The sequence below is a fragment of the Mercenaria mercenaria genome, unplaced genomic scaffold, assembly GCF_021730395.1.
Source record: "Mercenaria mercenaria strain notata unplaced genomic scaffold, MADL_Memer_1 contig_747, whole genome shotgun sequence".
In the NCBI taxonomy this organism is placed as follows: domain Eukaryota; kingdom Metazoa; phylum Mollusca; class Bivalvia; order Venerida; family Veneridae; genus Mercenaria; species Mercenaria mercenaria.
Window position 1 is genome coordinate 1 of NW_026463645.1, and position 67,345 is coordinate 67,345.

Genomic DNA, 67,345 nt, shown 5'->3' on the forward strand with positions numbered 1-67,345 from the left:
CTTCTGGCTGGTTGCGAGGCTGTCGACTGTTTCCCTGGCTCGGTTGCTGGTAGCGTGCCGGATTCGTCATGATGGTAGATAGCTGGGATACAGCGGCTGTCAATATGTTCATAGCATTTCCCAGGTCAGCGACATTAGGGACTGCCGAAGCGACTGGTCCTCTATGCCTAACATTGGTCAAACGTCTAGCCAAGTTTCTCACATCTGATAAACTTTTCGGCACATGTGTAGATATTGTCGAACTTACACTTGGGTGCAATCCATTCAATGCGATTTGCACTTGCAAGTCATCATTGATATTTGTCTTAAATGTTTCTGCTTCCAGACGAGTTAAGACACTGCTCGGCATTTTCACTAATTTCTTGTTTCATATTAAAAATGTCAAGATTTACCAGTTTTTCCAATTTAAATTTGTTTGTCAGCCAGGTTTTTAGCTGGTCCAGTGTTGTTGGTGCAGGTGATTGACTTTCATAATAAAGTCTGGCAAAGCCACCCAAGTGCCACGCTAGCTGTGCTACAGGTTGATCGTCTTTACTGTTCATACAAGTACAATATTGATCGAACCTTTCGAGGAAATTCTCAATATCCTTCTCACTTTCTCCATTAAAATATTCCATATGAAGGCTGGCGGCCATGTTGCGTACCGGTTTTATAGCAGCCGTTGAAACTGTTGTATTAGTTGATGTTGTAGCTGTGTTTGTGCCGGAACGAGCTGCTGATGAACTGTCGCTGTGCGATGTTGTGGCTGTGCTTGTGGTGGAACTGGCTGCCGATGAACTGGCACTATACGATCTAGTTTGAATAACGTTGACAACTGATGGTCTTGTCGTCAATACTATTCCGCTCGCTCGCTAATTGAGAGGGCAGGATGAACCCCTGTACCCACCAAGTTCTGTGCACTCCGCACCGACTTCCACAATGACCCTCTTCCAAGGTATCTAAAAAAACAAGAAGATATATGTGTCTTTCCTTTTTAATTTTATTCACGAAAGTATCAATTAAAACAACAGGCTAAACACGTAAAGTCAAAGAAGAGTGAATACATAATATATAATTTAAACAATTTCAAACCATCATAATCAACAAAATATGATTGCACCAAATTTCATGCAACCTGCTAAATCAGGTAGCTTCAGTTAACATCATTTCAGTCAAAGCAAATTGTTCAATATTGCAACACTTATAAATTATCTGTACAACAAAACGCTACATACAGTCTTCATTAATTCATTCAAGTTTTGCATAACTAAAGTATAAACCACCCAAATGTACCCATGTTTGTTTACAAAATTAACTAAAATCTTCTAAAAAAGTTATTAATTTCTGGGTTTGATAAATTTTCTAAGATATTCCGAATTGTTACATTCAATTAAGCCAAAGCGATAAGAAACCAAAAATAGATAATCGCTAAGTCGCATCCCATTCAAACCAACGTGCAGTTCTTTTACAAAATAAAGCTATTAGAACTTAGAAATTGCTGTATGTATTACATACATCATTATAACTTAATAAGAATGTCTCTCTGAACAAAGGCTACAAAATTAAGAAGCCCGCCCGCTTAGCTCAGTAGGTAAGAGCGTTGGTCTACGGATCGCGGGGTCGTGAGTTAGATCCTCGGGCGGGGCGTATGTTCTCGGTGACTATTTGATAAACGACATTGTTTGTACTGGTACAGAATCCAGGAAAACTGGTTAGGTTAACTGCCCGCCGTTACATGACTGAACTACTGTTGAAAAATGGCGTTAAACCCAAAAAGAAACAAACAAACAAACAAAATTAAGAACATTGCAACGTAATACCTTATTAAGAGGTGGTTACTTATACAAAATCAAAATGTGTAACATAATTTATATATTGACTTCTTCAGTAAAACTCTATTCCAGTGCTTTAGTGATTTTATTTCCAGTGATTTTCTGGTCCTTCGGGATTATTGATTTCAACTCATTTAGATTTGAAGATTGAATACTGCTTAAGCCGGTGCTAGGGGCGTGGGCAGTGTTGCATTTTCCATTACTGCTCATGAACAGACTCAATCAAACCGAGTCTGCAATTTTCACTGTTTGCCTTGTTCTCGGTGCTTCCGAGGGATCTACTTTTCAGATTTTATTTAAAAATTAAGCATTGTTTCATACAAATAACAAAATATTCTTATCTAAAAAAAAACAAGAAGATATATGTGTCCTTTCCTTTTTTTTTATTTTATTCACGAAAGTATGAATGAAAACAATAGATTAAACACGTAAAGTCAAAGTAAGAGTGACCTTACGCAGGAAAGACACATCTTTTTACAAAAATGCTGAAAGTGTTTCAACCAATGAAAATTTATGTTACAAGATGGCTCGAACCTGCGCAACCCAGCGCAGCCAATGAAAATTTCAAATGATAATGTTTAATAAATGCCGCTATCTGAATCCTTATCAAGCCTAGAATCTATATAATGACAAGTAAAACTGATCACTGAGCCTGCAGCTTGCCTTCTTAAATAATAACAGTCTGTACATTGCAACTAATAAAACATTTTGATTTCCTTTAAAAGGACAGTTTTATTGACTTAAAGAGCAATATGTATACTATAATGATTTAACTTTTTGCCGAAGGTTGTAGAATGAATTTAATGCAAGAAAATTTACAGCCTAGGCCAAAATACCAGTTTTGTTACAATTTGCTGCTAAAAATTTGCTGCTATAATTTGCTGCATAAAACAAACGACGAAAGATATGTTCAATGAAAACAGTACAGTTACATGAACCTTTGAGTTAAGTTGCATTTGGCCGTACAGTAGGAAACCTAGAAATATTTAGACTTAATACAATTATGTTTGTAAATGATTTAGGTTGTTTGAAATAACAATAATGCCCGACTATTCTAAAACTGTTTGAAACAATACTTCGGCTGCATAAAGGATATTAAAGTTGCACACTCTAAATGTAAGGAGATATTTATGTAAATAATGTAATTAATGACAGAACATACGTTAAACAGAAATATAAATAAAAATAAAACTTTGAAACTTGCGATTGAAATGTTATTTATTTTCACCGTTTGACTGTACTACTTAAAATGAAACACCTTAATGTATGCGATATTTATTGTGAAATTTTATAAACTGAATTTACAAAATGCAAGTAAAACGTACTTTTTATTACGTAAAATTCACAATAAATTTTATGTCAGTTTTTAAGATGTGTTTTAGCTGGATGAATTTAAATATTCTATTTGTTGATGAATTAAAGCTAGGTTAAAATACACTTAAATTTTTTTTATTTGTTTATGACTTAAAGATAAGTCATGTTAAAGTTATGTTTTACTTAAGAAATAATATACATGTTTCACAAACATTGATTTGTCGTTGAATAAAGTCATTCCTTGTTCACGTCTAACTGTACTAAAGGAATATATTATATAGTATAACAATGATTTTGGGCGGCTTAGGGCAATGAGGCAGTGATGTCGTCACAGACGGCCCCGCCTACTACCATGAGTCATGGGAAAATCAACGGCAGTCCGTGTGACATCACGCTTTGACAATGCTTAAGTAGCATACTATCCCAATGATATCATGTAATTTATCAATAAGTCATGGCACTCCTTAGGTTTTATATCATTTTTACACATTGACACAATATTGATACATCCCCGAAATGTATGTTTCAGTTTTTTGATGAGTCATAATCAAATAACCAAGCCCTAAAACAGTTTAAAATTACCACTCTTTCTTCGTATTATGTACATCCACTAAAGATAAATTCATTTCATCCGGGATATACTTTAGGCCATATAGGGACAGATGGTATACTTGATCACGATGGCACGGTTTTGTGAATATAATGATAAATCGCCACTGACGCAAACTACATTGTAAATCCAAATTATTAATTGCTTCTGCATAAGTGTTGCTGCTCCTGTTACATAAATGATGCTTAAGCTGCTTAAAGTTATAATCCTGTTTAAAATCACCGTTAAAAGAAAGCAAATAACTTTGTAGATTTGTAGAAAAGTCTAATGAACAAATTCGCCCGTTACTTAGACTTGGATGGCCAAATATTGTTGAGATACAAATGGATATAAAATAATAAAATTGTTAATGACCCACGGATCCCTAATTAACTCGCAAGGCTTTGCCGATTTCCGTAAACCAACAAAGACAGTGTCACGTGACTAAAATTTAAATACGTCGAAAACAACAATGGCTAATTGGCCGTGATAGGATTCTGTGTAAAGACGACGGATAAATGTAGAAATTTACAAATAGTTCCCTTTTCTCTGCCATTTATAAAAAAAATTGTTATCAAATTAAGCCTGTTGTTCAATAAAAGGGAAGACAGTTTATCAAAATGCTAGGTGTGCTAGACATGTTGTTGTTTATGTTTCTTAAAATAAATTTAGCGTGGCTCTTTGTACGGTCCCGTATGAACAATCATTTAGCATGGCTCTTTGTACGACCCCATACGAACAATCAATTCATCTGCACGATAGTCCCCACAGTCAATAACTGAATAGTTAAACGGTTTCCGGATGATAACTTGAGAACGCTTGGGCCTAGGATCATAAATTTTGGTACACAGGTGTAACATCATGAAATGCAGTCAAGTTCAACTTTGAGGTCTGCTGGTCAAAGGTCAAGGTCACAGTGACTCGGAACAGTTTCCGGATGATAACTTGAGAATGCTTGGGCCTAGGATCATGAAAATTAATAGGGAGGTTGGTTATGACTAGCAGATGACCCCTAATGATTTTGAGGTCAGTAGGTCACAGGTCAAGGTCACAGTGATCCGGAACATTTAAACAGTTTTCGGACAATAACTTGAGAATGCTTGGGACTAGGATCAGCAAACTTAATCTGGAAGTTGGTCATGTCAAGCAGATGACCCTTATTGATTTTGAGTTCCAAAGGTCAAAGGTCATTTAAACCTTTTACGGACAATAACTTGAGAACGCTTGGGTGGAGGAAACTTTATAGGGAGGTTGATCATGACTAGCAGATGACCTCTATTGATTTTGTGGTCAGTAGGTCAAAGGTCAAGAAAGTTCGGCTTTGACATTGGCTTAGTTCTGTGACAAGGCCATATTGTGGGGGTATAATTCGTCACTCCTGTGACAACTCTAGTTTTTTTTATTGAAAACGTGTAAATATTGGTTAAAACTGGTACGGAATCCCCGTGCTAAGTTTATGGTTGTTTATATGGAGTTCAAAATGCAATTATATAAAGTATGTACGTCTTTATACAAAGTGGATATTTATCTTTATAAAAAGTGGTAATATCATGATATGATAGTCGTTGTTAGATTATATAAAGAGGATTACGTAATAATATTATATAATAACATTACATAGCTGCCCTTCTTTATTCTATACAAGAGGGTCATAATGGCCCTATATTGCTCACCTGTTATCATTGCACTTTACGACAAGAAGATCAAACAACAAAGGGAAGAAATTTAACCAAAAAGAAAAAAAAATCTTACATGGTACAGATAGGTCCAAATACACCTAACAATTGGAGGTACAATCATGTTGTACCACAACGAAGTGGTTTCGGCTTTTCCCTACGGCCAATAATAAAAAAGTTACTAAATAAGCTATTTATAGTAACATAAAAAGGAAGTAATTAAAAAATTTTATTGTATGTGAACAAAAGAAGGATCTGCCAAATAAACCCAAGAGCACTGCAATGCAACGCAAATGCAGAGCAAAATACACACAAAACAAAGTCTTATGACCTTTGACCCCCTACGTGTGACCTTGACCTTGAAGTGAGCAATCCGTTGTGCAGACAAGGTCAAAATAGCTAAGTCTGGCCCTGTCAGGGGCCATAACTCTGGAACCCATAACGGAATCTGGCCAGTTCAAAAAAGAACCAAGATCTTGTGGTGATACAAATTGTGTGCAAGTTTGGTTAAAATCAAATCATACACGAAGCTGCTATTGTGCAGACACGTTCAAAATAGGCAATTTGGGTCCTTTCATGGGCCATAACTCTAGAACCCATTAGGGGATCTAGCCAGTTCAAGAAAGGAACCGAGATCTTATGGTGACACAAGTTTTATGCAGGTTTGATTAAATTCAAATCATAAATGAAGCTGCTATTATGCAGACAAGGTCAAAAAAGCCAATACTGGCCCTTTCAGAGGCCATCACTCTGGAACCCATGATGGAATCTGGCCAGTTCAAGAAAGGAATCAAGATCTTATAGTGATACAAGTTGTGTGCAAGTTTGGTTAAAATCAAATCATAAATGAAGCTGCTATTATGCAGACAAGGTCCAAATAGCTAATTTTGGCCCTTTCAGGGGTCATAACACTAGAACCCATTAGGGGATCTGTCTGGTTCAAGAAAAGAAACGAGATCTTATAGTAACACAAGTTCTGTGCAAGTTTGATTAAATTCAAATCATAAATGAAGCTGCTATTGTGCAGACAAGGTCAAATAGCTAATACCTTTCAGGGACCATTTCTCTGGAACCCATAATGGAATCTGGCCAGTTCAAGAAAGGAATCAAGGTCTTATGGTGATACAAGTTGTGTGCAAGTTTGGTTAAAATAAAATTATAAATGAAACCACTATCGTGCAGACAAGAAATTGTGGACGGATGGACGCACGCACACACGCACGCAAGACGACGGACGACGGACGAAGGGTGATCACAAAAGCTTACCTTGTCACTATGTGACAGGTGAGCTAACAAAACTGACAAATTTCCAATGACTGCAGCACACATCAGGACCCATTGTAAATGTCTGTACCATATTTTCTTAAATAATATTGTCAGTGCTGAATAAAAAACAAAAGAGAGGGGGTCATATTTGATGCAAACATATTTTCGGTCAGACACGCAAATCAGCAAAATCAGCTAAAAATGTAACCCCAAATAGTATGATGGTGTATGACCAAAGTTTCCATGAAAAAAATCATGTCATGTAAACATTTCATTATGAAAATGCTTCCTACCACTATCATTTTTTTCCGCGCAATTTTCCTTTTTTGTGCCTGTATACTTGTAAGGAAAAACGTTTTTCTCTAAGATAGTGCCAGTTTCATTTGAAATATACCAGCATCCTAAATGCATCACAAATGTAAAAATGAAAGGTTTTAGCTTGATACCAACACTTTTAAAAGTTTATGGCATTTTCTGTAACATAATTATGTTGACAACAAACCTAAAACTTTCCAGGATACATCCTCTATTTTCACAGATTGGATTATGATACCCACTGCAAAAGTAAGAAGGGCTTTTGTAACATTCTGTCTTAAAGTTTGTTCAATGAAGGGGATTTTGATTTCACTCTATATAATTTATTCGCAATCGTATCATTAACTTTCATTTTCTTCATGGAATACTAAAGCACATACCCTGTAATCTCTATCTGGATTGGCTTTGAATTGTTTTAAGTTAGTTGCTTTGGATCATCACTTACAGCGTCTTTTTGATATGATAATTTAAAGTATATCATGCCAAACAAAACTTGAAAGTAAAGTCCCACTGTCCATATTATCTTGCTTATAAGGATCCTAGTAATCAATAACATCTTTAACATTTCTCAAAAGACATCTGTACTCCGTTTCTAAATGTGCTAATCGTTTGGGTTTATTGTAAATATATTTAGCAATAGGGTATTTTTTTGTTTGCGAATTATCTTTTCAGCAGATTGTAAATAAACGATTACATCATTAGGATTTATAACGCTGAAGGTAATTATAAATGTGTTAATCCTTAGGTTAGAAGATTTTTTCAACATTTCTCTCAAGTAAATCACTTTTTGTGGTTTCATATAACTTTAACAGCGGAACCCACAAAATAATTTTTGTTACACTAACACACCCATTGTCAGCTGAACCAGCTCCAAAAAGTTAAATATAGCGTTATTTGGATTTGACTGAGAGAAAGTATACTGGTTTCTTCAAAACTGAGCAATAATTTAAGGATATTCTTGTTTTAACAATGCTATTGCCTTGAATAATAACTGAAAGCATAGCAAATCCTTCAATATAAGTGAATTAATTTTTTCAGCCTCATCTTCTTATTTATATCTTCACGTTATCTACACATGCAGCTCACTGTGATCACAGGCGCTGATCCCTTATAATTTAATGAATTGCTTATGGTGCTGGAGTCAGCATGGTTTCCTCTATTATGGATTTAGCTCTAGGGGTTTCTGTATACTCTCTGTTTAACAGTTCACTCTCTGGCATAAATACTTTTTCCAGCTTATCCGGTCTCTCTAGTAGTTTCTACAAAACTTATTCCTGGCCATAATTACTCGACTTGCAATTTGAACGTGATTTACAAACTTCGTAAAGTTCTCGGAAATAGTTATTTCTGACCATCATCTATTAAAACCATCACACGTTTTATTGAGAGAGTGTGTTACTCTATTGGCAAGGTGTTACGACTCAACTGTTTTGGGACTCACCACATTCTTTTACAGTCTTTGGTTGTGGCTGGTGGAACAGGCGAGTGACTCTTTAACAGTTTTTGTTGTTGTTTTGGGTTTAACGTCGCACCGACACATTTTAGGTCATATGGCGACTAACAGTTTTTGTAACCCATCAGGACTGAGCTTTCCTAATATATGTCTTCTGACCTTATTCATCGGGCCCTTACATCATTCTTTTTTCCCCTTCTTCTGCAAATGTAGTGAGTACATGCATGGTTTGGTTCTTAAGGTTTGCTTTTTTAGTTAAATTACAAGAGCATTTTGTGCTTTACATGCGATTCCATTTGTTGCCCTTGCGTGTGTAAGCTAGGGATCCGCCTGCGGATAACTTTTATTTAAACATTCTTGTGACTTGGAACATGGTGGGAGTGAGAGTGGGGTAAGGTGCGCACCATGAACCGTTTTAAGCTATACAGTGATGGTTTTGTCACTGACCGTACTAAGACGATGCCCCACTGTGTTTTTTGTATGTTCGTTTTGTACAAGAGTATTTGCTATGTATGTGCACGTGCTTATGTTTGTTAATGTGTGCTAGTCGTTTGCACGCCCACATGCTTTGGGTTGCACCTTTTGGAGGCTGCGTTTTTGGAACGTGGCTTTTCCTCTTGGATAGTCATCATTGGTTTTCTTGTTTAAGACATACAATGGTCATTACGCTTCCCTCTCTGACTGTGAGATGACGATTGGGTTCCATAGCAATTAGGTCTTAAATCCACTCCAAGGACGAACTGGTTTGATAACTGTTCCTGTCCCGCTTCATCGTGTCCTTAATAGGTGCTCTAGCTAATGCAAAGTCATTGATTACATAGGTTTACGATTAAGCGTGTTTCTATTTATACATCTTTACACATTTTGAGCATATGTATATTTTAGAAGGTGCGATAAACCAGTTTAAACTACCTAGTGGTATTTTAGTATTGAGACTTCAGGGCGGTACCCGGCTGTGCTCCTCTTCGTGTATGTTTTTGTCTCCTACTTCTATGATATGAAATTACTGCTTTTGTATGTGTTTATGTGTACATGTGTCCAGCCGCTGTGTATGTGTATACATGTGGATTGCAGTGCGGGCGACTGCGTGATTTGGATTTGGTTTTTCTTGTTGGACTTTTATTCTTGTATTTTTTTCTGCTCTGCTTTCGGGTGAGGCGTATGTTTTCCGTGACGATTTGATAGAAGACATTGTATTTGAAATCGTTCGTCCTCCGCATCTGTTTTATGTAGGGAAGTTATTTTGAGAAAGATCTGTTCATGGTAGCGTTTCTTTTTCTGTTATGGTTTGAGTCCGAATCTCTGAATCTTCCTACAAACGGCCTTTTCTATAGAATATTTTGATGCATCGAATTGAAATTGTACAAATGGCTGACAATTAACTTCCCTTTACCAAACAGAGCAGATTATGGTACTTTGTATATTGTATCGTCTGAAGAAAAAAGTAGACAATAGGAGAAATTTAAAACGTTTGAATGTCCCAAATTGGGTCATGTAGTAATCGAACAGTCTGTATGTATATATATGTTTGTCAACTCATCCACTGTCTGTTCATAGCATAACTGGGCTAGAATGCATGCCTATTGTGATAGCAGGAGTGCAGTGTGCAATAACCGCAACTCTAGCTTCGATATTTTCGAAGTTATCTCCTTTCTGTTCGCTAAAAAGGGGCGTATTATGTTATGACCCCAGTGTCCTTCTGTCCGTCCGTCCGTCCGAGCCCACATTCGCATTCTTAGATGGCTATTGGAACATTAGGTAAATGTACTTTTTCTTTGATGTCATTCATTCAGTAAGACTTTTATGTGGCTATCTTTCTTTTACGTCGCTAAAAGGACAATAGAGAGAACAAAAGAGTAGCTACATAATTACCAGTATGTGGGAACTTCTGACTGTCCGTCCGTCCGTTAGCAATTTCGTTTCTACTCTGTAACTCTAGAACCCCTTGAAGGATTTTGAATTAATACAAATGTTAACCACATCGAGACGACATGCAGAGCGCATGTTTTGGATGGCTCGCATCAATGTCAAGGTCACACTTAGGGGTCAAAGGTCATATGACTTTGTTTCGTACCCGCTGTGTAACTCTTGAACTGCTTAAAGTATTTTATAGTAACTTGGCACACATATTTACACATCAAGGCGACGTGCATAGCGCATGTTTCAGATGGCTCGCTTCAAGGTCAAGGTCACACTCAGGGGTCAAATGTCATACCTTCGGACGTACATTGCTCCGCATTGCGGTGCTTTTGTTTCAGTTTTTCTTGTAATTTGTTTGTCCAGCGCATAATATAATGATAAATTAACCTAAGGTGATATTAAAAATATGAAAAATACATCAAAGGATCTAGGTAAACATTAAAATTAACATGTTTGCGTGTGTAAAACAGTACTTCACAACATAAATGTGTACTACCACTGAAAATAAATGTTAAAGTTTAATTAATCTCCTTAGAATTTGCTACATTTAAAGTTAATGCCTTAAACTAAACTATTTTAGTGAAAGGTACCCACAGGAATCTTTAAGAATTGAGCAATTATTTCAAACTTTAAATATAGGTAGAAAGCAAAGCTGGGAAGATGTATCCCAACAATTATATGATGACGACAAGATGTAATGTTTAAGAAGTAAAACCACGATGTCAAAAAAAAAAGTCCAGTGCATTACATGCTAAGAAGAAACAATCAAAACAGAGAATGATTACGTCCATGAATTATCGCAGGAAATAATTATGTTTCCCACTTTATTTTCAGGCCACAGTGAATAGAATGAAAGCTACATCAACGATCACTAATCGTAAGTACATCTCTATACGTATGTAAGTAAATAAGTTAGTAAGAAAATGGTTTATTATTGTGACAAGTGCATAATATCAAAATACAAATTGTTAAGTGTATAGATCGCATTACATACAGCTCCGTCTCAAACGAATGTCTCATATTTTTTCGCCTACTCATATGACTGATAAATCAGGATCACAGTGATACACATATTGTTTTTACAAAAGAAATGTAAATTTGCTTCAGTGATTGTATTAGATGGGTTTAAGTGGTAATTTATATCACATTGTCGATTAATTTACATGCTTATTGATCCTTAATTTCTTTATCAGACAAAATTAATAATAAAATAAATACTGTAGTAAGAAGCATAATGTAAACCTTTTAGCATGTAACAGATGCAGACTAAGCTAAATACATCGACCTGTCAAGTAGATAGGACACGCTTTTATTGTCAAGAAATATATAATTAAGTGTTTGTGTTACCTAAAGATATAATTGTTATGAATAACGTCTCAGCAAAAAAAATCAAAATGAAAAATTTAAATCCAGAATTTAGCATAAAACATAGTGGTATGCGAAAACTTAAGAGGCGAAGCGTTATGTAGTTAAATTAATATAATAATTGCTTAAAAGTAAGGTCGAATACTGCATGATCATATAGTAGATCTATTTCTTAATTTTATTCTGTAAAAAGGTATTTGTATATTAAATGGGATACATAGCCGATATTATACACTAATATGATTTAACAGTATATGTTGCCAATGTTCGAAGATAGGTATTGAAATGTTATATTAAAGTTATATTTTTTTTCTTACGTCGTATCAGTATATTAAATGTCACCCATTAATAGATATGGATCTGATTATACAATTCACATTCAAGCTCTTCTTATTAGACATTTACGGATTAAGTCTACGTGGACTGTGGACACCTAAGGCGATAGATTTCTCAAGGGGACCGTCTCAACATTGTTTAATTATATTATGCGCGATATGAAAAAGAATTTATAACGGCAATAGGGTTTGAGTTATTATATCATCACTATGCGGTAGGTGATATAAAATTTGGATGTGCTTGTTTTTAGCTCGACTTTTCGAAGAAAAAGTAGAGCTATTGCATTCGCTCCTGCGTCGGCGTCGGCGTCTCCGTTGGTTAAAATTTTTGATAAAGTCAAATATCTCTGTTACTGTCAAAGCTATTGACTTGAAACTTAAAATACTTATTTACTATCAAAGTCTACACAAGGAAGAACAATCCCCATAACTCTGATTGAATTTTAATAGAATTATGCCCCTTTTAACTTAGAATTTATGGTTAAAGTTTTTGATAAAGTCAAATATCTCTGTAAATATCAAAGCTATTGACTTGAAAGTTAAAATAATTATTTACTATCGAAGTCCACACCAGGAAAAACAATCTGCGTTACTCTGGTTTGAATTTTGATAGAATTATGCCCCTTTTTAACTTAGAATTTTTTGTTAAATTTTTTGATAAAGTCAAATATCTCTGTTACTATCAAAGCTATTGACTTGAAACTTAAAATACTTATTTACTATAAACGTCTACACCAGGAGAAATAATCCCTATAACTCTGATTGACTTTTGACAGAATTATGCCCCTTTTTAACTTAGAATTTATGGTTAAAGTTCTTGATAAAGTCAAATATATCTGTTACTACCAAAGTTATTGACCTGAAACTTAAAATACTTATTTACTATCAAAGTCTACACCGGGAGAAACAATCCCTATAACTCTGATTTGAATTTTAACAGAATAATGTCCCCTTTTAAATTAGAAGTTTTTGTTAAAGTTTTTGATAAAGTCAAATGTCTCTGTTACTATCAAAGCTATTGACTTTAAACTTAAAATAGTTATGTACTATCAAAGTCTACACCAGGAAAAACAATCCTCATAACTGTGATTTGAATTTTGACAGAGTTATGTCCCTTTTTAACTTAGAATTTTTGGTAAAAGTTTTTGATAATTTTTTTTTTGATTTAACGTCGCACCGACACATGATAGGTCATATGGCGACTTTCCAGCTTTAATGGTGGAGGAAGACCCCAGGTGCCCCTCCGTGCATTATTTCATCACGAGCGGGCACCTGGGTAGAATCAATGACCTTTCGTAAGCCAGCTGGATGGCTTCCTCACATGAAGAATTCAACGCCCCGAGTGAGGCTCGAACCCACATCGATGAGGGGCAAGTGATTTGAAGTCAGCAACCTTAACCACTCGGCCACGGAGGCCCCCAAAGGTTTTGAAAAAGTCAAATATCAGAGGATGGGAGCAAAATTTAAAGAACTTTACTGTTGAAGTCCTAAGGAAAATGACAACAAAGGGAAGAAATTCCCCGAAAAACTCTTAGTCCACTAAAATTATTAACAGGTACAGATGTGTCAAAATACACCTTAACTTTGCAGGTACCATCCATGTTGTACCAAAGAAAAGTGGTCTCGGTCTTTACCTACGGCTAATAATAAAAAAGTTACAAAAGAACCTATTTCTAGTAGCATAAAAGGGAAGTAATTCAATAAAAAATATTGTAAGTGAACAAAAAAAAAAAAAAAATCAGAATCTGCCAAATAAAAACAAGAGCACCGCAATGCAAAGCAGCATAAACACAAAACAAAGTCATGTGACCTTTAACCTCTAAGTTTGACCTTTACCTTGAAGCGAGCTATGTGCTCTGCACGTCGTCTCAATGTGGTGAACATTTGTGCCAAGTTCTTTTAAAATCCTTCAAGCAGTTTAAGAGTTACACATCGCATTCGAAACAAAGTTATATGACCTTTGACCCCTAAGACGGACACACAGACAGACAGACCGTCAGACGAACACCAAAATACGTTCCTTCGGGCGTATAATAACAACAAAGGAATGGAAAGTTATATGACCTTTGACCCCTAAGTGTGACATTGATCTTGTAGCCAGCCATCCAAAACATGCGCTCTGATGGGCATTTGTGCAATGTTTCTGTAAAATCCTTCAAACAGATCAAGAGTTACAGAGCGGACACAAAACAAAGTCATATGACCTCGACCCCTAAGTGTAACCTTTACCTTGAAGCGAGCAACTTGATGTGGAGAACATATGTATCAAGTTTGTTTAAAATCCTTAAAGGGGTTTACGAGTTACAGAGCGGAGTCGACACAAATTGCGTGCGGACAGACGGACACACAGCCAGACAGAGGGTCAGATGAACACCTGGGGTATCCCAAAGTACATTCCTTCGGGCGTATAATAACAACAAAGGAATGGAGAAACAAGATATTACGTTTTCTACAGTTTTCACAATGTTTTACCTGCTGACCTACATTTTGATCCCAGCTAACCCAGTTAAGATTTATTTTCATTTCGGACGACGACGACGATGGAATACGGATACATTGCGAACAGATAAGCTCATCTTTTCAACTTTGTCGCAGATGCGCAACTTATAATATTGAAGAACCTTTCGGGAAAGTCTTATGACGCTAGATCAAATACTTTTTGCGATATGCATAACAAAACACCTCTCTGGCGTACAGACAGACGGACAGACAAATCCAAATCTTATCCTGTGCGGTAACATAATAAGCCAGACCTTACCATCATTATTGGAATGTTTTCCTACCACACATAAATTAAAATTATCATGTTGAGACGGTCCCCTTGAAAAATCGATCGTCTTAGGTGTTCACAGACCACGTAGACTTAATTCGTAAATGTCTATTAGCCAGGGACTATGTGTACTATTATCAATCATTTACTAAAATGTACGAGTACGTGCAATATAGCTCTAGGTGTACCGTGTCTGTTTGACTGTCGGTCTGGATGGAAACATGCATGGCGGGATTTCAAAACGACTTGGCATGTATGACCACCATAACAAGTGTTCTTTGTGCAAAAGATAATAAAATTTTAGTCGTCGTAATGGTATTGTTAAATAATAAATTGATATACAAACACAGATGCTATGTTTGGATTTGTTCATACGAATACTTTTGGAAAAGTGTTCAATATGTTTTATCTTGTATATACGTCACTCCTGCGCTTATTTCCCCGATAGTAATTTAGATTTTAATTTCTTTTTCTTTGATAATCAGTAAATTTTCCGAGGATACCCTCTCTGCGTTAATCTTTTATCAGTCATAAGGGCCTCCGTGTCCATTTGTTGGTTCGGAACATCGCTTAGAGCGTAAAATTTTGCATGTGAGAAATCCATCCGACTAGTTTACAGATGGTTGGTGATTCTAACCAGGTGCCCGCTCATTACAACAAGGTGTTTTCCTGTGAAATACAAACAAGATGTTATGAGACCTTTTCAAAAAAACCGCAAGTCTGGAACTAGACCTTTCCAATGTTCGCTCTGTGAGTAAATTATCATTTCTGTCAAAACTTATTAAGAAAGCTGTTCGTTGCAGATTAGAAAAACATGTGAATCAAAACATACTTTTGCCTAAGAACCAGTCTGCATATAGGAACTATCACTCTTGTGAATCTGCGCTGATTTGGTTGGTTAATGATCTAAGTGGTATGGAGAAACAATGATAAATCACAGAAGTTTACATACTGTCATGAAATATTAAAGCTAAGATTTATGAAAGGTTGATTATTTTAAAAACAGAAATTATCAATAAATTACTACGTTACTTATTAACTTAAAATATTGTCATGAAATCGAACATATTAATGTCTCTCATTTGATAACACTGATACTTAAGTTATTTAATATTTAAGCTCACGAACAGAAATCTTAAGGTCTTAAAGTCTCTTTACAACAAATTTTCACATACATGCACACTAAATCAATTTGTCTTTTACTGATACACACGGAGTCACTTTGTTTCCAACGGATACAGTTTTATAATTGGTCGCACGGATATTCCACTATTCGATTTTACTTTGGCTGCACGAATCAGTCCATCTTTCCCATATATAAGTTCGTGTACCACACCTAATATCCACCGCGCACGAGGTGTGTCATCATGGATCTGTATCACGTCACCTACTGATATCGTCTGCTTGGTGTTACCCGTCACTTGGTGATTCTCGCGCAACGCCGTCAAATACTCGTGGCGTCACCGTTCCCGGAAGTGCTCGATTAGTTCCATCTGGACCCTCGCTCGTCTAGTAATACTGGAACGGTTGCCAACTGCTGGAACTGATACCGATTCTATTGGTACATTCTTTGTCGATAAACTCTTCACCTGCCGGCCGTATAATAAGTGTGCCGGCGTTAACGGTTGTGGATCTGAATCATCTGACGTCACGTATGTAATCGGTCGATCATTGAGTACAGCTTCTACTTCCGTGGTTATCGTCTGAAGTTCTTCTAAATTAATGCATCGACGTCCGAGAACTTTCTTTAGCGTGATCTTGGTGACCTATCAGGCGCTCCCACCATCCACCGTACCATGGGGCTCTAGCTGGGATGAAATACCATTATGTTCCTTCTTGGTTGAGGGCTTATTTCATGGACTGGGAATCGAATAGTTGACGCAGATGACTTGATGCTGCCTGGTATGTAGCTGCATTGTCAGAAACCATGATGTGTGGTAATGATTTCCTGCTGCAAAATCTTCTGAACGCTTGCATGAAGGAACTTTCAGTCAAATTCTTGACCACTTCTAAATGTAATGCTCTAGTAGAAGCGCAAGTGAAAAGGCATATGTACGCTTTACTCATATTTCCACGTTGATCTTTTACATGTAGTGCACCGGTTAAATCCACTCCTGTTATCGTAAATGGGGCGCTGTCATCTAGTCGAAATGTCGGTTGGGGGATCTGGGGCTGGGTATGGTTTACCATTAATTTTTTTGCATGTCACACATTTTCGTATCTCTGTCTGGACACAGGAATCCAGTACTTCTGACGTAAGTAAGTTATGGTAGCGTTCTCTCCCGTATGTAGATGGTGGGTATAGACGTCTCGAAAATCAGGCGTGTCAGTGTGTGTTTGGGGGGAAGTAAGTATGGGAACTTGGTAGCATATTCTAATGCGGCGTTTTGTATTCTCCCGCCACAACGTAAATCTCCTCTGTCGTCAAGAAATAGTTTCAACTGGCGCACTATGGGTAGTCTCTTCTCAGAGGTCTTCAGGCTGGATATTTCTCTGGCATATTCAGTGTGCGGGCAATTCTGTAGCCACCTGTGCTCTGCGTCCTGTAGTTCTGTTACGTTTAAAGGGGCTCTTCGTCGTATGGTGACGGCCCTGCAGTTGTTTATAAATCTAAGGACGTATGCAGTGACTCGAAATAGTTTTTATAGCTGTTGTACCTTGACAAGTTTATTAAAACGTGTAGACCGTCTTGAAATAGACTGCCTGGAAACGGATGTTCATCTGTTTCTTGCGTCTCGTCTGTCAAGGTTGCCATGGTGATGGTGTCTGCCTGCATCTATACAGGCCACTGAGTTTGGTTAGTTAACCAGTCTGGACCATGCATCCATAGGTGATTGTTTCTGAACTGGGATGCTGTGATACCTCTTGTGAGAATGTCGGCTGGATTGTGTTTTGTGGGACAGTATTTCCACTTCCGGTTCTGGGTTAGGTCTCTTATATCTGTAACTCTATTTTGGACGAATCTGTTTACCAGTCTCGAGGTGCTCAGCCAGTGTAACACGATTTGACTGTCTGACCAAAATATCACATCTTGTATGGCTATCGCTTGTAGAATGTGTCTCGCTAAACGTGTTCCGATCACGACTGCCCTCAGTTCTAACTTTGGCAATGTGATTTTCTTCAAGGGTGCCACACGGGATTTTGCCATCACTAGAGTCGATTGTTGTCGTCAGCAAAGGTAAGCTGTCGCGCCGTAAGCTTGGATACTAGCATCAACAAAAACATGTAGGATAGTATCATCTGCTGTTGGGTGTTTATCGTCTGTATGAATTGAAGAGGCGGCGGGGGATTCTCATTTCCATTACGTCATTTACGTCACGTATAATATGGAGCCATTTCTTATAGATGTCGTCTGGTAAAACTTTATCCAACGTGTGCTTGCCTTTCCATAGATCTTGGAGTAGAATTTTCGCACGTATTAATACTGGGCTAAGTAAGCCAAGTGGGTCATATACTCGGGAGGTAAACTGCAAAATAGTGCGTTTAGTCACATTTTGGGTTATTGCAATGTCTCTGTTCGGGTATGATATCTCGTCTGTGTCGGTAGTCCAAAGCGTGCCTAGAATTTTTGTTACTTTGTCGCTGTCAAGGACACCTTCTTCTGTAGCGGCTACTTGCAAGCATCGACTGTTTAATGCCCACGATCTCAGGTTGAATCCTCCTTGTAGCATCAGATCCCTTGTACCTCGGAAGTACCTCAAAACTTCATCTTCTGTTTGGAAACTCGATAATATGTTGTCTACGTATAAGTTTCTCTTCAGGAATCTGCTGACCCAGCTGTTAGTAGTGTAGCACTGAGTATAAATGGGGAGCAAGTTGCATCGAATAAAACGGCTTTGAATCGGTATGCTGATAACAAGCTATCTGGATTACTCGGATCACTCAACCATAAAAATCTTGTCACATCTCTGTCTTCTTTTTCTAGGCGTACATTCAGGAATGCTTTCTCTATATCTGTTGATACTGCGTACTTTCCAAGTCGGAATCTTACTAGAATTTGTGATAGATCATTTAGGAGTCAAGACAGTCATTCAAGCTGGGGGAATAAATCGATTCCCTACAACTACAATCATACACTTTACGAATGGGCGTGGTGGCGGAATCTTTTCTGACTGCATGGTGGGGAATATAGTGTACTTGCGGGGGTAGTTTCTTATTATCGTCAACTCTTCTCTCTTGTTCTTGTAGTATCTCTGCATACTTCTCTAGGATTTTAGGTTCTCTGCGTAGTCGTCTTATCAAGGATTTGGTTCTTCTCTTGGTTACTGCATAGTTTGTAGGGAGATGGGCGTGGTCTTCTTTCCAGGGTAGTTTAGCTTCATACTTTCCGTCGGTAAACTTGATAGCATTCTCTTGATATGTCTGTAATTTATCTTTACCTTGGTCGTCTTCGGGAATTATTCCAATGGACTCTAGTTTCCAAAATCGGTCTATATCTGTATTTACATTTAGGGCAAAACAAGACTGTGTCATAACACTGGTTATTTCATCTGGACCTGACAATAAATTACCAATGCTCGAACTTACGGCTGTAGGCCCGTTACCTCGAATCGTCTGGTTACTTACGATTACGATGCTCCAGTAATGGTCAGCTCCTATCAATAATGAAATATCAAACTGGTCTTCATCTATCACGGGGTGTGCTAACTTAAGGTTTCTCAGATGTGGCGAAGACAGGACAGAATTTGGAATATTCCGTAAAGGGACGGCAATTGTCGGAACGATCATCACTTGAAGTGGAATCTTGGCTCCAACATCTGTAAGTAAATATATGGTTGTAGTATCGAGGTGTCTCTGATTCTGTGAAGTGTCTCCGAATGTTGCTAGACTGATGACTGTGCTACCATTGGGTTTGACTTTTAGTGTTTGAGCGAGCTTCTCCGATATGAATGAACGCTGAGCCCCTTCATCGAACAAAATATTTGCTTGGGCATAATTATCTCCAGCACAAACTTCGGCAACGGCGGTCTTCAATAAAACTTCTGGTCGGGGTTCAAACGTAGAATGCAATATGGCTGCCACAGGCTGGCTGGCTGGCTGACTTGCTGCAATAAGTTGTACTGCGTTGCTAATGCCAATATTTTCTTTGGTATCCGTACCATTTTCACAAATGCTAGTGTGGTGTTTTCTTTTACATTTCAGATATCGAAAGTTCGAACGGCAGTTTACCACTTGTTTTTTTTTTTGTAAACAGTTAAAGCACAAACGTTTCTTCTTAATAATGTCTTTACGGGATTTCACATCCGGGACCTTTGAACAGTCGTTGGCATGGTGATTTTCTTTGCAGTAAATACCCTGTTTCTGATCACTGCGCGCAATGTATGCTGGTTTCTGTCTACTTCCGGTTTTGGATTTGGACTGTGCGTTCGTGAAAAAAGATGCTGTGGGTCCATAGTAATCTGCTGCTTCTTAGGCTTGCCCTGCTTCCATGATATTCAACCAACGCTTTCCGCAAAGCTTCCAAATGCCAATTATCTCTACCATGTTCTGGCGCTAAATTCTTGCGTACATCCGACGGAAGTTTATTAATTATCACTGGCACTAATAGGGTTCCGTACGTACTCTGGCACTGACCTAGCGACTCTAACCCTCGAATATAAGCCTCTAATTTGTCTATGTAATTTCTTATGCTCTGAAGTGTATTAGTTGGGGCTGGCAGATTAAGCAAAGCTTGTATGTATGCATGAATTATTTTATGAGACTGTCCAAATCTCTCTTTCAACAAATCAATCGCTTGAATGTAGTTTGCATGTGTAAGGAAAAATCATTGAATAACTTGGGCTGCACTGCCTTCAAGCTGCGTCTTCAAATAGCTAAATTTCTGCGCTTCAGTTAAGTTTGGATTCAAATGAACTGTAGATTCGTAAGAGTCCCAATTACTTTGCCACTCAAGAATATCACCACTGAAAATCGGAAGTGATAATTTTGGAAGTCTCTGATAAAGTGAAGCATTTGAAAAAGATCTACTCACATTTTGGCTTGCAGCTTGAGTTACCTCTGATTCTGTTGGCCAGTTCGCGTTGTTTCCGTTGTCGTCTGCTCGTCTTCTTCGCTGGTCGATTTTTTGCTCAAGTCCTCGAAATTTCGTAGTTTGACTTCAATATTCAAACAAAACTCCTCTGCGTTCACAATTTCATCTTCGATCTCCGCCACTTCTGTAGCTTCTAGAAGTGATTTAATTACTTCTAGCTTCTGCGATGTCGCATCGACAATCGTGTTGAATTCTATCCAATTCGCATTCTCCTTCGCTGCTTCGATTTTTGCTAACTGATTCGAAATAACTCTATAATGTCCCTCTCGGATCGAACGCAACTTCTCTATTATCATGTTTGTTTCGTCACGGCACCAATGTCGGTTGGATATGGGACAATAACACTTAAATGAATATACAACACGTTGTGTCTGTTTTCTACTTCTATTCAACTCTTGTAACTATCGTACATATATACAAACATAGGATATGACGTAGTAACGCAACACAGACGTTGGCGTCAGTGTTTCACGTCAACGTTATATACAAGTAAGCGTGCTATTTCCAACAGTCATCGCCCTTATTGCAAATGACTTAAGTGCGGCATTTGACACTGTCGATCACGACATTCTTCTAGGTGTCCTAAAAGCACAGCTTGGTGTCTGTGAAACAGCTCTTCAATGTGTAGACTGGTACTTGTAAGGTTAATATCAACAATGTACATTCTTTCTTTCTTTATTTATTTTGTTGGGTTTAACATCGCACCGACACATTTATAGATCATATGGCGACTTTCAAGCTCTGATGGTGAAGGAAGACCCCAAGTGCCCCTTGGTGCATTACTTATCACGAGCGGGCACCTGGGTAGAACCAATGACCTTCCTCACATGAATAATTCAACGCCCCGAGTGAGACTCGAACCCACATCGGTGAGGGGCAAGTGATTTGAAGTCAGCGATCTTAATCACTCGGGCGTGGAGGCTCCACAGTGCATATTTATCAGACCGCCAGCTTGAATGCAGTTACCTTGGTCCGCGACTGTATCTCACCTATGCTGGAAACTCTTTTTGATGTCATTCCGAAATCAATATCAGTCTACAGATTTGCTGATGATCATATAGCAAATAAAAGCTTACGCCGCACATCTGCTTCCGTAGAATCACAAGCGGTCGGAGACCTCGAACGGTGCGCAGTTACAATCAATGACTGGATAAATAGAAACAAACTGAAAATGAACACTTCAAAAACTGAATTTATTATGTTTGGTCGCTGACCTCAATTAAACAAATGTTTTACAAATTCGATTAACATTGCTGGTGATGATATCAAACGTGAAAGCACAGTTAGATATCTTGGTGCATTTCTTGATGAAACCTTGAACTTTAAAGATCATATAAATTGCAGATGTCATACATATGTTGAATTACCTACACATTAAGAACATCCGTGAATATTTAACCAAAGCAGCCACTGAAATTTTAGTTTTGTCTCTAGTTATTTCAAATCTGGATTACTGCAATGTCATACTGTATGTTGTAGCTAACGGTGAGTAAGATGCAACATATGCAAAACTTGTCCTTAACAGGCGGAAATTTGACATTCAAAACAAGCATTGTATTATTTACATTGGTTGCCGGAGAAAGCAGGGATTGAGTTTAAGGTAGAGCTATCGCATTGGCAGAGCATCTTTGTATTTAACATAACTGCTTATAGAGTATGTTCCTAGTAGACAAGGTTTGAGATTGTCAGAAAATTCTGAATGGCGTTATGTTGTTCCATACAACAAGTGCAAAACATTCAATGATAGAAGTTTCCAAAACTGTGAAATGAGCTGCCGTTAGCATTACGCAAAAGTGAATCACTTGATACATTCAAACAAAATATTAAGGCACTGTATTTTATTGACTTTATGGCATTGTTTTAAACTTTTGATAATTGTTGTACCCCCCCCCCGACAACAAAGTTGTAAGGAGGGGGGTGGGGGGGTATACCGGCTTCAGGTTGTCTGTTTGTCTGTCTGTCCGTCCGTCCGTGGCCGCGAAATGATGGTTAAGTGACTGCATAACGGTACTTTCTCTTTGATGTCATTCATTCCGTTCAGTTTATGTGACCTTTTTCTTTTTATGTGTCTATTAGAACAATAGAGAGAACAATGGGGTGTCACATAAAGACCGTTTCGTTAGAACGTCCGTCCGTCCGTCCGTCCGTCTGTCTGTCCGTCTGTCCGTAGACACAATCTTGTGCGCACCATCTCTCCTCATCCCCTTGACACAATTTAATGAAACTTCACACAAGTGATCAGTAACAACAGTAGTTGTGCAAGGGACATGTTAGGTTCTTTCAGAAAAAAAATTGCAGAGTTACGGGACTTTGTTTTTTGTTACTATACTATATACATAGACACAATCTTGTGCGCACCATCTCTCCTCATCCCCTGGACACAGTTTCATGAAACTTCACACAAGTGATCAGTAACAACAGTAGTTGTGCATGGGGCATATTAGGTTCTTTCAACAACAAAAATTGCAGAGTTATGGAACTTTGTTTCTTGTTAACATACTATGTACACACAGTCTGCATATGCAATCTTGTGCGCGCCTTATCTTCCGAACCCTTGCACACAATTTAATGAAACTTCACACAAGTGATCAGCACCAACCCTAGTTGTGCATGGTTCATGTTACTTTCTTTTAGATAAAAATTCTGCATAGTTATGGGACTTTGTTTTTTGTTACTATACTGTATACATACAGTCTATATACATACATCCCACATAATTATGCAATCTTGTGTGCGTCAAATTGCAATGTACTGTGTCAGTGCATGTGGGGGGTACATTCATCACCTTTAGTGATAGCTCTAGTTTTAAATGCGATAACAGCAGGTGTTAGTTTTTGTATTTTTGTGATTTTTTATATTTCATCATTTATATTTTTAAGGCTTGTTAAATTAAATGTACAACGCCACTGAATATGTCTTTGTACAGAAATAAGCGTTTAATTAAATTGATCATTTGAGTTTCAATTTCAGTTTCATACCTGCAACCATGACCGGAGGGTTATCTGGGGGTCTCCCTGAAAAGTCGCAATTTGACCTAAATTGTGTCGGCGTAACTCTAACTCAAGCAAAAACAAAGAAAATCGATCAGTCCGACCTAGTTTTTTTCACTTTTTATACATTAATATATATTCTTTTATTTTCGTTCTTTTTTCAAATTTAAGATTACTGTGTCATACAAGATGAAATACCACCAGAGCCTTTGGCGATGCCATCGAGTAAACCAGAGCAGATGTCTCAAAGCGGCTCAAAAAGTTACGATAAGGTAAAAGGTTTATAATTCAGCTTATTCCGTAGTTCGACATCAACATGGAAGTACAATAAGATCTGTAATGAAATAAATCCCCAAACGGCTGATGATCGTCAAATAGAAGTGATAAAGACTAGAAAAGATAGTACCGATAGAATGTTTATTTCTATTATAATTATACATCACGCAAATACTCAAGGCAAAGTCCCATTTGGTTTAACTTGAATATTCCACCAGTTATATAATATTTCATTCGCAGAGCGCTACTTTGATTTTTGTTTCATATCTCCAACATCTTGCTGGTATGATTTACAAAGTGTAGCTGACTCTAGGGACTAATCGAGATTTGCTTGTATTTTATACTTGTCTTACGACAGAGGAGACTAAAGAAAAAACATTGAAAGAAAAAGAATGCCTTACATCAAAATTATCCCTTTTGATTATGAATGAGACAAGCAAGGTGGTATGGTATGAATACATACAGTGCGTTAAGACGCAAAAGCGCATTTAAACGTACATACAACAATACGTCACAATCAAATTAAGAAAAACATGCCATATATTGATATCAAAATATTTATAAGGTACATTGACAACCTGTCATGCAAATCAATATCTACCCATCTTATACATCTTTTGTATATTGGATATATATCCTAAATAACATTTGACTGATAGATATCGTTTTTTCCATTGGTTACAAGCCGGATCTATATCAACTACCCGCCTGTCAGATATCAAACAGTATCAATTAATCTTCTATCCGTCGTTGGGCCAACCTTTTCCATACACCAGTCCGATATCGCATCGATATTGAACACGACATTTCTAAAGTTACATATATTAAGATAATTTTCCTTTGATAGGTTTTGCCAATTAAAGGCTTAATGAATTATTACAAATTATTACATGTTTATCATTTAAAATAATTTTAATAACAGTATCGTAATCTAGCTGCAATTCAGTTTCTTTTTTATCGAAATAGTTTCTAAAACTTATGTCAATGATATTTTTACATTTTTATAATAATATATATATCATGAAGATAAAAAGAAATGAAAACAGGTACGTTTTGACTTGGGTACGAGCTGACCTGCACCAACAGATGCGAAAACAATTAACAGGTAATGAGACAACAATTGTATATGCATTCAGAATGACAGACTAAAAAGAACACAATCACTTGAAAAGAAACAGATTGTCTTTGAAGAAATGACAAGCAGTTCCGAAATACTTCTTAAACATTCAGTTATATTTTCACCTAAATTAAGTTTCTAAAATATTTCAATATTTAAACTTCTTTTATACAAAAATGATGCTGGTTTATATACTAGCCATATATACTTTTTTCACTGTATTTCTGAAGCCATATCTGGCCAATAATTGCTCAAAGTATGTAAAATGGAACAAAGTGCAGGGATTGTATTCATCATAATGTTTACCATTAATCTATTACTGGGTGCTCTGTTTCATTTATGCTCAAACAACTCAGTTTTAAAATAAAGAAAGGATGCACAGTTATTTTACAGTAACATAATGTTTTAGTAATAGCTAGCTAAGACATATATTCAACATCCGATATAAATACGTCCATATGTCGTCAACTAGATGGACAAGATCGCGGGTTCGCGCTGTGCCAGTTGGTCAGTTAGCCAGCCCTATTCGCAACCGGCCGATCAGTTAACCTTTACAAAACGAACATTAGAGACGTTTCGATTACAAACGTGTAAATCATCACGTTAAAAACTTGTACACATACAATTGAGCGTGTAAAGCTATATCTTATAAATAACTAAAATGTTTGAATTGTGATACCTCACACGCTTACTGAATTCACCGTATCCAATCGTTACTTTGAAAAAACGGATCAGTAACGCACGATCTCGGATCAAATGGAGCGGTTTTGGTAAGAAAATTGTATTTTATTAAGAAATTATTATTAGAAATAGCATACAGCGCAAGATGTGTTCTGTACATTATGGAATACTCGTTGCTATTTGTTTTCCAGCAAACCTAAGCACTTTTCTCAATTACTTCGGAAAACCATGCCAAAATAGTAGATAGAAAAGGCGACAATGCCATGACTCAGAAAAAGCGTTATTTCCAGTACGTTCTCTGATAAACATACAATATTACCAATTCCGGGATGTCACTGATTCATTCATGCAACACGTTGGCGCTACAAATGATCAATTAAATTTCTTGGAAGGCCGATATAAGGCGATTCATGACTTAGTCTAATTTATCAGTAACGCAGGAGCCAAAGGATCAGCGGCTGCAAAATGCTGTAACACAGGAGCTTCTTCCGTGTTCGTTTTCATCAATTTCCAAGGGAAACGTACCTTTGTTCACTTAATTTATTTATCAGAAACATCGATAAGAATTGTCTCCTGATAACGTTCTAGTTTACACAGCAATTTATTGTCTTTTATATAGTTAATCATTCTTCAGATGAACCCCCATGTATTACTATTGTTTAAGGGTAGAAATTCAGTCGCACTGTGGTAGAGATGTTTTAGCCACAAAAAGGCATGCATGTGCCAAATCCTGTTGTCTATATTTTCTATGAAAAGTAATAAAGTATGTAAGATAGCTTGCCCCATTTCAAATTATAAGAACGATGGCGAGAAAGCTATTTTCAAGCGATTTTTCCTGGGATCAAAATGAAGATGCTGTGTCTTGAAACTACTTTTCATTCAACAATGGAATAATTTTATTTGTCACATTAACACATCTATTAATGCGTTTCTACCAAAATGTCAAAAGCATTCGCAATGAACACACATGTATACCTTTAAGGATTTATCAAGTAAGAACTGGTCCGCCGTTACGTGACTATTCTTAGATGTTCTTCACCTTTGTGATTTTACCTCCTTTAGACTAGTATGTAAATATTACCTTTTTTCAGGCTAAAAGTAAGGCAAAAGCTTTTGGGTCCTTGACGACATCGCTACAAACTTTATCGACAATGATTAAACTGAAGAATTACGGCGGGATTAGCAATTCTTTAGCAGAAATAATTTATTTTGTCTAAAACTATAGGTTATCATACCATGCTTTGCGAGTTATTCTCTCAAAATCACGGCCTGTAAACACTAGCTCCGCCTCTTTTTTGAGATGAGTTGAAAAAATAGTTAATGATACTTCCATGGTAGCTCTATAATTTCCTGAACTATAGGAGTTCTAAATGTAAACAAAAAAAAAGAAGGTGATCCGTTGCATTATTCTTTCATTATTATGGCGTCATGTGTTATATATGCTATCAAACATGCTCTACAAAATCCTGAAGAGACATACGAAAGGACAACAAGAAAAAAACTCCAGTGTAACAGATGTAAAAAATAATTCTACTGTGCTGGCGAATCGATGTAAACGTTCGTGGAACAGGGAACCCACTGGTATGTCCACAGTGTTGAACGCGTTTTTATTACAACCAGTATAGTTTTACACCTTAAGGATCAGTACTAATTTCAAGTTCTTAGATACGTTGGAGTCGTCCTGTTTGTTAAACTATTCAATTTTCATATACTAGTACTTCAATTTAGTGGCAAGATATGGTGACGTTACTCTTACCAGACAGGAGCATTGAACATCTTTTTCATCATGTGGTTCTTTGGGTTGCCACTACTTATCACAGTTTTGATAGATAAATTAAGTGAATAAAGTATGTTTCTCTTGGAAATTGATGAACACGAACAAAGAAGAAAACTCCGAAGCTCCTATGTTACTTCATTTTGCAGTAGCTGATCCTGTATTTCCTGCGTTACTGACCAGCACGTTCATGAATCACCTTACATTGGTCTTCCAAGAAATTATGATAAAACATGTTACAGGAATGTGTCAGTAACATCGTGGAAGTGGTAATTTAGTGTTTTTGCAGAAGAACGTACTGAAATAATGCTTTTTCTGAGTTGCGGCATTGTTTACCTGCTCTTTTCGCATTGCTTTCCAAAGTAATTGAGAAAAAAGCTTAGATTTGCTAGAAAACGAATACTAGTAGCAACGAGTTTTCCATAATATTCGGAGCACATCTTGCGCTATATACTGTTTCTGACAATAATTTCTAAATAACAGAAAAATACAATTTTCTTACCTAAAATCACCAAAACCGCTCCATTTGATCCAAGATCGTGCGTTACTAATCTGGTTCTTCAAGGTAACGATTGGATACGGTGGAAATGAAAAGGACATCTTATACGTATACGTACCCTCGCAAGTACGAACACGCATATAACTTGAGCATGTGCCGCCAACAAGACAATAGTCCCCTAGCTTCAAGGCTAATGTCATATTTAGATGTCAAAGATTTTAAACATTTTTTTGGAACGCCCTAGCTGTCTTCTGATGTTGATATAACACTTTATGCTGTACATATATGAAAAGATTCTACCCATATATACAGTGTTTATACATCATGTACAGTCCCTGGCTCACGGATTTTTCTAAAGTCCACGCTTCCCCGCGATTGGACCCTAGTGCGGACAATTTGCTGCGCCGCGGGGATGCGCTTTTTTCATACATCTCCGCAACACCTTTTACAGCTTCCGCCGCGACCAAATGCAATAAAATCGATTGCGGTGTCCCGTGATGACGGGTCGCGGCGCATCGCTATGAAGTGCATGTGGTTCGCGTCAAATTGCGATGAATCGCCGCGATTTGCAGGTAAATGCAGCGGCCTCACAACGGTTGTTCTGTATGTTTTTTAAGTATAGTTAATATAAAATTTAAACACTACGCTGTGATAAAAAATGAATAAAGTAAACAGTTTTATATCTTCCAATCATTTATTTCTTCTTACTATTCTATTGCAAGTACTATTTCCATTAAATTTATATAATTTCATAAATGCACGAAAAGATTGACATTGTTTTTAAAACATCAGCGTTATGAAATTTAATATCATTATGTCAGTGAACTCGTATAATATTTATATATAATATACTGAATATTTTGTTAATTCATTAAAATCGAATGAAAGTAAATAGTATTTATACTTTTCAAGCATTTGTTTCTTCTAACTATTCTATTTCAAGTATTATTTCCATTAAATTATAAAATTTCATAAATGTACGATAAGATTTACATTGTTTTTAAAACTCTAGCGTTATGAAATTTCACTGAACTCGTATAATATATATACTATAATTAGTTAATTCACTTAAACCAGATGCTTTTGGTTTTGTGTAATATTGCAACAATATTTAATTTAACACTATTGATGTTGAAGTAATTTATGTTGATGGCTGAGGTGCGAAAAATACACCACGCGTTGACAATTTGTTTTCTTTCATCAACATATTGTGGTCGATAATTGTCCTAAGTTCAATGATGCCGATTTGTTCTATTTAATTATATCTGAATACTGATTTGAGTGTTTCATGCCATGTTTTAAGATTTCCACTGGTCAGTTCGTTAACCAATAAAAAATGTTACTAGTCAAGCATTAAGTACACGTAAAAGTTACATTGTTACACAGAGTTGTGATATTGTGTTAAAAGCTTTTAATTTATGCTGGAATTAAAAGGTAACTTATAATGGCACTTCGACAACGGACGAATCAAATTTCGCATTTTCTTGTAAAATACTTGTGCGACGAAAACAAACAGATCAGGAGTAAAGGAGTTATTAGAACTAACGACGACGTAAGATTTCACTTCGTTGTCCTATATCTTATGATTTTTCGTGAGTTTTGCATGACATTACAAGACAATAAATGCATATTTTAATGAAATCCTTCCTGAAATTTCATTGCTGTAGTCAATACATCATTACATGTATACTTAATATAGAATTTAATCTTTTCAGATATTATCAACTTCTGAGCTTACAAATTACTATTACCTTACAGATTGCTGTAATATAGTAGTGAAAAAGTGTACTAAATAAATCGTTAAATAACATACAACGTTACACGTAGTGAAATTTCAAAAATATCGAAAATGCAATGTCATATATTATTCATTTTATGTGCACCCATATTTTATTAATCACAAAATATACCATTTGGAGTATTTATTATGTATTCATGCAATTACTTTTCATACATGTACAATCAATATAATAAAATATAGCTGTATTTTTGTGACTTTTTAAACTAAGGAATGAATGAAAAGATGTTATAGCCTTTTAATTTCGTGTTATTTTCTCGTAAAAAAACAATTAACGAAAACAGTCTGACAGACGTGAAATCATGGTTCATCAAAAATATATGTCAGTAGGCTTGCAGAGAAAAAAGATACAGAAATATCAGAAATATGAAATACGCATTAATTGAGAAATATGCTATATTTCATAGAAAATAAAATATCAAAAAGGAACCATATAGCTTCAATTTAGTCGCATTTTACCTTAATGTTTCACGACCGTTCGGTGTATTTATTACGTATTCAGGTAATTACTTTATGAATATTTTGTAGGTCGGAAGTAAAAACTATTACCCTAGGGTCAGTATAAAAACTATTGCCCTAGGTCCGAAAGACCGATGGTCATTCAATAAGTGTTTTATTACATTTGATATCAGTGATATAGTTTCTTATACAAAATCTGACTTGAGTGTTGAATTAAAGACTGATCGGTAGCACAAACTATATACCAGCGCTTTATACTATAAGGGTCATAAAATTAAAATGTACTGGACAGAAATGAAGAAATAAATATTCTGAGAGATGTATGAAAATATTTAAGCAAGGCTTTTGTAGTAGCAAATATTTTATATAATATTCTATTTCAAAATGCATGATATATTGTCTGTTACTGAAATAGATACAATAAATAAACTATTGCAAAAAATCTAGAAACCTTTTGTAAAGTTTTATAAACTTCATAATGAATACTGCAAATGTTTCACTCTTTTAGTCGTAGTCAAAAGTACACATTTATTTTCTCAACGAAAGATAAAATTGATTTTGTTTTCACGACACTCATTGCAGATGAAAGTCGGAATGGCATGCAACGGGCAATGGGTTGGAAAGTCTGACGTTAACGAAGCAATTATACTAGCTTCTGGTACAGAGAAAGAGATGCGATTCCGTTCCCAAGACACAGATAGTCCTATCCTGACAACTGAATCACAATCAACGCAGCCACGGAAACGCATCAGAACTGAACAAGCTAAGGTAGTAACGATGTTACTCGTCAAAATTTAAGAACTTAGCACATTGTATTTTTCGAGTCTGGCTTTGACTGGTTCCGTTTTCAGTAGTTCATTGAAATACGTAAACGTTTATATACGTCCTTCTGATCGTCCTTGAAAAACCTTGTTAGGTAGATCGCCTGTTGCCTTTCCATTCATATCCACACATATTGGCACAACTTTATAGATGTGGTCAATATACTTGTTACAAAGTTCAACAGTCATTCAAAGTTCAATTTCCAGGAAAAACAGTAGTAGACTTTTCAGTTCTTTTTTCAAATATTTTAGTTTTCCACTGCAGTTGCTTGCAACTGTACATATCTTCAGGCAGTTACATTTTGAAATAATGCAATGACGTAACGTCATAATAAAATATACGGGAAACCTCGTAAAAAGACGTTGCTGTAAACTTCACGAAAATAATGTAAAATGCATCTCAAGAATACCCCGAACGTACCATTTAAAAAGGGACATAATAAAAGTTGTTTAAACACACTTTTGCTTGATATATAAGTTAAGGATTAAAATTTTAAATAATTGAATTACATGTGATAATATTTTTAAAATCAATTTTGGATACTGTAAAAAGAAAGAACTCCTCAAATAACCCACTAGTTATTTATGACAAAAGTGATATAAAAGCAAATATAAAAGTATTATCAAAAGTTAAAGAGAGATAATGAATTTAAAGATACAACTGTATTTTAGTAAAAAATGAGCTAAAAATTAAAAAAGCAAAGCAACGGTTGCATTAAAATTGCACGCAATTCATAACATTATTTTTTTTTAACAATTTTGATCATTAGTATCTCAATTTTAAAGTAACTGAGTAAGCATATATAAATCGAAAATACAGGTAGTGTAATATAATCCACAATTCAGTTTTAACTATCCGCCGAGCGTGCCGACTAAGAAGAAATGCTATTTCTATCACAGTCAAACGCTAATAAGTTCCGGTTTCAAGATTTTAATGAAATGCAGTTCTTTCATTTCTCTGAAACTGTCGCTGTTTGTCAGTGTTAGTTTGTACAGTTTTCCTTTCAGTTGATACCATGAATCTTCATAAAATCATTGGATAGATTTGATCTGTGTTTTGGATCGTTATCTTGTTGCAGTCGATGACCGTCTGGGTACAAATTCTAATAAAATCCAACAAGGTGCCTTCCAAAATAGACTCGGAGAAAAATTCACTTTCCAAAAATTCTTCAAATAAAAGAATATTGGTCGCACCTCGCCTACTTATACCGGCCCATACATGAACCTTTAGGGGATGTTTTGGCTTGGGAAAATGTTTGCATCTGCTGTCAACCTGCCTGTACGATATGGTTTTATTATTGTGGAGTTGTATTGTACTGTCGTCAGTAGATATTATATCGTTCATCGTTTCATTATTCTGTATAAGTTGTTTACAAAATTTAACACGCGGGCCCATATTATCATCTTTCACCATATGTGAGTACTTAGGGTTTTCACTCGTAAATCCTGCTGCGCGAATAAGTCTTTGCGTCGTAGTAAGTGAAAATTGTGCTCCATCATCTTTAAGTTCCATATGAAGCTGACTTGAATTGATGTGCAGCGACCTTTTTTACTATCTCAACATCACGGTTCGAAACGACTTTGAACTGTTTCACTTTAGGTTTAGTCTCATTTGGTTGAAAATATCCGTACTGATATTGGTGTACCCAATAACTTACTTGTTGTCGTGACACAATATGTCCTCTAGTACCTAAAAAGGGACAATTCCAGTTGCTTTAGCGCCATTCTTATATAAATCAACAATTTCTAATTTGATTTCATGAGTTATTTTGCCCATTTTCAGTCACCTGTAGTATAGCGAATATGAAAATACGCATGTATAACAATCACATCATCAAGGATATACACACACTACAGTGTAAAAACTAAATACTTAATATACCTTAATATACCTGTACAGTATGCATCTGTGACATTACAAAAAAATAGAAAAGTGTCAAGTGTCAAGTACGTGTATCATATTTGACTATATATAAGATATTGATGGCAATATACAATATGAAAAGTGACACTTCTACCAAGTGTGAAACGGGTCAAGTTTTGTTTCTCCAACCTCGATACTCCACAATGACATGAGACAGTGTAAGTGAAATGCTCTATGTAACTTTATATTTCTGTTTGATTGTGCGAATGAATATAAACATTTATCCTCTACAGAAATTAATTGAAATTTACCTCAAAAATTGCAAAATTGCGACGAAAAGCGCTACGTGTATAGTTTGAAATTTACCTGAAATGTTAAATAGGAATTGTAATTTTATAAATACTATAGATAAATGATTAAAATGATGGAATGATATCAACATTAATTTCATTAATTTGTTCTTTAAACATATTATTTGTACAGTGTAACAGAAATACTAATAGACGCAGATATACATGTAATAGCAGTGGAGAGTTTGTATGCATTTAATGCGCAGAATCCACCTGGATTTCGCGGTGATTGTCGGTGGTTCACCGCGATCCATCGCAATTCACCGCGACCCGCTGAGATTATTCCTCGTGACTCGCCGCGGGTATTTATTGATACTTTTATTGCGGTGTTTTATAAAATCATTGCGATTTTTCGCTCTCGTCAACAGCCGTTCAATGTGAAGATATCATCGGAATTTTCCACTCAAGGCAAATATTTGTGCCGGTGGTAACGTTGAAAAAGCAAAATCTGCTAGCTACGGACTGTATATAAAGCGCGTAAATGTGGTGCTTTTAATAATATATGCTGTACTTATAACTTTGTATCGGAATTACTTTATGTGCGGTGTTTTCAACTTTCATCTGTGTATGAGGTACCTACAACTGTATGTGCATTTCTTTTAAAATATATGCGGTGAGTTTAACATTATATTTGGCGCATTGGATTGTATATGTGGTTCTTTCAACTGTATTAACGGTTCGTTTAATTGTATATGCTGTACAATTATATTTATATCCGGTGCTTTCAAATTCATATGCGGTGCAAATAACATTATGTGCAAACTACATTATGAGATCGAAATATTACGAAAGGTAACGAATATTGCCATCAACATCCGAAACAGGATATTATTCGACCTCTCCTACATTGGTTCAAGGCAGGCATAAAGTGTGGAAACAGGTTATTTTCGCGAAAATAAGTTTTTTAGCTCACCAGAGCACGAAGTGCTCAGGGTGAGTTATTGTGACTGGTCATTGTCCTGCGTCCGTCAACATTTGCCTTGTGAACACTCTAGAGGTGACAGTTATGAAACTTCGTCAGAATATTTGTCTTGATGATCTCTAGATCAGGTCTGAAACTAAGTCATGTGGGTTAAAAATCTAGGTCAGTAGGCCAGACCAAAGGAAAAGCTTGTAAACACGCTAGAGGCCATAGTTGTGACTTAATCTTCATGAAACTTTGTCAGAATGTTTGCCTTGATAATTTCTAGGTCAGGTTTGAATCTAAGTTATTTTGGGCCAAAACTAGGTCTTCCGGTCAAATCAAATGAAAAGCTTCTGAACACTGTGTAGGCCACAGTTGTAACTCAACCTTTATGAAACTTAGTCAGAATGTTTGTCCTGCTGATCTTTAGCTCTATTTCGAAACTGGGTCATGTGGAGTCAAAAACTAGGTCACTAGGCCAGACCACAATTTAAATTTGAACCTCACGGGAACTAGGCAGAATGTTTGTCTTGGTAATCTCTAGGTCAAGTTTTAATCTGGGTCATGTAGGACCGAAAACTAGGTCATACAGTTTAACTGTTGTGATGCAATCTCTATGAAACTTGGTCAGAATATTTGTTTTGATAATTTCTAGGTCAAGTTTGAAACTGGGTTATGTGGGTTTAAAAACTAGGTCAGTAGGCTAGATCAAAGGAAAATCATTTAACACTCTAGAGGCCTTGATGATATTTGCCTTGATGACCTCTAGGTCAAGTTCGAATCTGGGTCATGTAGGGTCAAAACCTAGGTCACCCATTCAAATCAAAGGAAAAACATGTTAACACTCTAGAGGTCACAGTTGTGACCCTATATTTATGAAACTTTGACAGAATATTTGTCTTGATAACCCCTAGGTCAAGTTTGAAACTGGGTCATGTGGGATCGAAAACTGGGTCAGTAGGCCAGATCAACTCTGGTGAGCGATATAGGGCCATAAGCCATATTTTTGTTGTTTATATATCTAATTTAAATTTATTTTATATCATTATACAGATACGATGTGTAGTCAATTGTAAAGTAAAAATGAATGATTTTAGTCCAGCAATTAGGAAATAATGAGTGATTTTAATTAACACGCATCAAAATCGGTTTAACGAAAATAACTTTATATATGCAAAAATAAGCTATATATTCTTTTTGCATTTTTTTAAACTGTATTTTCTGTTACTTTAAAGAACATGTTTACACAAACTTATATACGAAAAATAATTGCTTTTGTACCAATAATAACGAAATGAACAGCAAATATTTATGATGTGTGCGTCAAAATCGCCAACGAAAATAACTTTTTATATACAAAAATAAGCTATTTATTTTATTTTTTATATTTTTAAAACATTTTTCTCTGTCACTTTAAAGAACTTGTTTACACAAACTTATGTACAAAAAATAATTGCTTTTGTACCAATAATAACGAAATGAACAGCAAATATTTATGATGTGTGCGTCAAAATCGCTAACGAAAATAACCCTGAGTGCGAATATAAGCCATATGTTGTTTAAATTCCTATTGTTTTCTTTGCATTTCTACCAACATAAAGACATTGTTGACACGTGTTTATAGATAAAAAGTACCATTGTATGAAATCCTATGTCAGATGTTTTCGGCGATGCTCGTTATTTTTCGTAATAAACTGGATCTCATAGTGTTGTTTAACCATAATGAAATTTGCACCGCATATACACTTGAAATCACCGCAACTAAAGTTGAAAGTAACAAATATGAAAATCGAACCACTACACATAATGAAAAGACGACCAACGAAAGGTGAAACAACCGCATATACCGTTAAAAGCACCGCATACACATTAGAAAGCATCACATATAAAGCTGAAATCAGCGCATGTGCAGCTGAAACCACCGCATGAAAATGCAAAACTAATCAAAGTACAGTTGCAAGTACCACGTATACAGTAGAAAGCATATAAAATAAAGTTAAAAGCACAGCATATGTAGTTTAAAGCATCGCATATAAAGTCAAAAGCAAAACATATAAAGTGAAAATCACCGTATAATTATACAAATAAGAGCATCCCGTATACAGTTAAATCCGCATATAGCAGTGTATATAGTTAAATGCAAAGCATTTACAGATAAAGGCGACGCATACAAAGTTGAAAGCACCATATAAACAGTTAAAACGATCGCATACACAATTACATATACCGAACACTCAGATGAAAGCATTGCATATACAAAGAAAGGACCGCATATAAAGTTAAAAGCACTGCACATACTGATGAAAGCACCCCATATACAGTGTTAAGCATATCATATACATGTATCAGCACTACGCATACAAGTAGAGGCACTTCATATACTGATATATGTACAGCATAAAGTGCTATATCAACATCAGAAGACAGCAATGGCTTTCCATAATTTTTCATGGATAATGTTTGTACATTTCAATCAATCCGTTACTCTCTTGAGCTGACGCGATCGAAAGATCATGTCGAGCACTCGATATTATTTGTGTGGTCCTAAATGAACCGACCATATTTAACAACTGTTGATATATATTATAGATATGTCTTTTACTAAATAGGTTTTTTTATGGAAATATTCATTTACACTCATAATTACATCTCCAGAGGATGATGAATCAGTTAAAATTGCTTGTCTTTTTTTCGCGTCATTATCTCTTTGAAATGAATGGCAATTCTGCCTAGCATACGTGTTCGCACGGTTTGAGCCTGCTTTGTTTGTTGGGTTTAACGTTACACAGACACAATACATTGAAGGTCATTTTGCGACTTTTCGAACTTTTCATTGTGGTTTAAGACTCCAAGGTTTACATAAACTGGTTATTGTTTTACTATTTCCATAAGATCTGACACTATCTATAGGTAAATCTTGCATCTATATCTAATTTAAAGAAAGCCATATGTTTTAAGGTAAATTAGCGCTTAGAGGATCTTGAAGCACACAATTAGTGCATCTATCCAAGTGAAAATAAATTTGTACTACATTCGGCCTTTTTCATGCACATATTCCGTCAGCCAATAAAATTTACGTTCCAAACATTCGCATACACAAAATTTGAATTTAAGCAAAGGTTGTTCTTAAAATGCATTCTAGGTGCGCCATAATTGTGTCCTACAAAGGGTAAAAAGGCATTTGCACCACAGTAGCACTATTCCCATAGAAGTTCGTCTATATCTCTTTGTCAGGTTTAGGTTGAAGACACATACATCTAGGTGTATATGTCTAAGCCACTTGATTGGTTCACTTAAGACAGACGTAGTTGTCTCAATCCTGATGACACTCAATCGACGGACCTGATTGAAAAGTTCATAAGATATACTTAACCGGATCAGTCTGCTTTCAAGCTAGACCTTCTACACCCACTATTTATTTATTACAATGTTTCCTATGCTTGAAATATTTACAAAACGGATAAAGCTGTAGATATTTAAGAAACACATGCAATAAATGTCAAAATATTTTGTGTAGAATTCAATTGCTGACACACTGTATGTGGCTTATTTCAATTTTTAACACTTTCCCCCTGTGCCCAACTACCATTTTTGCTGCATACGTATATAATAATTATTTTTAAAGGCATGTGAAATATTTTGTTGCGTCACTAGGGGGAAAGACGTTTAAAAACGGAAAAATGATTAATGTTCATATTTCAATAGAAATGAGAATGGGAATTGTCTACAAATTCTTTTTGTTCACAAACTGAATATATCAAGAAATGGTGTTTAACTATCTTTATCATGTTATTTTAGAAGTAAAGCTCTAGGTCAGTTTTTACTTAATTGGATAGGCAATCTGAAAATGTCCGAGGTCCTTTTCCAACATTTGATTTTATAATATCTTTTACGTTTTTTAGTTCTAACCTTGGTTTTATTCTTAATGCATATTCACAAGTCTGTTTGGTAGTAGTGATTCGATTCGTATATAATTTGTATTTGTGTTGAATATTACAGGTAATGAAGTTTAATCTATAAATTCACTGATATTTGGCATAGAACCATTTTACTGAAATAGATTGGATCGACATTATTATGAAAATATTACGCTGATCAGATGAACTTTTGGCTTCAGAAAAAGATCTCTTATCTGAGTCGGTAAATTAGTAAATGCCCTTATCTATTTATTTATTTGTTGTATATATGCTATGTATGTAAATCGTCATAGGACGTGTTTATCAAAATAAATAAAATAAAGAACTGGTATTATAATACTGGTATAACATATATTTATCATAAATAAACGATATCTATTATACATTGTAGAGCGAATACTCGACACGGATGGAAGATGAACCAAAACTGCTTTCTGGTTATGATGATTCAAGTTTGTTGTTGATTTTCATTATTTCGAAAGCTACAGTTCCTCCATTTATTCAGTTTATTATCAGAAGTGTTACGTTCCATAATAGTGATCAACTGTATCTTTTGAAATGAAATATTGTGTATGTCCTTAAATCATACATTCTTAAAACCAGTGTTTGTACATAAAACAAGAACCGGGTCTATTTTTAGTGGATGAAATATATAAGATTTTCTTTCAGTACGACTTCTCAGCAAAGAGGAACTGAATGTGTTATGGCACAAAAGCAGTGAAGAGATTGAAGAGAAAGTACTTGCTGAATGTGAGAAAATCTGTGCTTTCATCAAGACAAAGTCAAAATCTATTTTATGTGTATATCCAGTCTATGACATTAAAGATGATACAAAGGTACAATTTTTAGTGTTAACAGAAAAGAAAATCCGCTGTCCAAGGAACATCAAATATGATGTTGTTATGCGAAAAGTAAATGACTGTTCTGGAGAAAGTATGGCTATTCAGCGTAATAAGAAGATCACAAAAGATAAATACAGTCTCACGCCTGAAGAGAGAAAGCATATGAGAGACGTTATAAATAGGAACGCTCCGGATCTGATGAAGCGTTACAAATATGTGTCCGTAATTTCCGGGAGTGGAATACGATCAAAGGGTTATGATACAAAGAATCATATGATTATCCCCCAGCCATGTATCGTGATATACGTTCATACAAAAAACAAAATACCCTTATCTGAAGGCAAACTTCCACAAACGATAGAAAACATTCCAGTCGATGTAAGGGAGGGCAGTTTTCAGAACAGTAGTTCGGATAGGTATGACAAGCTACTAATGGGATGCCAGATCACATCTTCTGTTAACTCGAAGAGCTCTGGAACACTGGGTGGGTTTATAGATCACCCACTGTATGGTTTATGCGGAGTTACATGTGCTCACGTTGTTTTGAGTAAACATGAACTTCACGATTCCAGGAAAAAAGGAAGCAGAAAGTGGGAAGATAGCAACCACAAAGTTTACCAACCAGCAGTCGTTCAACATGAAAACTATGTAGGTGCTTTAAGGGAAACATTCTACAAGACAGGCGGCGACAGCAAACCTGGAGTTGATCTGGCTGTTTTCCAGATACAAAATAGGCCCCCAGACTCTGGAAAATTCCCCGAAGAAGCAGGTAAAACTGTTATATTAAATAAAAATGTTGATACAAGTAAATTTAACTACACACGTCGTTAGAAATGCATGCATGCAATTAATTAGGAAACAGTAATGCTTCAGAAGAGCATCAAGTATACTTATCGGTGTAGATTATTACTACAACAGAAACGCCATTTGACGTTACTGGCGTTTTTGGGACGGAGAATCCGCCTCGATACTAACATAATTTCATACAGACTTTCAAAAATCAAGTCTTGCATTTTACAAAATTCAGAAGAGTTAAATCTATAAAACACATTACAATATATAACGTTGATATCTGATGGTAACTAAGAAGAACAATTTGATTTTTTTGTTATACTTATATATATATTTTGAATACATTTTTGTTTTCATTAACGCTTTCGATTTGGTATTAATATTTGTCCGAGTGAGTATATTTTTCTTAATCTTTTTTTTAAACTGGAAAGTGTCACAAAACGAATAGAATAATAGAAATCTATCTATTCATATATTGATGAAAAATCGGTATGTTATTACTAACATGGATACAAAATTTCAAAAACGCAATATCTACATTTTTAAAGAATTTGGCAAAGGGTTTTGCGTTGGAAGGTTTGTTCAGTATAGATGAAGAGTTTCTTGGTCCAGTTTTAATTATAAAAAATAAAAGTGAAGAAAAGCCATTTGTTTGCGATGTGCAGTCAAAAAACTTGAACAAAAATAACGAAATAAATGCAAAATCTATGGTTTACTTATGCTATTATACAGTGAATACACCGATTGTTTGCCCGCATATTTTTAGATAGCAGACCTTTTAAGTGACTTCACATATCCTCGCTGTTAAGTAGATATTATTATATGCTGTTGGGAAACCATTAAAACTTTTCTTTTAACATGTACCTTCGAAGGACAATATCAGCATTTCAGATTTAAAGTCCTTTTAGTATTGCAATTCTGTCTGTTTTAGGTATGCTTTACGAGACTGGGCGCATTGAAAGAGAAATTAAACCTTACCAATATGGACAAAGTGTAGTAAAATTTGGACAAACAACCAGCAAAACAGATGGATTTGTACAGTTCAACGGCGCTGCTGTGAAGAAGATTGATTTTAATGAAAAATACTGTGTAAATGATGTTGAATTTACTTACACGCTCTTTGACCAGATCGAAATCCAACCTCCTCCTGACAAAGATCTTTTCTCCGACGGTGGAGATTCTGGTGCCTTAGTATTTATTAGAAACGCAGATGAGGAACTTGCTTGCATTGGTATGGTTATAGGGAACTTAAATGTAGCAAGTGAAGGCGGATCTACTAGTATTCGGAGAGGCAATAGCATCGTCACACCCATATCAACAATACAGGACGAACTTGGAGTGTCTGAATTTAAAAGTTTTGTTTGGTACAGGATTGAAAATATGGAAAAAAGATTTACTAGTATAGACATGCGTTTAGGAAAACTAGATAAAATGGACGAGCGCATAGAAAACATGGAAGGGATGATAACAAAAATTGCCGAATCGAAAGACTAATGACTAATGATTAAATGCAAAACCAGCATGGCGGTGTTAAGATAACCAAACCTTTCGGAAGACTCAAAACTCGGATCGATTGAGTCTAACTTGAGAACCGCTTGACCCATAAAATTCAGGCTTGGTAGCAAAATTTTGCTTATGAAGTAGATTATCTCAATTTTGCTGTCGGTCAATAATAAGTCAAAGTGATGGTCAAAAGGGTTTAAAATTGAAAATGGTTTCCGCTCAATACCTTGAGAATTACTTGACCCAAAACCTTCAAACTTGAGATGATGGTTGGGTTTATAAAGTAAATGCCCTCTAGGGTGGAGACAATTGGTTAGAGGTCAGCTAGTAAAAATATCTACACTACTCGGATAATTTTTTTTCATTATCTTCACCATGTACTTTGCAAAATTTAGACTATGCATGTAAATTAGTTAAACAATTGTTTATGTTCTTTCCAGCAGTTTTTATTTTTTGAATCATTGTTTTGTCAAAGCCTGTCTGCCTGGATGTTTTAGCAGACCGTTTGTCAAAGGATCTCATTATTATTATTATAATTATCTTTTTGAAAATTTGAAGCTCTTCAATACTAATTGGCAATTAAGATTCAATTTTAAAAATAATTACCGGTCATGTTTTTTTCTTATTTTGTAGCATATATATCCAGATGTACAATTAAATATCTAGTATAATTACTTATATACATAATCAGAGATTAATATATAATGATAAATTTAAATGATCGTTTGTCGATATTGTTTTTCATTAGAAGCATTTCTGAAATGACGTTGCACTTAATAAATGTACACGTGTATACTCCCAACGAAGACTACATATGCAATCTTGTACATGCCTAATCTTTTAACCCTTGCACACAATTAAGTGAAACGTCACACAAGTGATCAGTACAAACCCTCGTTGGTATGGTGCATGTTACGTATTTTCAGATAAATATTCTGCAGAGTTATGGGACTTTGCTTTTTGTTACTATACTATATACATACAGTCTATATACATACAGTCCATATAATTATGCAATATTAAGTGCGCCAAACTGCAATGTACTTGTCAGTGCGTGCGGAGGTATATTCATCACCTTCAGTGATAGCTGTAGTTCGTTTTTTGATATCAATAATCCGCAATACTTATAGAAATCGATCCGAAAGTATTTTTAAGTTTTTATTATTTGAAATTCATATGATGGTATCAAAAGACATTTATAGATATGATATAATGGAATAAAGGACGTGATGGAATTGTACTCATAATATCACGAAATAAACAGATCTAAACTTCATATAACTAAGTATTTTATGATATTATAAATTCGTATTTTGTGACAATTTTGGACACCATATTATATTTAATTCGAATTAAAGAAATTAGTAGATTGAATTCGTAATACCATTAAATGAAAGGGATTACTAAGATATGGAATGATATATACCTCTAAATCTTTATCTTTTTGTGACATCTTTAAACGTCTTTGATGATAGGAAATATTTATCAAACTATACAATGACTTGGAGATATATCAAAATAATAAATTAATGTCTCGAAAAGATTTTATGATATGTCAAAATAAATTTATGATAGATTTATCAATACAGTTCCACTTTTAGGCATTTGAATAAATGGTTATTTCTTTTGTTTTGACATTGACATTTTTGTAGATAAAACGTACACTTAACAAATCCAATATCTTATAAGTACTGCACACATTTGAAATTTCACATTGATTAAGAAAATGATATTGGTAATATGATGTCAAAATACAGAAAAAGCCGAATGATGCGATCATATTATTTTATTTATTTTGATACATTAATACAAATTAAACAAACTCACAAAATACAAATAAGTGATTTAAGTAACTTGCTCCCATTTTATAGTAAATTACAGTGATGTAAAATTTTTTTTTCAAATTGCACTTTTGAAAATGAAATACAGGATAATTATTCCAACATTAACTTGTACAATTTAAGCCTGTTCATGTCATATTTCGAAAGATGTATTTCACATACCAATGACCTTTTGAAAGAATAAATAAGATTAACATATGCGTGTGTTTGACAAGTTTTATTTCTTTATTTTAGCTTTTGTTATTGCGTTAGAAATGCCATTTAAACCAGACTATGTTTGTATGAAAACCCGAAAGTGAATGCGAGTAGTTTTAATTAAGCGAGACACAAAGGTCATTATTTAAACAAATTGCTCAAAAAGTTTATATTTTTATGAATTTTTCAAAATGGGGTGTGGTCATACATTAGACAAAGTTATAAGATGGCCTAATTTAATTTTGTTTAAATTTCGGTATGACATTCACAACATATTAACCAAATTTCTAAAATGAACTTCAAGGAACATGTATTAAATTGGCAAAAAATCAAAAAAGTGTTACGTTAGAATATTTGTTAAGTGTGTATCCGGGATATCTAAGCCTCTGTGATCGCTTGCGCTTAGTATAAGTAGAACTGGAGTGTTTTCCACGTAAAGTCATAAATAAGCTTTTCTAGTATGTTGAATCTTTTCAATGCTCATCTTATCTTCCACTTAAGATATTTACTTCAAATGTTGAAAGTCTTCATCAAATGGATTGAAGTTTGCTTACTATTAGTATATAAATGAAGGGTTTGTATAGAATTACATTCATGATTAAATTTCAATATAAACTTCCAGTTTTTTGTGGTAGTATAAAGTGCGTTTAGCTATACATGTATTAAGTAGTCTTAGGCTAATGCATAGTACTGTTAATACACGTACATTTGTCCATTTTTCTTTCTTTACATACTACTATATGTAGAAATTGTTAAAAGTTTTTAAATATGAATTTTGGGTCTAGTATACCCTTAGTTACATATGTATATATATGACAAAGTGTTTTGATCCCTCGATCTCTTTAAGAAAATCGCTGCTCAAACTAAGTGAGTGATGCGCAATGATATTTTATATGAAGTAAAACGGTGTTGTGAATCTGGCAGCTTATATTAATAAAACACACAAGCATTTCTTCAGTGCGTTTTTGCCAGTTTTTGTGAGTTTTATTGTTCATTTTATTCTAAAGAATAAGTTGAGCACTCGCTAGACTGTTTAAGCTCTAAAACTCAGGTGAGTGAACTAGGGCCATCATGGCCCTTTTGTAATGTTGTTATGCATGGCATGTTATGTACTTGTATTTGATTTTATTGTGTTAGACTCTTTCTATGTTGTGGTGTATATAATCAGTATGATGAGACGAAATAAAATAGATATTTGAACTGAATTTCAATTGTTTCCTAATATCAATATCAACGAACTCTTAACCATTTAACATATTATTAAAAAATTAATACGATATTTTGAATGGGTCTGAACAATAATATGTTTATATCCTGGATATTGCCAAACACAGTATATGAAACACCCCGCAGCGATTATTTCCCCTTACGGTACATAAAATCACTGCAATCACGAGTTGTTTAAACAGAACAGAACAGTTTTTTTTTTAATTGCATTATTCGCATTGAGATGGTAATATTCGCGCACATAATTGTTCAAATAACAAATTGAAGTGATTTTTGTCAAAAACCAACATTAAAACAGTGGTCAAAAGTGAAAGAAAAACTAAACAGGTCCTTTTCCCAACAACTGGTCAGGTAGAAAAAATATGAACTACATTAGTTTAAAACTCTTTGTATTTGATCATTGGCACCAGAACAGAAAGAAAATGCCTCTGTACATGTTGTACCTTACCCCTAGGTATTCTATAAAAACCATGGTCACGAAGGGGAAAATTTACTAACCCGTATCAATCGCGCATTTCATACTTAAAACACGCAATTCGGTAAATGTGTACTATGGATATCAAACAGGTGGTGATTTATCTTCCATTGTGTCCCGGTCACATTTCTTCAATACTTCTTATCTTAGAAAAACAACGCGTAGTTTATAGTTATTTCAACGTTACACAAAAAACTTGCTTGACCTTCCCTGGTGAAGTTCCGTTCCAGATTACAAAACCGTTCTGATTGGCTTTTGTGAAAATGTATGTCAATCGTCATTTTACTACACGTATTTGCTAAAATGTGAAAATGCGGCAAAAATGTACAAAACGAATAAAATAAACAGAACAGATGCAGACCAATGTACGAATTCAAATTAAAGATCATATACAAGATTAATTGCATTCATCATTTCCAGTTTTAGTGTAAAATTGTATTTTTTTTAAAATTCTGTTTCTGTTTGTTTACATCTCGTCAAACATGTGCACACTGCCGTGACCTCTAGACCGGATGTTTATTAGGGAAGGTCAAGCAAATTCTTTCTGTAACGTTGACGAAAGCATAAAATATGTTGATAATCTCAGCAATATGGAATATTGAGACAAGGTGACTGGTGCGCGATGGAAGATAAATTATCGCTTGTTCAATATGCTAGGTACCCATTCACCGAACTGCGCGTTAAAGTTGAGAAATTTACGATTGAAACGGGTTAGTATATTTTCCCGTTCATGACCATGGTTCTTAAAGAATACCTAGGGGTAGGGTATAACATGTACAGATGCATTTTCTTTCTGATCTGGCGCCAGTGTATTTGATATACAACATTCTTTCTGATGATTGACTGAGATCTTAATGAAAAATGTATTTGATAATTTCACAATGAAAAATATCAAATGAATTTTTCACTGTACTCCATTTGGAACTACTTTAAATGATTTCCACTTAGATTGCCTCAAACACAGTCATTCATTTCGTCATTAAGAGAGCGGAGTACAAATCAAATTCATATTGAAACCGAAGCTTCCTTAAGTTGTTTTTTTGCTTCCGCCTCGCTATGCGCCGTTACAAAAACAAGAATAGTATTATTTAGTATGGTAGCTGTATCCGATAACATAGTGAAAGGGTCCATTCTGTTAGTCTTCTTGCACTAAATTTGATGATTCTCTGGAGTATTACTGTACAGCCCAGCAAAAACTTTCATTGCTTATATAACCCACAAAACAGTATGTTGCCGAGCAGGTAAATAAAGGAACCATTTTCTCATTCAGTTCAGATGTTCTCTGCACCTGTCCAATTCCAGGTACACTTTTAATGAAACTTTATCTACGTCCGCTGTGCCGTTTTCAAATTGACAATAGAAACAAGAAAGAGTTTTCTTTTCATTTATTCGCTCAAGTGAAATGAACAATAGCTTTTAGCCTTGCCATGAATGAAAATAAATCCAGTATTTGTTTCCGAAATGACATCGACTCGGTTCCATATATTCCAGCATTTGTGTAGCTAGGAACAAAAAGTACTAACTTCAAGTAGGCACACTCTATTTTAGATATATGTTTAGCTAATTAGTCTGAAAAAATAATTAAAATATCATTTTCTGAAAAAGAGTTGTTTAAGATGAAAACATTTGATCCTGGGTAAAACATTTGATCCTGGGTAAATTATCTGAAAAAAAATGGAGACAACTCCGACAAGACTTTATTGCAGGTTTATGTGACTATTGACCTAGTACCTCGTGCAAACCATGCACATTTTACCTCTAGCCATGAAAGAAAATGCATAATTACTACAAGGATTAGCAGTCTGAAAAGAAAATTATGTAAAGTTTAAATCAGTTAATGCCCTAGAGAAAATGTGGCATTTTGTTTATGGTGAAATTTGTGAACAAACAGACGACGTGTTGAAAAAGTTAAAACCCTTAGAACTTCACAAGGTAAATTATGTTGAGAAAGCTACTGCTGGAAACAGAACAATCTCTACTATCCATATATATGCGTCAAAATATGGGACAATATCTAGAAATATGAGAAAATCAAAGAAAGCAATTTCAGGACTGTTAGATGCATGATTGTGTTATCCTGCATAGCACTTTTAAAGATAGATAGCTTACTTTTCATTGCATTGATTTAACATGGACGGGATTAGGATTGTTAAACGGTTTCACTCTGTAAACAGTTTGTTTCCCTTGTGTAAACAGAACTTAGGGTAAGTATCTATATGTTTGGGCGGTAAGATTGCTATTTAGGTAGAACGATCAAAATCAAGATGAGATTGTCATATTATGAAATGTTTTCAAAGTTGTATTTAAAGAACTAACATCATTGTTGGATACAAGAATTTTATAACTTACCCAGGCGTCCTCCAAACTGTGAGTAACGCAGGATTAAAGTATCGGTGGTGATGCAGTTTGATCATTGTCATTTACTCGTGCCTCTCATCTAGTCCAATATAAATGCCATGTATAAATCTTTGACATGGTAAGCTAGTCATAAACCGTACATTCCATATCCTTACAGATTTGCTTTCTCGTTAACTCATTGTACTTCAAAAAGCATGAACAATTTAAAAAAACCCATAGATCTCCAAACAGCTTTAAAACATCTAATGCTCTGAACGCGTACTCCTTAATCTAGTATGGATCCATACGAGTACGTAGGATCTATTTATAGCATATTGAATATTTTCAACTCAACATGAAAAATAGGTCCATACAGTGAGTAGGATCTATTTATAGTATATTGAATATTTCATGCTCCTTCGCGTTAAACCTTGTCATCTACAAAACCAATTCTATATAAATTTAGTAACTTATTGTTAGCCGATCCGCTGTTACACTGGAGAATGTGATTAAGTATATTGTAAACACCATATCAACTATAATCAATTAATTTTAAATAAAACAAAGACGGCCAAAAATTGGGACTGTTCAAATTGTTCATTATAACTGAAAATTCGTAAAAACCGTAAATGTGAAGTTTTATGTATTTCTGTGATGGTTCCTAAAATATCACACTGACTCTTCAAATAAGTCCGATGTACATTTATACGTGTACAGTCAAACCTGTCTATAAAGACCACCCTTGGGAGAGCCAAAATGTGGTCTTTGTTGGAAGGTGGTCTTTATTCACAGGTTGAGATACATTGTAAATGTTAAAATGGGAAACAAAAATGTGGTCTTTAGAGCCAGATGGTCTCTGTTTAGAGGTGATCTTTAACACAGGTTTGACTGTATTCAAACTATTTACAAAATTCATTTCATCTAGCCTAAGAGTTCAGTGCTTCCCAAGACATAATCATGTTTGTAAGCATCTAAACATTTGAAAAAAAAAACAACAACCAAAAAACAAAACAAAAAAACACACACCTATACAATGGAAGGAGACTCGTAAATTCATACATCGATATTCAGGGCATTTTATTTATTCATACTGATAAGAACATTCTTTACTTCAGCTTAAAAATGCCAGCTGACATGAAGTTCTCTGTGGGTAAAAGTAATCAATACTCCGCCAATATTTTAAGAAGAAAAACAAAGATGCTGAAAAAGATATCCTTGTAGAGCTAACGTATATTTTGTTGTGTTATAACATCTGCAGAACCCAGAGGAACTGGTTAGTACTCGATACCAAATTGTATATAAACATATCTTGTACTGTCAAAGTTACACGATCCCAATTTGATAGACTATCGGTTTACGGATGGAGAGGTGGCAATTCATGGTGTATCACCTATTAAGTCCTAAAGTACAAATACGTTGCAATCATTTGCAAGGAAAACAGAAGTACAGAAATGTATTTTAAGCTGAACTGAGTCAAAGGCTCAAAGTGAACTTTTGTGACAGCTCGATGTCGTGTGTCAACAATTTCTAAAAAAAAATCTTCTTCTCCAAAACCACTGGGCAGGTTTACGCTGAATCATAAATTAGATAGACGTATATTTTGCTACTTTTTTTGTTAAATAAAGAACCACTTCAAGGAAGAGTGAATTGATAAACGTATAATTGTCATTTATAATCCCAAATGCTTCCACTCTGAGCTATCTAAATATTGAAAATGAAAATTGCTCGGAAGATATAAATGTGAGTATTTCGTAGTTGTATCAGTTTGTAGTAAATAGAAATCACATATCTTAATATCTTGAAATAGCTTTGACCTTATGGCTAGATGCAGTGTTGAAAATAACTCGTCAACAGATTCAGAAAAGCCTGCTCTGTGTAGTAACGTTTTAACCGCATACTTTATAGATCAATGGGTGCTTACCAAAAAGATACTGACTGAATGGCGAACAGTGTAGATCATGATCTACACTGCACACAAAGGCAGACTCGATCGTGTCCAGCATGATTAGGGTTAATATATAAATGCAGTATTTAAAAACAATGTCTTTGAATGCGGTAATTTACCCGTTTTTAATGACTTATCGAACTACATCTGAGCTGGCTTCATTTAAATGAAGATTTGTGTCTATTCAGGTGATATTCGTAGCCTAACAGGCTAATTCTGCCAAACCAAAACTAAAACGCATGTAGAAATGTGTCATTTTAAGAAAATATCTCGTTGACGTTGTGAAACTTAGATTGATTTGGCTTTAAACTTCTTCCGTTTCAACTTAAACAGTTTATTTCGTATGATTTATGATTTGTTTATATGCGACAAGTCAATAGTATGTCCATGATACACCAAAAACAGTATAAATGCATTACTCTACCCTTTTCTATAGTGCTAAAGAGACACACATTCACCGTTTTATGGACAAATACATAAAAACAAAAAAGAAATGTTTTTATATAAGTCTTGATACATCAAATATGCTTTCATATAAGTCTTGATACATGTAATATTTTTCGAAAAAACGTGAAGTATAACAGTCAAAAGACATAAGAGAAAAGGATGCAGCTCTTTTTCCCCCGCTAACTGGTTAAACCTGCTTTAAATCAACCTTATTAAAAATCACTTATCCTTTTATGGTTCTTCGTTGTTTTATTGAAGATGTATCTATTAGGTATCTTAAGAGCATTTATATTGAAATGAGGAAAATTGCCCCAGAATCAAATGCAATCAAATGTCATACATAAACTATAAAGTGATTGTTTATTAGTCTATTATCTTCTTCGGCCACTTGCTTTCCAAGTTTTAAGTAATGTTTTACAAAGCAACATATTATTCACAACAGCTAACCAACAAAGGAGCAAATATGCTGAAGTAGGTTACATTAAAGTGAAAAAGTCATAAGACACATGTTAATCAAGACAAGACGTGCAGAATGAGATTCTTGCAACACTTCTACCTCGAAAAGTGTGCAGTCTAATTTTTTCAGACATTTCGTCATTATTTCAGATACTGATTTAAACAGCAGCTTCTAACAATTTATTCAATTTTGTTGAAATAGAACACCGTTTAAGCCAGTACTAAGGCAGTTTCACATTACACTATCTCCTATGAACAGGCTCAATACAACAAAGTCTGCTACCATTTGTCTTGCTTGTGTTCTATGCTTCCAAAGGATGATCTTAACAAAATATTTACTATTACAACAACAGTCTTTCAGTGCCATGTGACGGTTGTTAAAAGTTTCTCCGTACCTGGATTCATTGTTGTTAGATTTTCTGGCCCTTTGGGATTATGGAATCCATTTTATTTTCCTTCAAAAGAATTCCGCTTAAGCCGGTGCTAGTAGACGTCTGGGGTGTTCACATTTCATTATCTCTAACAGACTCAATCAAGCCGAGTCTGCTATTCATTTGCTTGTTTGCGTTCATGCTTCCAAAAGATCTTCTCAACGATATTATTATCGTTTTTATGACAAAATGTTTTCAGCAGCTCGCAGTGTCCTTAAGAAGGCACTTCGTATCCTCCTAGAAGTTTTGAATAGTTCTAAGTATTATTTTAACACTTTTGTATAATCTAGAATACTTATTTTATTTTGAATAAGATCTATTATTGTGATACTATTCATAATCCATTAAGTATTTTTACAAATTATTGTCTCGGTACAGAATAGTCATTAGCGATATAAATGATATTTAGGATATATCACGATATTTCTAAATGTTACAAAGTTAAACCTATATGTTTGTTCAGTTTATATCCACCACGTTAACATGTTTTTACCACTTGATATTGTTCGTGGCAGCTTTTTGCAAATAAAGAGTACTTAAACTACATGTATATTTCATCTTGTCTTGAGCTTCAGCTCAGTGCTGCTTTTCAATAGTGAATAGTTCATAAGCGCATTAAAATCCTACTATAATGCATGTATTTCTGAAATTCAAAACCAAGTGCTTTATTTCACACGTAAATGAATGCATAGATACACTTTAAGATCACACAAAACAAGAACAAATTAGGAAAACACAGCTGTAAAACGTCTGTAAAAGACATGTATTTTGAAATTACAGCTGCAAAAGACCTGTAAGTGGAAAATTGACCAGAAATACAGTTGAAATTTACAGGTGTAAAATATGATGGTCTCAAAAATACAGCTGTAAAATTTTCAATTGAAAGTTACAGATCGAAAATAGTATTGTCTCAAAATTACAGCTATAACCTTTTTGGAGGGAAACCTGAAATTTGTCAGGAATCTTTAGTATGTTTCGTTTGGATATAAATATGACTTCACACTTGACAGCTTATCTTCTAAAATTTTGGAATAAAATGTAAAGCAATATTGTCATATGTTTTCATGACAAAGAAAGTTTCTAAACAAGATCTGATGCATAGTTTCTACTTCGTATCATTCTCTTGAATTTTGCAATTGCTAAACTGTACCAGATTATTTATTTTGCCATATGTATATTACTACCCTATCTAGAGAATTGCAATTCATCCTAAAACGTTTTAACCTCTGCTTTCGTCCCTTAAGATATTGCCCTACACCTATAATACTTCTACTTTAAGGCATTGTACAGCTGTAACTTTTTCATTTTTACAGCTGTAGCTCATTTGCTTATATCGACCTGTTTTACAGCTGTAAATTGAAATCTACAGCTGAAAAATCAATGTTGCTATATGAAATCTACAGGTGTAAATTTGAAATAATCATGACTTGTACAGCTGTAAAATTTCATACTGGATGTTCCATGAAAGCAACTCTCAAATCGAAACCCTATACAACAATATATACATAAAATACAGTCAACAATATATACATAAAATACAAACAATATGTACATAAAATACGGTGTAAAACGTAATTCTTGACAATGATGGAGCCATCAAATTAATGAACAACATAATTAAGAAACCGATAGTAGTATGACTAAACTGATAGATACATTAATTCGATATAAATGTAGTGACTGTTTTAGATGACTTTTTGGCTGACAAAAAAAAAAGGTTAAAATTAAAAGTTTAAAGTTTAAACTAATCGGTAATATAATTACGCTGATAACAATGATCATTTCAATTTATTTCTTCTTACATATTTCTAAATACTATAAAATAAAGTGGTAATGTATTTTAAAGCGCCGTTACAGAAAATATCTCTATGCTTGAGAAGTACGGAACTGTACTGTTTTGTAAGAGTATCTAACAACTTTTAAGGGTCAGCGCATCTGGTAGTTATATATTAAAATTTTGTCATTTGTAGTGCTTCTACTGAAAGTAAAAAACATTATTTTTGTGTAATCGTTTAAGACGCAAACATTGGACGAGAAACTGAACAGATCGACAGATGTCATTGTAGAGAGCATTGAAAGAAAAATCGCTGAACCGATTCGCCAGACACAAGCTCAAATTCTTTTTGAAGTACAGGCGAGAAACAAGACATTTCAAAGTGTATATACTCAAACGACACCAGATGTTACTGAAAGAGTAATAATAGCGGAATTTGAGGAAAGTGTGAATTATAGAACAGAGCCGAAAGTTTTATATCAAGAGATGGCACATGTATACTAAAACCTTTGATTTGTGGAACTTTTAATTTGAAAATAATATCACCAATTTTATCTAAAGGCACAGCCGTGTAACAAAGCATTCCATATATTTCAGACTCATGCGATGAAAGAGAATGCCTAGCAAACGCACTACAGTTTCATGTCGAAGACCTGGTCGACGGAATTGTTTTTCAAAGGACGGGTTTGCGCGTTCTAAGGGGTTTTATGAAGCACATTGAACAACATAATGAAGATGTCGCTGCGAAAAGTATAGAAAAGTTCGAAGATAACAAACGTGACGGTATAAGAAGAAAGTTATGTTTTCTGTGTCAGCTCGAAAAACAGTTCAACGTTAAGCACGTCTTTGACAGTTTGTGTGCAATACAAATCATCGATGACGGCTTATATAACACAATCATTTATTCTGAAGCACCTATAGGTGCACAGGAAACATTATGGAAGAAAGTTATTAACTCCCTCAATTCTCTAGATCCACAAAAGGCTAAATTGTCACACAACAAACTTCTGACATCTCTTACAAGCAAGAATCTTTTCACGCACCTGGCTGATGGCATTAAGAATATGTTGATAAAATTCATGGAAAGCTTACATGTTCTTGTGAACCAAAGCTGCGTTTGTCAAAAAGAAATGCGTTTCATGTAGAATCGACATCCGAAGAGTCTTTTTTCCCCGATTCAAACACAGATGTAACACCGAATGACGGAGCAAGTTCTGTTGGTACATATAACGTAGGTGTAACTTACGGTGGTTCACATAACAGATAAACTAGAGCAACAGATGATCAAGTATGTGATTGTTCTTATTCTAAATACTTATATCTTTATGATGAACAAAGTGGATAGTTCTTTATAATCAATGTTATCAACCATTGTAGTTCGTTTTCGAATGTAAACAGCCCTGGAGTATGGCGTTAAATTCTTAAAGTAAAAGTTACACCGTCTGTATCAATTGTACTAAATAAAAAACGAAGCAAATATTTCAAGGGCAAAGATTTTACTTAGAAAAAAACATTTTTTATAATACTACAACCACTTCAAATGTTTAACTTCTATATGGATCTTGCAAAAAAGAAAAAAAAAACGTTTAACGCGTTCAGCGAATCAAACAGTAAATTATTATATTTATTGGGACAAAGCTTAAACTTTAGTATAGAGATAAAAATTATGAATATATTCAAACCGTACCAACAATTTAAAATACATAGACAAACAGAGTGTAAAATATTTCTCCAATATACACCTGAAGAAACAGCGTGTTTGCAAAAGTTATATAAAACTATATTAAGCTGTTACTGATATTTGTTTCAGCCATCCTCAAAACCTGCCCCGATTGCAGACAATCGTCCTGTAGATAACATATCTGGAGCAGTACCACAGGAAACATTGTCAAACCATAAAGCCCAAATGTTATCAAAGACATCTGAGACAGATGAAACTGATCAACATACAACTACATCAAATGCTGCACAACCGACTTCCCGAAAGAAACCTACGTTAGACGGTATTAGTCGTCATTTAAAGATATCTACTTCGAATGCTGTACAACCGAATCCTCTAAAGAAACCAGTTGTCCCACAAAAACCTGTGCTAGACGGGTTTACTCGTCATCTAAAGATAGCTACTTCAAATACTGCATGTTGCGAATGAAACCATTAATTCCAAAGAAACGTGCGACAGTTCATATTTCACCTGCGTGATCAAGGTAGCTCAGTGCAAAATAGCCCATGCAGACAAAGGTTTCAGAAATCCATAAGAAAATAGGCTGGAAGCATAGAACATAATAAAAGACTCTGTTTGAGGAAGGATATTGCTAGCACCGGCTAAATAGATTTTTCTTACACAGATACATAGATTGGTCTCCAATCCAAGATTTGAAAGACAACTCTGTTTTACAGTAAATGATGGAAAAATTGAAACTGTTAATGAATACATAGGAATAATGTTTTACAAGGTTCTATCGTAGGCCAAACATTCTTACATTTGAAGAGCTAATGTACTGTAAGTTCATTTAAAGACTTAGATATTTTAGTGTTTTTGTTCGACGAATGATTGCTTTTATATGTCATTTAACAACCAGAGATGGGTTGTAAATTCATGTTTGATATGTTTTATGTCTAATTTGAATACTGTTTTGCCTTTATGTGGATACAAAAGCAGTAAATCACTACAGCTATTGTCCTTAAAGTCACTATTTATTCTTATTTTTGTTGCATAATTATTGCTTTTTAAGTATTTAATTAACAAATAATGTATAAAATAGCGCTTCTTTGCTACTATCTTAGCAGCGGTATATAGCATTGTAATGGATATGAATGAAAAAAGATTTACTTAATACATTTTTTGATGTTTGCTACTTGTATTCTAACTATACATGCCATATAACATGCATAAAATTAACATTTATTTGAGTTGGCCCTAATGAAGACAAATAATAGAAGATCCATTACTGTTATTGAAATTCATTTACTAATGAAAGTACTAAGTGTTCACGCCATTTATATCTTTGTTCATGTTATCATTTGTAATATAATGTATAATGTAATGTATACATTTTTTGCGGTTGTCATCACAGATGCTATATATATATATTCTTATATGATTCGATTGTAAGTATAACAAAAAAGGAACTCAAGCGGTGAATATTCTGCGATAAACAACGGTGGACGCGAGGAACGGTGAGAGAACATTATAACGTAAATTATGTCATTAAATAGCCTCATAACGTTTTGCTCATTACTACTCAAATGAATGAATTTCAGCATATATTTTCTTCATCATGTTTTAATGACAGAGCATATAAGAATGACAGTAAACAGAGCCTTCTTATATTTTATCGTTTGATTTACCACGGTTCATCATTATTTAGGTCTAGTTTGATCACCTACTATTGTAACTATGGTTGAACTATTGTTGCATTGAACTATCTCTAGTTAACGGATATCACTTAGTTATTTTAACTATAGTTTAACTAGTGGATGAGTGTGGTTCATCTAGTTTATCGACATCCGAAGAGTCTTTCTTCCCAGATTCAAGCTCTGATTGGACATCGACTGATGTACGAAGTTCTGGTGGAAGATATAACCGAAATATCCCTCTAGAGAAATATGGCGGTTCGCCTAACAGACTGTCTAGAATAACAGATGATCCGGTGAAAAAAAATTTCAAATATATTCTTCTTGATAAACAAATCAGTAACTAGTGCAATGACGTGATCGTGACGATTTACTTAGTATATCAAGCATATATAAACATATTTCTGTCCCCCGACTTTTTCAAAGAAAATAAATCTGCCATCCACGGAATAAGTTGGTTCACATGTTCTCAATAATGAGACAATGTACCATGCGCAAGACCCAGACCCCTAGCTCGAATGTCAAGGTCACATGTAGAGGTCAAAGGTTAACAGGCTCTGTTTTGTGTCTGGTCCATAACTGTGCCATTCATCACGGGATTTTGAAATTTCTTGCCACGAATGTTCTCCCTTACAAAACGACATGTAATGCGCAAGACAGAGATCCCTAGCTCTAAGGTCAAGGTCACATTTAAAGGTCTGTTTCGTGTCCGGCCCATAGCTCTGCCATTCATCAAGGGATTTTGAAATTATTTGGAACAAATGTTCCCCATAATGAGACATGTCATGCGGAAGACCCGGATATTCCTAGCTTTAAGGTCGCATTTATAGGTGACAGGTTTAGTGCATTCAAGTCCATAACTTTACCATTCATTAAGAAATTTCAAAATCACTTTGTACAAATACTCCCATAATAAGACAACGTGTCACATGCAAGACCTAGGTCCCTGTCTCAAAGGTAAAGGTCACACTGAGAGGTCAAAGATAAGATGTCATTTTTTGATCTGGTCAATTACTTTACTTTGCATTGATAGTCATTCAAGTAACTTGGCTAAAACAGTCATCATAGTAATTTAAAATTGATTTGTCGCATGTAAGACTTGGACCTCTAGCTCAAGGTCAAGATCACACTTAAAAGATAAAACATTTTTATCTAAGTCAGTAAGTTAATATCTAAATAACTTGACACAAATTTTCACCATTACTAGACAGTGTCATGTGCACAGGTCAAGATCACAGGCACCTAAGCTAATTTTCTTTTTCTTTTTTTTTTGGTACATGAAATATCGCCCCTTTTATAATAAAGTACAATACATGTGTTTGTTATGATTTTTCCTACTTATTTAAAAATGAAATTATGTTTAACTTATGATGATTGGTAGGTGATTTGATGCATATAGAAAAGCTATTAACAACTGTAAACTTTCAGAATGTACACCCTGTCACAAGTAATAATTTTATGGTATAAATAGGTAAATACAGCATTATCATGATTGCAATACATAAGGTTAATATGAAGTGCAGCTCTGCATTGATTAACACTAGTATTAAGTTTCTCTTGTGTTTATTTTTAAAAGCTTAATCAGTACTATACATATGTCATGAATTTCGTTTGTTCATTAATTACTTCCCTTTAATATGATAGAATAATGCATTATATTTTTTTTCTTTTTTTCTTTCAAGTTTAAGAATAAATTCATATTAAATCTTTGAAATAAAGATAGTAACTTTTGAAAGTATTTACCATTTATAGATTTCCAGACATTTTCAAACTACATAACCTCTTCATGAAAGTATTTGTGATGGCCTTTTGTCTGTGCAATGAATGTGATAAATAACGATTTTTCCTTTAGATTTGAACAAAAATAAATTTTCATTTTTATTGTCTGGCCTGGCCATAATAATGGCATCAACTTTAAAAACACAAAAGAAAAAAATTAGTTTCAAAGAGCAGAAAAGAAAGCAATTTTTGTCGGCCATCACTTGGAAAATTCCTTTTTATTCAGTTTGATGAATAGGCCAGTAAGAAATAGTTTTGATCCATACAAATGTGCATTTCTAAAGCACACATTGATGGCTTACCAATATTGTTTTAAATGTAAGCGTATCAAAATATTTTGTTCAGTGAATTGCAATAATTACCGTTTGCGTCTTGGTCGATATTGGCAGTAGCTGTGCAACTGTTTCACGCAAATAACCAATCTGCACGTTCTGTAATCGCGCAGCGCAAATAACCAATTCGTGATTTAAGACATACTGATTTTATCTTCCAACAAAATTCCATCAGAGGGCCTTTCATATAAAATTGTTGAATGATACAAATGACAAAAACCAGACATGCTTGAATGTATGAATTGTCCGAGCCGTTCTGTTTTAAGTGTACATTTCTTCCATATATTTATGCAGTTATTTCAAGAAGATATTTACGTCCTTGGTACTTTACATACTATTTATTTCTTTAAATGTCGTTTTTAGAGTTACTTATCGTCTTTCCAGGTGTATTTAATAAACGCTTCTAATTCTTAACTTAACTTTTTAATGCCTTTATAGTTTAACATTTAAAAGCTGAAATTGTAACTCTCAAACACCGAATAAAAATTTTAATCCTGACCTGTATTTATTATAATAAGTATTTTTCATAAAATTTTGTAATTTTACTAAGGACGTTGTTTACATCTTTAATTATACTTTTGTATGGCATTATAAATCAAGGTTAAATTATGCCAATTGGTAATTTAAAGGCCTAGATTCACTACTATTTAAGTGTCCCCCACCCAAATCCAATATACAACTCCCATCTTATCTGCTGCTTATCAGCGATTATGTAACAGTTACTGATTCGAGTCAGTTAGCACAGCAGGGACCCCAACTAGACGATGAAGATGTGTGCAGTGGAGTTGAAAGAAATTAATTTTTCTTCAGTGAATGTGGAATGATAATAATATTAATTATTATTTTGATATTATATAGATGATAATAACTATTACTTTAATGTTATAATAATGATAATAATAATAATAAAATAAATAAATAAATAAATAATAATAATAATAATAATTATTATTATTATTATATTACATAAAGGATAATTAAAGATACAGTAATAATATTGAAAATAATAATGATAATAAAACACAAGTATAGTGAAAACTTCATGAGTTCTTTGTGCTGACAAACAATATTTTTCTAATTGGAAACTGGGTTTCTTGTATTCATGTAATCAACATTATTTGAACTTTAAATTATTGTGTTCCATCTATACTGAATTTTCATTTTCAGTATGTTGCCAAAAGTGATTTTTTTCATGCTTTGCTTTGTAACTTTGAAATGCACATATTGTTTTCAATTTTTAGACAAATGTTATTTACAGTATTCTGCAAGCTTTAGATGAATGAAAAGAAATAGAAAAAGTGGAAACTCCACAGAAAGTCACATTTTTCTGAAATATCACAATTCTCCAGATAGACTTTGAAAAAATAAAATCTTGCATATTTCTTTAAGTAAGTTTATCATTATTTCATTATTGTGAAAATAAGTTTCTGATTATCTTATTATTGTGTTTGATTAACAAATATTTTTCTTTACATAGAAATGCCAAAAAAAAAAAACAACAAACAACAAAAACAACCAGTATAACTTTAAAAGTTATCTATTATATATATCAATCTAAAATAAATTACAGTGTTTCCCTTTCTCACTAATTGATACACTTGTAAGGTAGACTGACACTCCAATAAACATTGACCCTTGTTTATTGGAACCATACTGTGATGGTCATTAGCCCCCAACTGTGCTGGTGAAGACAGAAATCCCTTGGCCCACTGCCAAAATCTAGGCCTTTAAATAGCCACATTGGTGTTTCCTTTCAAACTGAGTTTCACGTCTCTTTGTCCAACATTCATGAAACACCAGCAGACCGTCTGTTTGCCTAGGGTCTACAACAAAGACACCAGCATCGTTATATCACCTCCTGTTCTATCAGTACTACATACACTGCTTTGTTTGGCGTGGAGTTTTTGCTGCATCTTGCAGCAACTGTTGTACTTGTATGAAATATAGGCATGACTTATAAACATTGTTAGTATGTTGCCTCCCTTGCTTAGAATATGTTGTATTGGCATGCAATATGTTTTGTGAAAGATGTCCCTGGGCGTGTTTGCCATAACCCCTGTATACTGATATTATACTATTTTTCACATGTGAATTTTGTCAGAAGAAATTTACTGTTTAAACATTCTAGTAATTGATTTACGGAAAAAGTCGTATTTCGTTCTTGAGCAAACAATTGACTTACTCTTTTCCTTCAGGTAAATAAAGAATCTCACTCGTCAGTCAAGACCGTATCAACCGAAATTGTACATGATACACAAACAAGTCATCCATCTATGACTAAACAAGAAAATGTTAAGTCTGAACAGGAACCACCTGTTTTTCCAAAGACACCAAGTGTCGAGCAAATAGTCGGCATGTTTGAGAGAAACATGACCAAGACTTTGAATAAGTAACCAGGAGAAAAGTCACTCTGTGTGCGTGCGTGCGTGTGTGTGTGTGTGTGTGTGTGTGTGTGTGATCAGTCTATAGCGAATTGTAACGCTGTGGATTTATTGCCTATATTTTGAAAAATTATGTTTTTATGATAGCTTATGTGTCACCTATAAAGAATTCCATTTGCCATCAGTATGGCGACCATTTTATTTAAAAATGGGTGCAATATTTCAATAAGTATGCCGTTATATATTTAATCTAGCCTTCAAATAAAACATTTTTACTAAGGCACACACGTTTCTAGTTGTTAATGGTAAAGGCTTGTATTTATAATGTTTATATGAATTTTAGTTTAACATTGATAAAATGCAAATTTAGGTAGAAAATCTTCTTTCTTTATATATCCAATTCTTTAATGGTAAAATGCAGACTTTCGTTCTTGTTCAAGGAAACGGTATATTTATTCAAAAGCATGTTTCAGACATTCATCTTACAACATGGTATCAATTATTTAAAGACAATGTATCTGTAAGACTTAGTGTTCCTGTAATTTAAAAATCAACACTTAAACTAGAAAAATTTTAATAAGTAAGAGTACAGCTTTTCCAAAGTCTGATACAAATGTAATATGAGAGTGTCATAAACTGGGATATCATCATGAATGATATGTTTAGGGCTATATGAATTTACGTTTAAAAGTTTGAATTACTTTAACTATAATAGTTAGTAAGCTATGACTTTGATAAACTGTCTACAGCATTACACAAACAAGCATTGTTAAATAGCAAAACCAATTTTTGTCAGTAAAGTTATCTTATTATGGAGAAGAAAACTGAGTCGCGTAAAGGCATTGGGCATTATCAAAGTTCGTGGAGTAAAAATATGACAGTATATGGCACAAAATAGATAAATGTATCAAGAAACCACGCGACGAGTAAGCTCGTCCTTTCTTCATACACGATTTTGTTTCATTGAACTGGAGATTTTGGACCTGTTTTAAGCAGTCATTTATTGCAGTTGTTAGGTCTAAGATATTCACAATGCCGTACCGCAAATGGGGTAATGTAGAGACTGTAGATCTTTTTATGTACAAGACTTCACAATGTGTCTTTCTGGATAATCTTTTTTGAAGTTCGTCCCTGTTAAATGTTGCGCATTTGGGAAAATTGCTGCATGCTTTTGTAGAAGAAATGGTGTTCTAGTAGACTGATGAATACTGGTTTCAATCGCATGAATTTCTACGACGTCGGTATGTAGAACCTGTGTAGATATTTATACCACATTTGTATTTTCATCACCAATAGCTTTAAACTGTCTAAATGTGTCATTTTTATTGTTTACCGCCTCTTGTGTAAGGAAAAAAGGCCTTTCGATCCGTGGAAGAATACAAACATTTGGGACTGCGATGAATTTCAATCCATGTCTCTAGACGAGATGTAAACGTTCTTGCTATAACTGTGTGGATTTCAGAACGCAAGTCTAGTACTACCGTTTCAGTAAAGATTCGAAATTGTCTAGCTCTGAATCTAAAAGTAAGTCATACGCATATTTAAAAAAACAGAACCTAAGTGAATCATTCTTCGGTAGGATGTGAAATCATTCAGAGTGGAACATTAAGGGTGTAGCAGCGCTTTTTTCCAGGATATCCACAATTTTGAAAAATATTTCTTTGAATGTTTGTTTCGAACAAAAGTTATGCCGAAAATAAATGCTAAATCATCAACATACGGCTAATAATGTACTATTTAACCATTCAGAATCTACTTATTGCGAAAAAATACTTTATCCTTATTTTTGGGCGGAATTTTTTTTAATCTGTTGTAAGGGGCACTATTGGGTAGGGTTCAGCAATTTGTGCACAATGGGAAAGGAGTTAGAATTTTCAAATATCTATTTAAAGGTTCATAATGCCTTTTTGATAATTTGGCTGCCGCAAGTTTTGTTATGAACAGGAAATATATTAATTACTTGTTAAATCCTGTTTTTGGTAGCTGTTTTCTCTGGTATATGTCAAAGGTTTGAATATTGATTGACATGGGAGAAAGTTTTATTGAACCCATTGTTTTTTATTATCTCCCTTTATGACTCTTATGCCATTTCGTCATATGCGGTAATGAAAGCAGTGCTTTTCTAACCACGTAATTATCCATAATATCTATGTAGACACATGATTCATCGGTTTTTAACATAAAATTTAATAAAAAATAAACACAACACCTTATATTATCTAGAAAAATTCACCAGTTCTTTTCAGGTTTTTCTTAATATACAGTGACCCTAACTTTTTTTCCATTTTGAAGCCTATTTATGTGTCATTTAAGAAGCAAGATATTTTTAAAATTTGAACTGTAGACGTTTTTCTGTAGACTTAAATGCGTTTTTCTCATTGAAAAAAAAAATGGGTCGGGTAATTATGTCATCATATAAAAATGAAACAGATTTGTTAGTGACATTTATGTAATACTGATATCACCGTATATGCATAGCAACCTATAAGACTTGAAATCCCTACAGCATTAAGTGAGATATTATTAGGTTATTTAACAGTGTTCTGTACAATACGGAGATATATTTGGACGAGTACCCAGCTGAGAAAACCATATTGGACGAGCCGCTAGGCGAGTTCAATATGGTTTTCTCAGCTGGGTACGAGTCCAAATATATCTCGTATTGTACAGAACACTGTTAAATAACCTTTTTATTCTATATCTATTTAACTTACTATAATAATAGTTTAAATTAAAAATGTTTCACTGAATATTGTATTCCTGCCTTTTCTAGTTTTTCCCAGCTTGGTATGAAGGCAAATATATATTATACAGAACAATGTTAGACCTTAAATAACCTTTTTATTCTATATTATTTCACTTCATACGTAATATACGTAATTCATTGAAAGTTGTTTTTTCTGCGTATCATCATTAAAAATAGTATATGGTGCAACATCCCTACAACAGCCATTTGGCGATTTGGGTGGTAATAATACTTGGCTGAGATATATTGCCCACAAACATTGTCAACAAGTTTGGTAAAGATCGGATGAAAACTGTTCGACTTAAAAGAGCGGACAAGGCTAAATTCCCCGTTTTTCGAGTAATTCAAGGACTATAATCAAAGAGCCTGGTACAATTTGGCTGGTTATCGAAACTGGCCGAGATGTAATGCCCACAAACATTGTCCGCAAGTTTGGTGAAGATCCGACGAAAACTGAATTATAGAGCAGACATGTTTTGGATGCTGACCGCCCGTCCGCTGCCATTCATAATCTCCTCCATTTTGTTTCTTAACCGTTAAATAAAAACTGCTGAGGTAGCTATTCAGACAGTCAGAGCTATCAATTTCTAGGTTTCGTCCTGAACGGCTTCTTTTAGCGACTTTTCAAATATTCCAACATCCGATGATCCTTTTTACTATATTTTTAAGTTTTTGATTATTAACGAACGTTTTAATATCTAAATCAGATAGCATTGTTATAAACAAAAAAACTCAAATTAAATCCAGATTTCAAGACGCATAATCAATTTCTGTACATAGAGCGCCTACTTCATCCGATTTACATTCGGAACATTTTCACGTGTTTCGGGCTTTATCGTATGTTTAACATGGGACTGTTGAACCGTCCAAATACAGAAAATACAGGATTTTTTGTACGCGCGTGCGTCCAAATACAGAAAATAAAGGATTTTTGTACGCACGTGCATCCAAATACCGTAATATATTGTACGGTCACGTGTTGCAAATGAACGTTTGCGATTGGATAGATAAAATAGGTATAGAATAATATATGTTTTCTATTCTAAAGAACCCATATTTTTCAGCTTTATTTTATTTCTGAAGAAATGCTTAAACTGTGGATGAAGAAAATAAATGAATGTGAAGACCTTTGCATTTTCTGTGTTTATATGTCTTAGAGCCTAATGTTCTTCAAGCTCACAAAGTATGAAAAAAGACTTAATTGTAGAAAAAATTCGATCATACATCCTTAAGATATAAAATATCTTACTAGAAATAAGCACGGTAACAACTCGTAGAGATATCATTTTTATTAAAGTTAAGTGTAATTCGAAAATGTAAATTAGTTATATATACCAAATTTTGATCCATATTTTCTTTGTGAATTTTCCGTGATACCATTGTAAAATCGGTTTCCTTGTAGCCTCCGTAGGTCTCGCGTCATTCAGTACCAAACTTCTGAGAAACGTGATTAAATTCTTCGTATTGTCCAGGAAAGTTCTTGAAGCAATTCTTAAACTAACTATTTGTACGTTACAACTACCAAACAACGTCTATATTCTGATCTGCACAACTATATGTATTTATAGAAACCGATGTGCCAGTACGATCAGCGTCATTTGTCATTCCCCAGATCTTTAGGTATATTATTTTTGTCATCTTGCCAAATGACTTCTAAATGTATTGGAGCATTTTATGTTGTATTTGGTCCATTCCTATGAATTTTACTTAAAATGCACATTGTTGCATGAAAAACGGCAATTTTTCAACGAATGCATGCATCCATTTTAACTTGTCTTTCAGTTTATGGACCTTAATTATTGTCTTTTACACCTCAGTAAAGTAATACTGCTGTTTGGTTAACCTTACACTCTTTATATAAATCAACATATCACAGATTACAGATCAAGGCATCAAATGTTAGACTATAGTCCTTTGATATCAATCAACGTGTTTCAAATAAATCACTGAAAGTGTTCGATGTGGTCTTAAGTTCAAATCATGGGAAAGTTTCGTATTTCATGCGTCTATTTTTCTGTATAATAATATAAGTACACAAATTTATACATGTATTTGAGGGATATAGAGGATGACCTTATTCACAATATCTACGTGTGATATTCATTTTATTATTCTGAAGAACAAAGATGGACGAATGAAATTAATGCAAAACCAAAATCTAGCTAGATAATGATTTACTTCTCTATACTTTCTTCTAATAGGTTTTGGACACACAGTAACTAACTACTCAATGATGTACTATAATTGTAGAAGTACGTCAGCATGATTTCGTATATGTGCCGCCAAAATTTTAACTGCTTTTGTGACAGGGATGTTTTAATTTAAAAGCAAGTACATAAAAGATATCACAAAATGTATTACAGTGTTCAAATGATACTTCGAATCGTATTGGTTTAAAGCGACGACGTTAGCGATGTCTTGTATTTGACGTTTCTCTGTTTCTTGCGAAGTATATGTGGTAATCAGGTTTGCACTGAAGTTTGTCTAAAACCTACTTTTATCTGTAGATGTATATCAGCACGATGTCATATATGTGCCTAAATTTTAATTGGTTTTGGTACAGGAATTTTGTGAAAGCAAGTACATAAGAATTATCATAAAATGAATTACAGCGTTCAAAAGATACTTCAAATCTGCAAGTTTCTCTCTAATTATTGACTGATGCGCTCGAATGTCTGCCTATCAATAATTTCATTTAAATACTTGTCAGTCTTTGCTGAAGTTTAATAAGAGCTTTTAAATGAAGGGAAACAAGGAAAGCTGCGCTACAAAAAACGCAGTCTACCTAGACCACAAACTACAGCAGTGTAAGCACGCACGCACGTATGTACGCGTAGACAAAACAAATCAAATATATAAGTAGGAGAAAATATACAAACAAAGGGACACAGTGGAGCACCGCTCAGGGACAGCACAGCCGGTAGCAAAATCACCAGTTGGGTGCTCCAGCCAATATATGGTGGGTGCCTAACCTCCCTCATAGTAAAAAAGGAGAGGGGTCGTCAAAGTGGTTGCGGGATTGATTCAGTAAGGAAAGAAACACCACCAACATGCAAGACAATATACATAGCATATAATGCGATAAAAAAGCAAGTAGAAAATAATAGCACTGCCTTGGAACGGTCAGTAAACCTATATAAAGGAAACTTGAGGTTGAAATACGTTTTGGGCATGACAACCTCGCACTTACCCCATTTTCAACAAGTTAAACAAAAAGAGTGTAATAAGAATAACTCCCCGCGGTGAAAGGCTCTAACATTAGCGACAAATTACCAGATTATGTAAGGTGAAGCATATAAACAGGATCAATCTGAGCTACATTGTATAAGTTTCGAAAGATTATATATATTTTACCATGTTTTATCTCCCTTTGACTGCAAACTTGGAAGTTGATGCATATAACGTGATAGTACGTGATGAATACCTACTAGTGACAACAGTTGTCGTTATTTGCAAATCATAAAGAAAACCTTACACAGAGTATATGCTTGTAAAATCAGAATGGAAATCTAAAGGACTTAGGTGTGAAGTTCTTTGATTTTTTGTTAAAAGAAATCAGACTCAATCTCTACTCTATAGAAAATATTTTTATGTTGTTCAGGATAGTAATATATATATATATATATATATATGTTTTTTTGCACTAAAAATAAGCATGATATATCTGTAATATCCTAAAAACTAACGGCTAGATTTTTCTACAGGTTTATGAAATGGGTATAGCAATTTGTAATAAATTAAGTTTCCTTCTTTCTTGTGTTATATATAAAACATTTTCCAACAGATTTCATTCATTTCACATTTCTGATCTCCCCTTGACCGTATTCTGAAAAAAGATGCAATACTGGTACTTGGCAGGTATCAAGCGACAAGTGTTGTCGTTATTTGCAATCACAAGCTAAAAAGTAATTATGATATGAACAAGTGCAAGTTGTTTTAGAATTAATAAAATAATTACATAAAAGTTAGTTAACATGAAAATAACAAGACATCTAACAACTGAATTATTCACTGATAGTAAATTTTATATGATTTGTGAGTATCAAAAATATAAAAACTGATACAGTTCAAACCTATCAGCCGCAGAGAGACTACGAATATCCCATTTTTATTAAGCTTTATTGCACTGTTAAAATATTAGCGCCTGTGTGATTGAAAACTATAGAGACACCTGGCGACAAACGATATGTGCC

At 34.6% G+C, this 67,345-nt stretch overlaps 1 protein-coding gene across 2 annotated transcripts; it reads left to right on the forward strand.

Annotated features, from left to right (window-relative positions):
• Positions 1–11,183: 11,183 nt before the first annotated feature.
• On the forward strand, positions 11,184–44,666 carry LOC128554790 (uncharacterized). 2 transcript variants are annotated; one of them, XM_053536100.1, is made up of 6 exons: positions 11,184–11,221; positions 24,007–24,107; positions 31,022–31,207; positions 38,687–38,747; positions 38,965–39,906; positions 40,861–44,666. In XM_053536100.1, exons 1-6 carry the CDS (start codon positions 11,194–11,196, stop codon positions 41,421–41,423), a joined length of 1,881 nt encoding a protein of 626 aa, XP_053392075.1. In that variant the 5' UTR covers positions 11,184–11,193; the 3' UTR covers positions 41,424–44,666. The 2 variants fall into 2 exon arrangements, with proteins under 2 accessions (XP_053392075.1, XP_053392076.1); XM_053536101.1 differs by having other exon boundaries at positions 38,687–38,732.
• The last annotated feature ends 22,679 nt before the right edge of the window (positions 44,667–67,345 follow it).

What these genes read in the sequence shown, in the direction of transcription:
- LOC128554790 (XM_053536100.1), top strand. Translation starts at nt 11,194, where the DNA reads ATGAAAGCTACATCAACGATCACTAATC. An exon ending in GCTCAAAAAGTTACGATAAG is followed by an intron (nt 24,108 to 31,021) that starts GTAAAAGGTTTA and finishes CACTCATTGCAG; the next exon opens with ATGAAAGTCGGAATGGCATG. An exon ending in TCAGAACTGAACAAGCTAAG is followed by an intron (nt 31,208 to 38,686) that starts GTAGTAACGATG and finishes TATACATTGTAG; the next exon opens with AGCGAATACTCGACACGGAT.